We start from the raw sequence: 63,874 nt of genomic DNA on the forward strand, positions 1-63,874 counted from the left end.
GAAAATTATTATAGCATGATATGTCGTAATGTACATCATTTACTTAAACGTAGATCATTCCTACTATCGTACGATAGTAGGAATCGGGATGGTCTACCACAATGCTCATATAACGCCGCAATCACATTTCATATTAGGAGCAATGATACCCAGTGTTTGGGTAACTTAGCCTCTGAATTTAAAGAAAAAAAAAATGTTAGGTACAAAAAAAAACGGATTTTTATTTTTATTATAATTACGATATTGTTCAGTCTTAGTATTGTTTCACTTAGACAATAATCAACAAGAACCAAAAACGATATAAAGTAATCAATTTTTTTTTTAATGATCAGTCAGTAGGTATCATTTTTCTTAATTATTAATTAACTACACATAAGAAAACCTTCTCAAAAACGTAATTAATGTTCATATTAAGACATCAATCTTCTCTTTTATGAATTTGGGTACCTAAATATCATATACATATCCCCAAAATTGGCTCAGTTCCGGAATACAATAAATCTCCCGTCGACCATTTTTTTTTTTGGTGGATTTATGCATCCTAGTACTTCTTTCCAGCTCTTCAGGGACCTTTTCATAGAGGATATATTTGCTCGAAGCTCGTCAAAGGAAAACCATGCTCACTTAGTTTTAAAATTCAATCCACAAATGACTTTTCTTCTTCTTTTGAAAATGTCGATGGGGCACCAGGTGGTCGACATGGTCTTCTGGTTTCAAATGATTTATTATAGTTCTACGTGGAATAAGTACTATATTTCTCACTGGCCTCTCTTTGGGCAAGTTCACCGTTTTCTATAGGTCCCGGCATTCTTGCAATGTTTCGTCGGAATATTTTTTATAATTACGAGCTCCCATCGCTCTTTTATAAACCCGTGGCATGATTTCCTATAAACAAAAATACTATATTTAGCTTAAAATGCCACAATCTTTTAATATTTATAAACATAATTAACTTCATGAGGTAACTATGCTCCAGGATCAAAGTTACCCCAACATGTGGTGCAAAGTAGGTACTTGAAAAATAATTTTAGGTTAAGCCTCAAAAGAATTTGAAACTACTAGAAATACTGTAAACAATGAGTAGCCTATATACAAGAATACATCAAAACATACTTACCGCGAATCGATGACAACTTGCTGAGATGGAAATAGCTTTTTCTTATAATATTATTTTTACAAATTCTCGTAGCGGCACTGTGCGACGTCCATGCGACGTCTGACAGAAAGAGAAAATAGCGGAACGAAACTTTGACATTTAGTGTTGCTACTTGATTGCCCAGTGTAACAGATGCGTTAGGATTTTTTTTATAAGGGCATGAAACTAAATACAAAATTGGAGCACTTTTACCTAGTAGGCACGTTTTACAGTTTCACTAAAAATGGTTTTTACGATAACATATACACTTTAAAAACCCACCTGGATCGACTCCGTCAAAGAGTTTGGAACCTGCAGAATTTTTTCGTAACTCGAGCAAGTAATAGTCCAACAGATCAGCTGGCTCGTGGTGATCCATGTTGATACCCAAGAGTTGTCTTCGGCGTTCGGTCACTTTCCGCACGTGAAATTCGCTCACATCTTGCAGATTTCGCCGGATTTCCTTTAACACTGACTTTTTGCCTGGTAGGTACTGAAATTATAAATACTGTCATAACCGGTGAGAGTGGAGAGTGGGGGTGGAGAGACTCAGCTCTGTGTGAATGCGGCAGGGAGGACCAGACCATAGAGCAGATTATCCAGCGCTGTCCCCTGTACTCATATCAAGGGTCACCAGAAGATCTGCTGCATCTCACACCCGACGCAGCTGCTAGGCTCAGCACTCTAAACGTTGATGTTTAATGCATAATTAATATAATATAGAATAATGTATAACTTATTGCCTATTAACGTATCTATGCTATACGATTAAATAAATAACCGGTGAGCTCCATTTTAGGCTCTGTCTTTAGATTCCATCAGGTGTGACTAGGGCCAATCGCCGATCAGTTTATCATTTAAAAAAAAACAAGTTTCTAGGTTTAAGGCTGTGCATTGTCGCACAGCAGAGTCCCTCTATGCTAACTTTGTACCAACTGGGCAGGGTCTAATTATGGCAGAGCAATTTGATATTCATGGTGGTGCTACTTCACCCTGTCAATTGCCACGTGCCACGACCATACATACATAACTCGGCGTTTTTGTATAATTTAGATAGGGAGTAGAGATAGGAACGGTATTCATCTCAATTTTATGTTCATCATTTGCGAGTAATATGAAATTTAAATTTGGGGGTTGTGTAACTCACTTCCGTAGGAGTTTACCCATAATCCCTACAAGTGACCCCCGGGTGGTGCTAATCGAGTGACAATCTTACCGGTGGTAGGCGTATGCCGTTGCTGGTTACCACCCCTCAGACTAAGCCATGGCGCCATAATGGGTCACCGTGTTCTGTCATATAGTCTGATGATAGCTGTTGAGGTGATGTGTCTGAGCAGTAGTTTCTGGCCTAACTACAGTGGCACTACTGATGCGTGCCACACCGAGCGTCTAGTTCTGGAGGCTAGCGGGATACGAAGCACGGTGCACCGCTGGCCGACCGCAGGGGGGCCCAAGTAGCGGGAGAGCCACCCGTGAAATGCTGCCCCGCCACCTAGCGAAAAATCCTGAAACGGCTCCACCTTGCCGGTTGGCGACCGGATGGGAGGGCCAGGTGGCCATTTCAGGGGGGTTCGGGCGTCCCCGCAGTCTCCAACCTAGATTTCTCTAAGTGTGGCACGCATGAGTGTATTTTTGAGTTCTGATGGCTGAGTTGCCTCGCTCAACTTGCATTCCTCGTCTATTCGCTCTTCTTCTTCATCCCTCTAACAAACATGCAAAGCAAAAGAAAGAAAAGTAGATGTTGCACTTTCCTCGCTATAGTAAGGCGAAAAGTATTGTGTTACACACGGGTGCAAACGTATTTTACTTCTCGGTGTTGAAATACTCGTACGCTCAGGATTCTATTTTAGAACCACTCGCTTCGCTCGTGGTTCAACTATAGAATCCTTTCGCTTGCTCGTGTTTCAATTCCACACTCGCGGGTAAAATTCAACTTTGCACCCTTGTATAACAAATAACTATTAACATATTCGTATTACGTACACGCTTCTCAGAATCCCGAGGATATAACGTAACTAATAATAAGCCTGTTTCCGAAGCTTGTTGTGACGTCACAGGCTCGACCGCCTTGAATACCAATTAGGTGGTCTGCAGATGATAAACGCGTTGCGGACAGGTTTCCTATTGACGACGATCCATGCGTCATTTAGCAATTTACTTGGTATGTAAAGAAATGAGAAAAGTTTAAATAACTACAAGCAGGATTATAGCAGCTTAAACGTGCTCGACCTCGTCCTCCGTAGCAGGCATACTCGTAACATACCAATGGCCGATACCTACCTAGTTCTAGACCCTTATTGCTATTATTATTGCTAGGCTTGCAGTAGATCTTACTTATATTATAAAATACCCATGCATGTGATGCATGTAGTAATAAAATTGACAAAAACGATTAGTGGATGTAATGAAATAATTAGGTACCTACTCGATGTTTTTATTATACTTTTTATTCTGGTAAAATACAGACGTTCCTGCTCACACTTTTTATCGAATCTACATATGTCGATAGCTACTTTTCTCGATAGGTATGTAAGTAACCATTAGTCATAAATATCTACGAACTAGCTGTTGCTCGCGACTTCGTACGCGTGGATTTGTATCCTAATGGTTATATATTCTACATGAGCATAGAACATTATGCAGCAAAAGATATAGTATAGCAGTAGGGACAGGGACGGTCGGACGGACATTTGTTACCTACTTAATAATTATACGGGTCAAACTTAAAATTATTTTCACGTCTTTCCATGTAGGTAATGATTTTATCATACTTATCCAAATAACAGGAGTACCCTTTCGTGTGGATAAGAGTTAAATAAGAATATTAACCTTTATAGCCCTTAACTTTTGGGTATGTCAACAGAAAGACGTGAAAATAATTTTGAGTTTGACCCATACAACGCATGAGATTTGTCTGTCACAACCTACGAAGTTTCAAGCCCCTAACTGAAAAACATGTTCTCGATATACCTAATATAATATGATTTTGTATGAATTGACATGTTTTTTCCATGTCCTGGCGTTTCAACCCCCTTAGAAGATTTTCAAGTTCTCTATTTAAAAAAAAAATTCGCTCCCGATGAAAAATTTCAACCCTTAGGGAATAAATTTCTAAAAACGCTTAAATTACTTTTCTTATTTTCTATTATTGTGTCTTTTTACGACATTTAAAGTTCACTATTTGGTATAAAAAAAATCATTCCCGATGCAAACTTTTAACCCTCTTTTCACCAACTAATAAGTATAATGCCCTTTTACCAAGTTTCAATTTCTATCCCCGTGTTTAATCACCTTAGGGGTTGAATTATCAAGAACGTTGAAATAACTCAAGAAAGTAATAAGTCAAGAAAGAAGGCTAACAAAGAGAGTGTATAAGGGAGAGGTAGAAACGGGAGTTGGAAGGGGCAGACCTCGGCGGACTTTCTCTGATCAGATCGGGGAAATCCTGAAGAAAGGCCAGGTCAAGAGCTCCCTAAACCGGCGAGCGTGTATGAGGAATGTTATGAAAGTGAAGGAAGCGAAAGAGGTATTCCAGGATCGTAGCAAGTGGAAATCCGTGATCTCTGCCTACCCCTCCGGGAAATAGGCGTGATTATATGTATGCATGTATGTATGTATTCTAATACTATGCCTTTATACACAGATTCAAGTCCCGCGCTCAAAAATTGTTTGATCTCCATACAAACTTTCAACCTCTTTTTCACCACCTTAGGGGAAGAATTTTCAAAAGCGCTGAAATTAGTTTTCTTCTATTTTAATAAAATACCGTTTAACAAAGTTTCAAGTTCCTAACTTGCAAAAATACTTGAAACCCATACAAATGAAATTTCGTCCCCTTTTTAACACCCTTAGGGGTTGTATTTCTCAAAATCGCTTCTTATCTCTTGTACACTTTATAAATGCAACCTGATGTGCAAATTTCAACGTTCTATCTTTTATGTAGTTTTGGCTCTGCGTTGATCAATCAGTCAGTCAGTCAGGACACACGCTTTTATATATATGTATAGATAGATAAAATTGACTTGGTTAAAAGTAACAGTATTTTAGTACCAACCCAAAAACTCTTAACGCCACTTGCACCATTCCCGGGGTTAAGCGGTTAAACCGTTAACCCAGTGTCAAATTGTACTGGTAATCATGGTAGCCCCAGGTTTAACCGGTTAACCCCGGTTTAGTGGGATGGTGCAAGTAGCGCTTATTAAATTAGCAGAAGAAATTAAGTTATATCTATCATTGAACAATTTCAACATACCAAGTAGGCCGGCACATGCTCCCCGATATGTATGGCTCCGTACAGCTCCATGCCTTTTGTGACCCGCTCATTGAAGGTCTTGAACTCAGGGTCTTGTTCTTTAAAACGGAAGCTCATCATCAGCTGGCATATGACGTTGTGGACATGCCTGCCCAGGACATTCGTCGGGTCTATCGGCTGCTCCCTCGTGCTTTGAAACTTTGCTAAAAGTTCTTCTATCTCCACCTAGAATCGAGGGGTGTGTCGTAAATAAAAGATTGGTCATAGTAACAAAAAAACTGGTAAAGTGCGAGTCGGACTCGCGTTTCAAGGGTTCGGTACATCACACAATTTATAAAAATGTTTTTTTCTGTACTAGAAACGTGAGTGAAACGTCTTGAAAACCCCGAATGGATCAGATCACAAACCAAATGAAACGGGAAGTGTTAAGGCTTATAGCTCTGCAACTATGCAAAGCAGCTTGGATAGGAATATTAAATGCCGAACAATAGTACAAGTGTCCAATTGCGAAGACCGAAGGCCGAGCTCCGCGTAGGGCTGAAAGCTCGGAGCGTCCGACGTGTTCGCGCTTCCCACAACTTCCGCAAGTAGATATTTTAATAGCGAAGGCGGAAGAGAGAGTTGCATGAATATAGTGCTCATAACAATAGTACCTACAAGTACCTAATCAATCAACAGTACCTACAAGTACCATTGCGGCTGTGTGACAGATACAGCCTAGTCGCATTTTTTGTGTTCAGTCCGACTCACGCTTGAACCTAAAGGCAGGCCTCTCGGATGCTTCTGGCCTTCGGCCTTCGCATTTAAGATACTGGCGGAATTCTCAGGAAGCATCCACAGGTCGTACGCTCGGGGCCTAGGGCTCCACGCGGGGCTGGGCCTTCGGACATCGAATTCAAACACTTGTACTATTTTTTTGTCTGAGCACTAACCTCCCGCAACTCGAGCTTCGGCCGCGGCCGCGAATAGGCACGCCTCGTCGGAACGCTTCGCGCCTTCGGCCTTATGCGGATATCGGCCTAGGGCCTTCGCAATAGCTGTCTACACTACACCACGTTTCACTTAAACCATTGCGGCTGTGTCCCTAAAAAAGACTAACCGCATTTTTGTTCTTAAATCCGACTCGCGCTTGACTAGAGATTTCTTATAGGTTTTCCTGCCATCTTTGGGTAAATAACTATTGTGCGTATTTTTTTCAAAATTTTAGACCCAGCATTTGCGGAGATAGAGCTGAGGGAATGGTAATTTTCTGTCTATGTTCTTGATTAACGTCTAAACATTTTATCCTAAAATTAAAAAAAAATTGAGATTCTCACTGAGACCTTTCGTTTGATATACATATAACACGATATAGTTTGCAAAACTGTTTTTAGGGTTCCGTACCCAAAGGGTAAAAACGGGACCCTATTACTAAGACTCCGCTGTCCGTCTGTCTGTCTGTCACCAGGTTGTATCTCATGAACCGTGATAGCTAGACAGTTGAAATTTTCACAAAAGATGTATTTCTGTTGCCACAAAAACAACAACAATTAATACTAAAACGTACAGAACCCTCGGTGCTCGCACTTGGCCGGTTTTCTAAATTTCTCATTTATTTTGACTCTCACTTTGACGTGTGTCCTATTGTGCGTGTGCCACTACTGAGCCTTACTTCCGTCAGGAAAAAAAAACGAGACCCTCTAGCCGCGCCTAAAGAATTTTTACTTCAAAAATTACTTACCATGACGCAATGTTCAAATCTCTGGTTGATACCAACACTGCTGGCACCAAGAGCGCGAAACTTTTCGTGCAGAAACTGACGCTGCTTCCTCCAGAGCAGACCTTCGCTGAGAACGATTCCTTGTGAAATACATCAAATAACTATGATTCACGTTATTTTTCTTAGACTAATAAAATTTTTGGGTTTAATCTTTGAAATAAAGAATATAAACAGTCCTCAATAAGTTTGACATATCTAATACCTATCATAGCCTATGATATGACTGAGGATATTTAGGGATTTAGCAGATTTTCTGGCATTTTTTTCCATTTCAGTATTTTAAGTACATACTGAGCCTCATATAAGCAGTAAAAATAGAATTATTTCGACTCCGTAACACCGTAACTCGAACAAAAATGTTAATTCCCTGCGAGGTATTGATAGTACTTATTTATAATAAATAACTGGAATTTCAAAAAGCAGACTCCGTAAGTCGTAATTAGCAAAATTTATACTGACGTCTTACTTGGAATGGAGTCTCCCGAACTCATAGCAATAAAATAAGTATTATTTTAGAATAATACTTATTTTATTATAATATTAAAACACTAATACTGTACTTGTTTAAGTATTAATTGAAAGATTTATGTACCCCTGTCTTATTTGCATGTTTTAATATACGTGTAATTGCAATACCCTTTTAGGGTAACATATTGTAATGGAACTATTGTACCTAGAGTAAGACCTGTACACCAACATGAGACCAATAAATATTCTATTCTATTCTATTCTAAATCCAAAAGAAATGTTCGGGTCTTCTATCTATTGTTTTTGCCTTGCACAAGTTGTACACGTGCAAGGGATGGACACATTTATTAAACTTTCTATAGTTTAATTAAGTTGGCGGATGCAGCGGCGGAACAGCGGCGCCGCAGCGGTGGTGCAGTTGCGGTTGACATTCGAATGATACCTATGTAATAAGTAGTTACCTATTTTGTTATGTTCAGAGATTTTTAAGTAAGTTTTATTTTTTAATTTGTTTTGTAATTGTCAAGTAATTGCACTCAGTTCTTAATAAATGATAGCCAGCCAAGAAATAAAGTTTTATTTTACCATTTTTACCGAAATTTGTCATGACTCATGTCTGACTACTAATGTTGATCATAAACGGGGCGGCAAATTTCTGATCGGCCCCGGGCGGCAAACACATACGCTACGTCGCTGTACCTATCTAGATTAAATTTGTTTTATTGATTACACTTCGTGGCTTAGGTTAGTTAGGTCAACAGTACTTGAGAAAAATATTTTAACCACTAATAGGAATAACATATTTTTTAAGTGGTTCAATTATTAATTACCGTTAATTGTAACGGCTTATTGATTGAAAATGAACGTTGGTTATTTGATAGCAAATAGATGAGTGGATTCCAAATTGATTTATAAATCGCCAAATAATGACATTTACCTCGTCCACACAACAAGTTATTGAGAGGCGTATGCGGTCGGCTAATAGAGTCAGGTCGGTTGAACAGGTCTCTCAGAATTCTGGAAGATCCGATGCAGACCATCAGGTTGGAGCCAAGTTGCACTGAAGTGAGGTCGCCGTAGAGAGCAGCTTGCTGTAGGAGCCAGGAGTGAGGCGCACCGCGCCCCATCCATGGCAAACTTCCCAAAAATGGCAACCCCCATGGCCCTGCAAGTAAAACACCAGTTAAGTTTTCCTCACCTCCTTATCTTCACTTGGTGGTGCCACTTAGTTTTTAATGACACATCAAGAAACCAAGTGTTTTTTGCGAGATTTTTTTTGACGTGTAAAGTGTAGGTGTACAATAATCTATGCAAAAAGCAGTTTTCCTGCGTATAAAATAAAGTGTTCATGAGAACAGAATAGACAAATGACAACATATTAGTATTAAATCACATTTAGAAACGGGTCTATCGCGAATTTATTTTGTTACCTTTATTTACCGACGTTGCGACCACGACCAGTGAAACCTGTGTCGAAACGTCGGTAAATAAAGGTAACAAAATAAATTCGCGATAGACCCGTTTCTAAATGTGATTTAATATGTGTTTAAACCGCGAAAGTTTTAAATGTTATATAACATATTAGTAGATTGTGTCACAAGGGATCAAAATGACATATTTACGGCGAGGGCGTACATTGATTCCTGAACGAAGCGAAGTATTCTATAATTCAATCCTGAGCGTAGCGAGGGATTCTAAAATAGAATCCTGAGCGTAGTGAGGGATTCAAGTGTTAACGCCCAAGGTGAAAATAATTTTGCTACCATGTGACACATACTGTTTTTCACATCACCTATGAGGAAATTGTTATGTTCCAATATAGTAATTAACCTAAAAAAATGTATACAAAAAAGAAAAAAAAAACCGGCCAAGTGCGAGTCGGACTCGCGCACAGAGGGTTCCGTACTTTTTAGTATTTATTATTATTTATCTCCCCGGGACTTAATCGCGTAAAATCAGTCTTCTCCGAGACCACGGGGACAACGCCGTCCTCGAAACGTCGGAGGTACATTTTAAAACTATTTTACGCGATTAAGTCCCGGGGAGATAAATAATAATGAGTAAAAATCGTGAAAGTTTAAATCAGTGTTTTTAGTATTTGTTGTTATAGCAGCAACAGAAATACATCATCTGTGAAAATTTCAACTGTCTAGCTATCACGGTTCATGAGATACAGCCTGGTGACAGACAGACAGACGGACAGACGGACGGACAGCGGAGTCTTAGTAATATAGGGTCCCGTTTTTACCCTTTGGGTACGGAACCCTAAAAACGAAAAAAATCAAACGGCCCAATCGATAGCTATGACTAAAATATATAAAATTCTGTAAAAATATTTTCCATAATGTCAATATCCAAGAAGGAAAAAGTGAGGACTACGTTTGTATGGGGAATAGATCGTCCCCTTTCTTCTTAATTTTGGATTTTTAATAAGGTTTCCGGCTTTGCGCCGAGCACTTACCTGGCGGTAGATTCCACGCGTTATAAATACTTGCACATATAATAAATAAAGTACAGAGAAACAGTACGTTGAAAGTATTCATAAATATTTTCAATAAGTCAGGAGTAAACGACGATAGCATCCCTCGAAAATAGTGCTCAAGGTCTTGAAACATTCTAGTGTTAGATTTTGCTACAACGTAGCGAGCGAGCAGATTTATGAGAAGGCGACGTATCTACCTTGGATTTGTGTACCTAGAAGAAGAAGAAGTATATACTTTAATATCACACTACGCGTTAAAGTTCGATAACACTAGAACTGTCCTTGATATTGCATTTAAAATATTCGTAATTGATAGCAAAAAAAACGACCGGTAGTGGATTTGGATGGATGGAGTGGTATTTTATATTTTCTACCCCCAGTATTGGATTCTCATTGTTTTTATTTTTTTGGATTTTATGGTCTGGTTACGAGACCTTTAGCCAAATTCTCATTGTTACTATAAATAGAAATGTTGCCATGATTTTATTAAGTAAATAACTTACGATTGCACTACAGTCTGGTCTGGTAAAAGAGTAGAAAATATAATATAATTGGCTCTGTATCACTATTTATGTTGTTATTAGCATAGTTATAGCTGTTGGTTCTCCGTGTAAAAATAAATTAATAATAAGTAAGTATTGTCTTCGGTTACCGCGATAGTTACTTATGAAATAAAACTATGAAAACGGATTATATCGCGTATATTGAATTTATAATACATCCCGACATTTAGAACCCTTTACAGCGTTCAATATACGCGATATAATCCGTTTTCATAGTTTTATTTCAAAAGAATAGAAATTTAAAAAGCGGCAACACTGTAGTGTCGTCCCATCTAAGAAAAACGGGACGACACTATAGTGTTGCCACTTTTTAATTTCTACTCTTTTTTGCCAGACTGTAAAATGTAGGTATACCTAATAGGATTTTGTTTATTGTACTATTATGTTATTGTTGTTAAATTACAATTAGACATTGCCTTAAATTTTACTTACCTACTTATTTCACTAACAAGTGCAATGTAATGTCAAGAATTCATGAGGTATTAAATAGATCACTTATGTTATTAAACAGAACTACCCAATATAATAAATAATATAATATATTATAATGATCTGAAAATAAAGTAAAATAATTAAGGTGAACAGGCAGGCGTCGTCCTAAGTGCAGATTGCACGCTACTGCACAATTTCCAAACAATTGTAAATGGGGTGCGATGTAATCTCTGTCCGTGATGTTCCTTACACACTGATACAACACGATATGACCAAGTTATTATAAGGACTTAATCTAGGACTAAACTAAACATTGTATGGACCCGAACAAACTAAATAGCCGAATGGTTGAATAGACACTAAGTTCATTTGTTTTATAATCAGCTGATGTTAGTAGAACCGGTCCAAAGTTTCAAACAAAGTCAACAAACAGAATGTACCTAACTGTGCAGATAAGGAAGTAAATATAAATAAAATTTGTATTATTAAGATACGCAAATAGATGTACCTATCTGTTCGGAGTTTAATTACCCCTTGTGTAGTTTGAAACTAGGTAAATAGGTCATTATAACCGTTGTCAGCGTGGGGTATTGACCGCGAAGGTCGTTTCGCTATCGAACATCACCAGCTTACGTAAACAGCATTTGGATAAGTAGAAATCAGACGTTATCGGGCCACTATGCTATTGTCACGAGCGCCGTGCATGTTCCGGGTTCAACGCACGAGCAAGGACGATTGAATACAATCGCAATGAATAACGTCTATGCTTATTTACACCTCGATTGCCATTAGAAATAAGACTCCAAGGAAAAAGTTTTAAGTCTCGATTTACAGCGCATTGGCGTAATAGATCTATAGGTAAATATTTTGCATCGGTGTTCGAATAATTTTACTACCTAGCGTGTAATTAAACTATCGGTCATTGGCTTCTACCTATTATATAAGCATTACATCGCGGTGTTTACAACATTAGTTCGAAGAAAATGAACTTGACTCCTCTATCTATAATGCGCAAAAGTTATTAACGATCGACGTAATTAAAATGCTTTTAACTATAATACTCAAATTAGGCATCCATTTAAACAAAGTTTGAAATAGTCAATAACATTATGTACGAGATAACCACGTGGTGAACACGTGCAGTCACGTATTTGACGGAGTGTAAAAACCGGCCAAGTGCGAGTCGGACTCGCGCACGAATGGTTCCGTCCTTACGCAAAAAACAACAAAAAGCCAAAATATTTCTTATTAAAATTAAATTAAATTTCTTTATTTGAGAGACAACATATGGTCCATAAATTTGTTAGTTATAGCTTATACCGTATGTTAGTAAGAACAACAACAGTAACCTAATAATAAAATCTATATATATAAACGTAAAAGTCCTGACTGACTGACTGACTGACTCACTTAAATCTACGCCCAGCCCAAACCGTTGGACCTAGAGAGCTGAATTTTTCACAATAGGTAGTTTTTATAACGTTAGTATCCACTAAGAAGGGGTTTTTCAAAATTCATCCCCTAAGGGGATGAAATGAGGGTCCATAGTTTGTATGGGGTTTAAGTTTTATTTTAAGCTATGAATTCCAACCTCGGGTAAAACATATATTACAAGAAAACTAATTTCAGTGTTTTTGAAATTTCACTCCTAAGGTGGTGAAAAGGGGGTTTAAAATTTGTATAGAGATCAAAAATTTTATTGAGTGCGGGACTTGAATCTTTGTATAGGGTTCAAATTTTATTTTAAGCTAGGAATTAGAAACTTCGTAAAAAGGTATATCGTTAAAAGAGTAGAAAACTGATTTTAGCGTTTTGAAAATTCATCCCCCAAGGTGGTAATAAAGAGGTTGAAAGTTTGTATGGAGATCAAACCTTTTTTTGAGTACAGGACTTCAGTCTTTGTATAAAGGCATATTATTAGAATACAACAAAGTAATTTAAGCGTTTTTAAATATTCATCCCTTAAAAGGGTTAAAAAGGGGTTAAAAATTTGAATCCATTACAAATGCTTTGAAACTTCTTAGAAAGGCATTGTATAATATTACAAAAAAAAGTTATTTCAACGTTTTTAATAATTCAACCCCTAAGGGGCTTAAAAAGGGGATGTAAGTTTATATGTAGTACAAGTTTTCGTTTAAGCTAGGAACATGAAACTTGGTTAAAGGGCATTATATAAAAATAGACGAAAACTGATTGCACCGTGTTTGAAAGGTTTGTATTAATAAAGTTTGCATCGGGAGCGGACATTTTTTTTTAAATAGTGGACTTGAAAATCTAAGTGTTGAGAAGGATTATATCGAGAACATTTTTTTTTCAGTTAGGGGCTTGAAACTTCGTACTTTGTGAAAGACAAATTTCGAGCGTTGTATGAATTATTAATTATTAACAAATGATTAACCGTCCCTACTGATATCTTTTGCTACATAATGTTCTATCTATGCTCATGTAAAATATATAACCACCAACATACAAATCCACGCGTACGAAATCGCGGGCAACAGCTAGTATTCACAAACAAACAAAAACAACTTTGTCCTCTATAAAAAAGAATTTTCAAAATCGGACTAGTCTGTAAAAAGTTATGCGTACAGACATAAAAAAAAAGAATACGCGTCGACTTGAGAACCACCTCCGTTTTTTTGTCAGTAAAAAATAAGTAAATTACTTACTGACCATTTTATGTAGAAAGTGACGATGCGAACCGTCACCGTTTCTGCTTGGGTTAAAATGCATTTTCTACTTATAAACCGAAATATATGTGAAAATGTCATTATATACCTACTTGCGAAGAAAAAGTGACCAAGGCCTCCAGTGCCCAGGGCTGGAATCGAACCAGCGTCCTCTACTATCGCGGCAGGTGGTAGGTAGGTCGTTTTGCAGCTGTTCTACTTACAGGTCGCTTTTTTCAACCGATTCTCTTGAATATGTAGAAATAAAAGAAAGGTGAATACATTTTGGTAGGTATCGTTTGCTGACGTTTCTGCTAAATACAAAATTCGTTCTCGTGAAATTTTGTGGATTTGTAGATTGAGTAGATTCAGATTTTGGATGATTTTTAAAATGGCGGAGCCATGGGGGATCGCGAGGTCTACACTCTGCAGCTCACAGAGCTACCAGTTTATAAATAGGAAATAACCTATTATAATCAGCTGTTAAATTATGTAACTAATGAGAGGTTGTTTTTCGTTTTTATCAGCTTCTGACATCTACTTGTTTTCCTAGCATACCTACCTCTAAACCTAAAAGTTATGTGTTTTTAACTTTTTACCGATATCGATTATTGGGTCGCGATAAATATTTCACCGACAAGTAAATAGTGTTACCTACCTAATCTCTTTTCATTTTCAGGTCTGCGTAGATTTAGTAGAATCGATAAAGCTATATTTAATGAACTGCTTAATTAGTTAATCCTTATTTTGACACAGCCACGCTGCCATGAAACTGAAACGAGATTACCGATATCTACTAGACCGCGGGCCAGGAACAGATTTCCATGACCAATCGCCTCCCGGGCGAAAACTCGTATAGTGGTTAACGGCTATGTATGATGAACCCTCGTCAACGTCAGCTGCCGCTTCGTTGGTGGGTTGAGAAATGACAGCAAATCTATAAAAAAAAATAGTCATCGCCTCCCGCTTGATACTTTGTCAGATGATAGTTTAGACACTGTTGTTAATAAAACAAATTGCCAGCCGGTTGTATCGCGGTAGAAAGACCATGTTACGCGTTTCGGTGGCTGCCATTCCTCAGCCCACCAACGGAGCGGCAGCTGGCGTTCACGAGGGTTCATCATACATAGCCGTTAACCGCTATACGAGTTTTCACCCGGGAGGCGATGACTGACGAAATTTGCGCCTGGCTCGCGGTCTATACGGTAAGTAAATATTCCTAATCCGTACTCGGCGTCGACTCGCAGAACCAGGCGCGGGCGCAGCGGGCTCGCGGGTTCAATGGCCGCGCTCACTGTACCATTAGGTCATGAGTATTTTGACAACGTAGCGCGAAAAATTATCTAATCGGCACGCGGACGAGGACACGGGGGCAACGACCCAGCGGACCGCTGCGCCTGCGCTGCGGCGAAAGTGAAACTTAAAGGCACCCTCTTGTTCTTACAATAGGATAAGGTATATCTATAATTAGTTTATGTAGCTTCAGACACCATAGTTAAAAAAATACAACGAATTTAGGTTTTTCATACAAAACTTGTTTTTGCTCTATTTCGTTTGTTTTATAAACTGGAGCTATATAAACTAATTTCAGACCTAGATGTACCTCATGTCATTGTATGTGCAAAGTTTCATCACAATCCAACACGTAGTTTTAAAATGAGAGCGGAACTACGTTTGTATGGGAAGGTGCAGTTCGGCCGAGCTTGCCGGGGACTCTTAACGCGACGTTGAGGTCGTTGACACTTACCTTCGGTTCAAGCCAACAAATTTTGCAATAGCAACTTGTCTCTTGCTGCAGTCGGTACTGGATACGGAAGTCTACCTTTAAATGGCAGTGGGTGTTCCGCCGACTCGTCTGACCTATATGACCGAAACATTACTTACCATAGTTTATTAGAAGAGTTGTTCCTAGATGTCTCAACACTTTCGAGACAAGTTACACCTCTTTCATTGTTTAAAGACCTACCTAACCTAACTTAAGTCACGATTATCTGATATAATTGCTGGTTGTTAATTCAATCCATGGTCCTTTAGTACGGATGCAAGTACCTGATACTAATCTCAATATCTAAAACCCATCGAAACACCCGCAAAGCATGTACAGAGACTACAGAGGCCCATTCACTTATGTAGTATGTTTTAGGGTTCCGTACCGATAAGGTAAAAACCTTACGATTAATAACAAGTTCTGCCATGCGTCCGTCCATGCCTGCTACGCGAGCTAAATAGTCAAAGTCAAACCCAACGCCAAAAATACCGAAAGAGTATTATTCCCAGTGAATCATCTGAGTGGGTGTGTGAACTTCTCAGAATAAAAGGTGCCGTTTTGGCGTTTGACTATAAGAACAAAAACTACGTAACCCTAAAAAAAAAAGGAACAGAGAACGAGTATGTACCTACTTTTAGGCGATTTAGGGGCTGGCGACAATGACGACTTAGTGAAATCTTTCAGTAGGTACACGGGCACCTGCTGAAGTAAATGATAATGACAATTGCATGACTTTTCAACTGCAATTACTGCATATGTTGTTAGTACGGCCAACGTTACCATTGTAGGTAATAATATAATAATAAAAGGTAAGTAGATTGTCAAACTTCCGAAGAGACCATAAATGCATGTCATCAATATTTACGATAATATAAAACGTAGAAGGTACGAGTACTTACGTAAATCTTACAAAAAAACAAAGAGTTTTAATGTAGGTATCTTATTAGATTCAATCCGATTACGTAGGTAATAAAATTGAGGCAGTAACAGGCACATATACTCGTAAATAAACACAAATACTAGAGAGCAAAGATCAAACAAATAAAAAAGTGATGTGATCTTATAATCTAAATACGTACCTACAGAGTCAGCAATTTGCATTTATTATAGTCAATGCACTTTACTAAATCGCCGTTGCCAATCATTACCACGAAATAAATATAATACTTGTGTTGTTAGAATATTATCACAATGAGTGGACGTAATTCAAGTTCACGAGTTCATCTACCCTTAGGTTAGGTACCTGCTCGCTTAATGGCGAACCTTTATGAGGCCATCAACATTTTAAATATCACAACAAGGTTGAAATAATCTCACAAAAACATCTCATGATTTCCGTAAGCATCTTGATACTTATAAATAAATATCAAAAAACCGACCAAGAGTATGTCGGGCCATGCTCAGTGTAGGGTTCCGTAGTTACCTGTCCGTCACGATATACCTTGAACGGGGGCTATTAGTAAGTATCATATACATAACAAGCAAAAGGGAAGACTTTTTGCGATAAATTAAAAACGGCTTAACTGATCATATTTGCAGTTAATTAAATGTCTTTATTAATAAGTTGTATTTTCACGATTTTTTTACATTTTTTTGACCCATAGTTCAAAAGTTAAAGGGGGGAGGGGGACAATTTTTTTTCTTTCGGAGCGATTATTTCCTAAAATATGAACTTTGTCAAAAAATAGTTGAAGACCCCTATTCGTTTGGAAAGACCTTACTTACTTACTTAACTGGAAAGTACCCTAAAAAAAGTTACAGATTTTATATTATAACTTTCGGAATGATTGATTTATATATCGGTGCCAAATTGCAGATTTTAAGCACTAACGATCACGGTCATCACGGAGCAAAATCTCGGACGGAGACACAGACAGACGGACATGGCGAAACTAGTTCGGGTAGTTGACTACGGAAACCTAAAAAGGGTTAACGGCCTCCTAGCCCAGTCCGCAGTGACAAGTAGTGACCATGCCTACGAAGCTGGGGGCCCTGAGGGCCTACCGCGAACCACGTTTGACGTGTTGCCTCTCTGTCGCACTTGTAAATTCAGGCTTCGAGTAAGAGCATTTATTTATTTGTTAGATAAACGGTAGTTCTTTTTGTGTTGTCTCAAATTATGCTGAAATACAGCCGCAAAACGATAGGCTGCATACCCAAATTCTGAGCCTTAGAAGCAACTGATTGTTTTTAATATGTAATGATATGTGACACTTATTTTAAACAAAATAAAGCTTAAGCTAACAAGGTATTTTCGCATTATTGGTAGTTTTACTTATTTTAAACGAGGTATTTACAATGTCCGTTATAGTTGCCAAACCCTAAAACTGGGAACACATCATTCACTCCATAACAACGATGTTCCTTCCAATCCTTCGAAATATCGGAAACTCGTATAATAAAGGTAGACCGGTACAATCTGCACAATACATAACACCATATAAAGTACAAATGGCGGACTTAATGCCTATTAAATGTATTCTCTAACAGTTAACCATCAGGCCAAACAGAAACAGTAGTTATACCTAATGTTTAATAGTAAATAGGTAGATATCTATGATTTCGATCATTACTTACCAATTACCTTATCCAATCCGCCGAATCGTAAAATCGGCTGGTCTGCAGTGTTTCACCCACACGGTGACCGGCCCGAGGCCGGCCGCTCACCTCCCTTATGTAACCTAAACAGCGCCATAGTGCAATGCCCACTTACATAGACGTAATTAGATAAAGATAAAATAAAGATAAAGCGCAATTTCGCGATTTCGTGGTTGATCCCATAGTAAAAGTTACTCAGTATAATCCCAAAACCTCCCTGGCAACGGGAATGCACTTACTTTTTCCCACCGAATATATCAGAGTAGTAGTGCACTGCCTTATGGGAATATAGTTCAGATCCGGAAACCGCTACCAAATTTTAGTATGTTGTTGGGCATGGTACCGGGTCTCCAAAACTGCCGGGAGACAGCGGCGCCGGCCATCTACTTCAGCGGAATGACGTCATCAAAATGACTCCCGCCTCGTTGCGAATATTGCATTTTGCACCCAAACTATGCATTGCACATACACATGTGGGGTATAAAACGAAAGCCAATAAAATATTTATATTTATTTTTTTTCTCAAAAAAAAGTGGTTTTTCTTTGTTTGTAGCTCCTAAAATATACATTGTTTTTCTAAATAATGTATTAACGAATCATAATACATTTAATAACCTTTCGTTTGATATAGCACACGTGTATGTATGACTCATGGTATAGTTATAATTTAGATTTTGCAAATTTCGGCAGCGGTCACATGTATGACGCCATTATTTGTTACTCAGGCACTATAGATTTTCTCCCAGCAGTTTTATGATCCTTTTTATATATTGCTAATAACATACTGGAAGCTTATGCGGATTATCCTGAAAATGACCGATTTCGATTTTTTTTACTTTAATGCATTTGTTCTAGCAAATACCTACATTTTGATGCATAATTTTCACATTTTTGGTCTGATTTTGATTATTTTGATATCATTGTGTATGGCTTGAGACATCAGCTTTAATTTTGTAGTACATTGCTTTAACGTCCGACTTTTGGTTTGGTTGAAAAACCCAAATACCTAATCGAATTTTTTTTTCATCAGTTTTATTTATTTTTAAATTTCTCTTAAACTATTGTATATTTGGGTACATAGTTTATTAGTAAAATATATAATATTTTATTGGCTTTCGTTTAATACCCCACATGTGTACGTGCAATGCATAGTTTGGGTGCAAAATGCAATATTCGCAACGAGGCGGGAGTCATTTTGATGACGTCATTCCGCTGAAGTAGATGGTCGGCGCCGCTGTCTCCCGGCAGTTTTGGAGAACCAGTACCATGCCCAACAACATACTAAAATTTGGTAGCGGTTTCCGGATCTGAACTATCTCTTCTACCGTTTCCCATAAAGCATAGTACTATAGATAAAATATGTATGCTCTACAAGGCACGTTCAATAGATCCGTAGGTAGGTACTCGAGCGTTCGATGAAAAGATAGGGATTACATAGTTAGATACTTACCTAATTCATTGCTACGTAAAACAAGCTAATAAGTATAGTTAGGTATGTCTGCGTCCTAGACAGGTCTTTGATCTTAGTGCGAATGAGCCGTAAGCTTATTGAAGACAAATATTTGTTTTGCATGCACTCGGACTTAGGGGCATTGCATCTTAATGCGAACCTATTTACGACACGTGCCCAGACCGTTGCCAAAACATGTGACTAGTAGACCTGTAGCGATAACTTCTGAGGTTATAAAAATATTAATGCTGCTTATTTTTTACATATAATTTCCAGAGCAAAGACTAAACATAAAAATAATAATTTGTATCATCCTAGGTATTTGCTTTGCTAGGCTTTTGCTTTGCTTTGTCCTATTGGACGCCCCAGGTATCGCTGGTGCGACAGGGTGGAGGCGGATCTGCGCGAGCTTCGAGTCACCAATTGGCGAGAGGTCGCACAGGATCGAGAAAAGTGGCGCTGTCTTGTGTCGGAGGCCAAGTCTCATTTTGGGTCGCTGAGCCAACGGAGTAAGTGTAAGTAAGTAGGTATTTGCTTAGGTAGAAATTTAGGTATTTCTTTATTGAAAAAAATGAGATGAAATTCTTTGTTTCCCTGTAAAAGCAAAGTGGCTTCCGACGTACATACGCATTTTTTGTCATTTTTATCCACGGGCATAATGACATTTAATAATAAATGCCTAATATAATCTTTAAACGCCTAAAAAAATTACCTATATATAGATAGTTTGGTTATACGGGGTCAAGCTAAATAAAAGTGTGTAAAAACTAACATTTATCTCAGTAAGAGGGAAGTTAGGTATCGATACAACTATAGATAATAAGCACCAACACGGAAAATTTTAATTCAAGTTATTCCAGTTATCCCAAGATAAGTGTAATTTTCCTTGTGTTTTATTAGAGGACATGAATGCACAATCAGGCAAATACCCAAGTATACAGGGGCGCCTGCGGGCTGATGCGATTGTGTACAATTCTCGAGTTTTCTTTTACTGCGGGCAGTCTGAGAATTATATACATAACATAGATATTCTCAAAGTGAAACTATGAGCTCTTCTCCTGTGATTTAACTTTCGATCGCAAACTTTAACTACCTAAATGTGTTTATTTAATTACCACCCCGCAGTTTTCTGCACTCAGGCAGAAATCTCTCTAAACCCCCCAGATGGTTATCGACCCCACGTAGCCCCACGTAGGCCCTTTTAGCCGCCCTATCAGCTGGAATCCTCTTGAGATGTTCAAGCCAGCAGTCTTGTTGACTTGATCACCCCCATGTTTGGTTAAGGCACCAAGTCTCCCAGCTTCTGGTTTTTCCGGGTTCTCCAGATATACCATCTTCTCAATGTATTGGATCCTATTCCGGATTTTTTTCCTTTTAGGGACAAGCAGCTTGTTTTATCTTCAATAAAAAAAGCCATGTCATTGATTTCAAGTTATAGATATGTAGACTTAGTTCATTACACATAAGGTATTTTGCATTAGAATAAAACCACCGCTCCGACCGCTCCGTCAAGAGCGATACGACAGAGAAGATTTTGCATTAAGTTGTATGCGATAAATAAACAATAATAGTACGCGATTTTTATGGCACTTATTTTCTTATCTAAATAATAAATGTTTACATAGTGTCATAGAAACAAATTACTTCATTACGTATGCATTATAGGGTATTTGACTACTAGTCAATCAGTTTCTTTTTCGAACTGTCAAAACGATTTTCCTACTAAGGAATTTATATAACACACACACAAACACTAACATGTGACGTCACAATCAAATTACCTACTCTTTATAGTTTTATACGAGTTTTAAAATAGAATTTGTGTCAAAAAATAACTGCTGTCTACGTTTCTCTATTAATCTTCTGGTGCTTTATTTAATGCATGGTGTAAAATAATTTATTTTAAATACAGTCAAATACCCTTTTATATAATTAATGTAAAGTGCGGTGGGAAAAGATGGAATGGATTTTATAAGATGCGCAGTGTTCCATCACATGTTTGAAAAAATTTACATACACTACGGTCGACGCCCTACGGTATCAATAAGTAAAAAATACGAGTACCTTCTAAAAATATTTTTTCAACAAAAAGACTGGAAGAAGTTGAAATGATGTTGGGATAAGATCGATATAGTTTCTAAAACCGTGACTATGAATGCTGTACGGTACTGATGATCGCTATTAGATAGGTTTCCTAACAATAAAAACTCAACATTGACTCTCATGCGAACCTTAAGATAAAGGAGAAAAAAAGTAAGGCACTTTTTGGTATTAAAAAGCACATATGTTCATTGTGACCTTGTAAAATTTTGCTGGGTATAGACGGAAATGTGTAAATCCTAAGGCACGAAAAACAGCCTTATTTAAATTTAATGAATCAAATCAAAAATAATGCCACAATAGTTGCGGTCTCTGCTGATAGCAACAGATTTTGCATAAAAATGCCTACTTTTACAATGCACATAAAATAACATTGAAGGATACTACCAAATATAGATATAACTCCGTAATAGATGGATACAGTCTAAGGAAAAAACGTGCCTCGAAAATCACGAACATTTTATTCTCGATCAGATGGCGCCACTATACCTTTGGCCTACTCTCGTATAGAGGGCGTTGACGGTTTTGTTTGTTATTTAACAATTTTAACGCATATCAGTGAAAGAACATGGGTCAAAATCATATAAAAATAATTATGCAAATTAAAAAAATCATTTATCCATATTTAAATACATTTTATCGTATTTTTATAAATCTTCATTTTTAGTTTTAAAGTGTGTCGATAGATGGCAGTGAATTTACTGTGGATATAAAATTTACTATGACAGTACCGCTCTATATTATATCCTCTTTGATACTAAGTACTTATTTAATTGTAAAATGTTAAGGATATTTTTTATAGTTAGTATAAAACTAATACTATAATACTTGTATCTTTATTCTGATGGAAATTACAGCACATAGGATGGGATTAAAAATCGTTGAGTAGGTAAATGACGATAATACCTGCCACCGGGGATAAATTTGCTCGTAGGATATGTCTACGCACTTCGCGCTTCAGCTACGCACTGAGCGTCAGGGAACAAATCTGCTAACATGGCGGTTGAAACAATGTTGCCAGCACTAAAAATATTACACATGATTCGGAAATAGGCAGGACTTTTTGTCTTCCTTCTATTTTCAACTTACCCCATCGCACCTTACTGGTTTCAGTAACACTGTTTTATTTAACGGACAGAAATTAGTTACCCTAACCTCCTGAGACCCAAAAGCAGTTCTATTATTTTTTGGAATAGACTATTGTGGAGCATGTAAAAAGAGACCGGACAAGTCCGAAATAGCGTTGAAAAAACCGGGAAAATTGCGGGAAATTTTCAAAACTGCTCGTTTTTTTCAAGTTTCTTTCGAAAAAAAAAACAATGTATTTTTCAATATACTTAATTAGGAATTTAAACAGGTAGGTTAAGGTTACATGTCTAATGTGTTTGTTTATGGCATTGACACTATCATCACTCATCAGTGGCATTGTGTGTGACGTATTTAATTATTCTGAATAGAACTAAAATTCCCAAAAAAACATTTGATTTTTTCCGGAATTTTCATCCCTAGTCCGAAACGGACTCGCCCACCGAGGGTTCCGTACTTTTTAGTATTTGTTGTTATAGCGGCAACAGAAATACATCTGTGAAAATTTTACATTACGGTTCATGAGATACATACAGCCTGGTGACGGACAGATGGCCAGACAGACGGACAGACAGTCGGACAGCGGAGTCTTAGTAATAGGGTCCCGTTTTTACCCTTTGGGTACGGAACCCTAAAAACTACGCGGGGTCTCATGAAGCTAAAGTTTTGATTTTTAACAAGATATGAAGATACTGTTGTTCTTTAGTTGAGATGGTTCTTACGCCTAAGGTTATAAAATCGTGCATGTAAAATTGGTCATCAATCGAAAATTCTAAAAAGTACGTTATATTTCAGTCTTGTATAAAAAGGATATTTCGTAGGTATAAATTTTAAGTTCACATTCACATTTTCACATTTACACATCTACACATCTATCTTCACTTTTTCTAGCATCTAATGCCATGAAATACCTATCACTAAATAAGGAACCCCTTGTAACAGATTCTACTACTTACTATGTAAGTTCCGGGATCCGGGGTATAACTTAAAAAAAAGGAGACTTAAAAATTGTATAACTTGCAACAAACAACAGGAGGGTGAAATTGCCAAAAAGGTACATAATTAAGGACCTTTGATTTTATGGATTGCACTGTGTTACGACAATTAAGGAGTTTCTATTAAAGTTAAATGTACAAAAGTGTGTTGGAGCATAACATAAATTTATATGTGTATGATTTAAGAACAATCTCTAAATACAAATTTACACGGGTAGTTAATTTTCGTAACACAATGGATCAATTAATTTAAGACCAACTACAAGTCCTTAACCGTTTAACTACCTATATTTTTTTGCAATTTCCCTAGGAGTGAAATAACCAGAATGAAAAAGCACACTATTAGTCAGGACATTCGGAGCTTGCGCAAATAATATTAATAATTAATACGCTTACGAAGAAGCTTTTGCTCTGGTGTATTTTCAGGCGCTTCAATATTTTAGTCAATCGTTCAGCCAGCCATCATTCTAATTGGTAGTGAGTTTCATTTGTTTTTCGAATGGGGTTGGCCGGTAGAAGTTAGCATAGCTTGCCCTATCAATCCCTAGAAGTGTGTTTTATAAGTTTGAATTTTTGATTTTTTAATGGAACTTTATGTTCTGGATGCCAGCCCTTTAAGGAAAATCTCATAGAAAAAGGGGCAAGCTATGATGGTGTCATCTATGGAACCCTTTGACTTTGACTTTGAATAAAATCAAGCAAACGAAAGTCAACTCCAATTTAAAAAAAATATAGTAATAATATAATAGCCACTCTTAACTATCGGTGGAACTTCTCTTTGCAATAAGGTTCATGAATTGTCGGTTGACAGTGTGGACGATGGTATATTTAGAATGATTGAAGCAGCATAAAGATTAGGTATGTTAAATTTAGGGCGAAATGTCTTCATTTCTTTATACAGGACAGTTCGTACTACAGCTGATTTTTGGTTTTAAGAGTCCCCGGCAAGCTCGGTTCTCCATACAAAAGTAGTTACGCTCTCATTTTAAAACGACTAGCTAGATTGCTCTGAAACTTAGTACTTACAATAGGATAAGGTACCTACATCTAGGTCTGAAATTAGTTTATGTAGCTTCAGATACCATAGTTAAAAAAATACAGCGAATTTAAGTTTTTACCCGACTGCCAAAGGAGGAGGGTAATGTTTTTCGAGTGTATGTATGTATGTATGTCTGTTTCTTTGTGGCCTCCTGTAGCCTAAATAAACGGCTTGATGGATTTTGATGTATGAGATATCGTTAGATTCGTCTTGATCACGGGAGTATCATAGGACATTTTACCCCGAAATTCCTACATGAACATGTTAATTCTTCGTAAACGCAAGCCACCCACGCGTCAGCAAGCAATGAGCAACTAACTTGTTCTGCAACTCCCGCGCACCTCTCGCGTAGCGGTCTGGTAGCGGGCAAAGAAGGGCGTGGTCTGCCTTGTGGCGCGTGGTGCGGTACGGAGGGGGATATTCTCGAGTGCCCAACGCGGGCACACGCGCATGACATGAGGGCACACGTTGACGGTCGACTTTTCTAAGTGATTTTTTTCGATACTTCCTCGTCCGAATCGAAAATTATAAAGTAATAACTTGTTCTTTTTTTAACTAAAAAGTTATAAATAAAAAAATAATTATTATAATAAAAAAACCCGACTGCACACTAAAAAGAGGAAAACAAGCCCCACAAGAAATATTGTTTAATCAAATGCTAAAACCAAGCTATGGAATGTAATCGATAGTTAAATAAATAAAAACTTATTCTAAATACTAACTAAATATAATTTATAAATGTTGATGGTAAGTTACAGTAATAACATATACTAATCTATGATGGTAAGTATAGCAGGCGGGGACCAACTTGACCGCCACCAACGAAAATATCTACCTAAGTAACATTCTGCTAAATAGTGAACAAGAGGCCGGTGTCGATTTTAGTCGCAAAAATGTAAAATTGATAGATTTAGTCCGTGACATTTTACACCTTTTGTTACCTAATTGAAATAATAAGTACTGGTTTCTATTAGCACGTCTTCTTATCTTACCGTTTATCAGACCAATTTTTTGAAAACAGACTCAGTAATTTAGTAATGTTTGCTTTTCTGATGGACGTTTAGGTAAACGCGCGTAAAGCACTGATTTTGTCGCTCTTATTTGTAAATTACGTAAAGTTTGGACTGCTAAACATGGCAATTTTGTATTACACATATCCTGTACTTGACGTTTATCAGACTACATTTTTATTATTATGACTTTGAAGTAGTGTAAATGAAAGTTAGACGAAATCAATTTTCTCCAGAAATTACTTCAAAACAAGTGACAATTTCTCTAAAAATCGACTTAATTTCAACGTAATTTTGATACTTAAACAATCTACAACATTTGCTGAAACTATTCTTATACATCACTTTGTATAATTTACCACCATGATTTTTTGATGAATTTTTAGAAACTGCCCCTTCTCTTCATGCATTACCGGTGACGCACGCTCGCGACCTCATTATTAAAAGGCAAGATGAGAAGACGTGCTAATAGAAATCAATACTTGTTATTTAGATATTACGTAACAAAACGTGTATAATTTCAACGACTAAATTTACACAACCAACAACCAAAATGACTATAAGTAACCCTGTGTTGGTCACGCCTGCCCTGCGATACTTACCATCAACATTTATAAATTATATTTAGTTAGTATTTAGAATAAGTTTTTATTTATTTAACTATCGATTACATTCCATAGCTTGGTTTTAGCATTTGATTAAACAATATTTCTTGTGGGGCTTGTTTTCCTCTGTTTAGTGTGCAGTCGGGTTTTTTGTTTTTTTTTATAATATATTTTTTTTTTTCATACAAAACTTGTTATTGCTCTATTTCGATTATTTTATCTACTAGAGCTACATAAACTAGTTTCAGACCTAGATATACTTCATATCATTGTACGTGCAAAGTTTTACTACAATCCAATACGAAGTTTTAAAATGAGAACGGAACTCCGTTTGTATGGGAAGGTGAATGAAATTCGGCCGAGCTTGCCGGAGAATTGCTCTCGGCATTACAGCACTATTTAAACAGCTACCCTGAAGCCTGTCCTGGTGACTAAAATAATATTGCCCATTGTAACGTTTAACGTTAGTGAAATTTAACAGTATCTTGGCCTTTAAATGATTACCATTTAATAACGGTTTAAACAGCCGCACTTTGCTCTTAAGTATAAAGAAATTGGACGGTTAGTTACTCATTAGTTATAAAACGGCATATTACTAAGCTCTTTAGTAGCTAACCTGGCTGCCCTGTTCAGCGTCACATTGCAATGTGTATGCAACGCCTCCAAACAATCACTCTCCAGTTTACTCCACTTCGTCTCCATAGCAACCGAGAAAGCGGTACACGAAAATGTACATAATAGACTTATAAGTATACAGACTCGCATTCTCAAGGCGTCGCTGGATTGTTCCAAGAGACACGTGAAATTGAAGCTTTTGTCATCGAATAGAATCTTCTCGACGACGTCTGCGTGTTCGGGCAGGTCTTGGAGTATGGTGATGAGGAGGCCCACGATGTTAAGAACTATGCGAGGTGTTTTTGAATCTGTGGACATTTGTTAATGTTAATTTTGCTTAGTAACAAGATAGCTAATGTGTGTTATCCATTGACGTAATGTGTAAACAAAATCCGGTAATAATCGTTCAATAATGTGGTAACGTATGCTGAGTGAAATATGGACAAAGTTGTGAACATGTAAAAAGTAAACAATAGTTTAAACTGAAATTATACCTAATTGCCAATTTAAAGTCTATATCCGTCATATAGTTTTTACTAGTACGGAGGAATCGTTTCCTGCTCTTATAAACAACATGATGTAAATTAAAATTGTACTTAAAGGAAATAAATAAATTGAAATTGAATTATGAACAACATATATATCTGTCAATTAATAGGCATTGGATTCTTTCTCTTGAAATTGTGGTCAATCTAGAAGAACACCATCGCGAAACTGTATGTAATTTCTTCAGTACTATTTCCCTATGGACGAAAGAAAAGATAGTGGAACATTTTGAGAAAGCGGGTTAGAGGTGAAGGTACGTTTATAATATTTTTACATCCTTTTTCTTTAAAAAAAACTACCGCTAGAAAGTCTGGTTTAGGTAAATATTCCAGCATTAGCCAGTTTCCTGGGAGAGATCGATTGAAGTAAATGATGGCCCGCTGAGTCACAAAATCTTACAGAGAGGTCATGAGATTATTCAAATGTGGCAGTAAAACTGTTTAAAAATATCTTGAAGATATGGACATCGGCAAACATTCAAGAAAAGTTAAGGTCACCGTCTCCGAAAATAAAAAAATAACTTTGAAAGGTAACTATTATTTTGTGAACACCAATAGTCCAACAAACGAGAATGTGAATATGTCGAGCATACGAAGTTTCCTAAAAAAGTTTTCCTAAGGAAGATAAAATTTTAACTTAAAAAAATGCCAACATTTGTGTTTTCGACACCGACAGCTTTAAAGTACCACAACTTCCGTTAAAAATCTCGCATTTGAGTAAACTTTATCTTGCATTTAACGTTGTTAAAAAAACATTAGGTACCTATTAAAATGCATGAAAATTTATGAAAAATAACTATGTTGTTTTAATTTAATACGACATTGAATTTTGTCCAGATTTCACTCCGCATACGTTATGATCGATCGATTGGTTTTGATACGTTCGATTTCATTACAAACAACATAACCGACGTTTGACGACATGTCTGGCCTAGTGGGTGACCCTGCCTGTGAATCCGATGGTCCTTGGTTCGAATCCCGGATGTATATATCTATGTATTTATCTATATAAGTATGTAAATTGTCGCCTAGCACCCATAGTACAAGCTTTGCTTAGTTTGGGACTACGTTGATCTGTGTAAGATGTCCCCTAATATTTATTTATTGTATAACAGATAATTCAATGGTCGTTAATGCAATGGACGTTATAGACAGAAAAAGTCTCGAGACAAAACAATTGCATACAGCCCTGTTATGTCAATGGGCCCTTTCAATTATAGTTGGTCAAACCAAATTGTCAGTAAATAAGAACAAAAAACTATACTCATCCTTTTTCTTGGGTGCTAGTACTAGTGTAAGACAAAGATGAGAGTATGATTCTCTCTGTCTATATTTGAAATGACCTTTGACAAAGTATAGTTTTATATGATCTGATGTGTCGTCGGAAAGTTTACTAAATTGAAAAATTTACACATCCACATGAAAATTTCTCTTATTTTTTGTTTCCGACAACTTTTCAAATTTTTTAAAACGTACTGCACCTTAACATTTGTAATTAAAAGCAAGTGAGTGGATACTCACACAAGGTCAGCAGTCGTGTGAAGACAGCATAGGCGCGGTGCGCAGCCGTGGCGGCCGCGAGCTGCCGCACGGCGCGGCACGAGCGTGCACATAGCCACGCGCACACCTCCAGCATCCGCCCCGTGCCCGTCAATCTAGAGCGTATAGATTCTTGCAAATTTGCATGTTACAAGAACCCGAGTCAAAGAATAACCATTAGGTAACCAAACAATAACCGACTTCACAAAATTCCATCATTATATGGCCTTCATCAGCAGATCAATATCACTACACGACATTTGTTTTCCGAGAAGGAATGTACGAGGGAAAAGAAATACTCGAATTACTATACTCGACTTTTTCAGGATCATATCCTGGTCGATTTTCACCTGATGACAATGGGACCAACTGTGAAATTAGGTAGCCTTTAAAAAAATATTTTCCAAACAGTTCCAGCCGTAAGTATTCGAGAAATAAGGGGAAAATATATATAAAAAAGTGTCGACAAATTGTTCAACTATCACATTTCAGCAGCCATTAACTTTAAATAGCTACTAAAACGCGGCCAAATGTTTTATGTCGGTGATAATCGTAACCGTTTTATCGACAAGGACGCTCCTGTATCATCAATCATTAGTTTAATGCATCTCGTCAAATAATAAGGTCAACTATTTATTTTCGCGAATGATGCCGCTTGGTATCGAGGTTCCTTGAATTATTCTGAGCTGATTTAAAATGTGGAATTATCACCCCCATCCTAAAGACAACCGACAGTGCCAAAACCTCTGTAATAAGCGGCACCTTCTGACTAAAGTTAAAGATACTTCATACAAAGATGATATTAAAAACTTTGCAATTTCGACGTTTGAGGGATTAAATTACCTGTCTTCTATGTCGTCATAATTCTTGCAGTCCTTCATCAACGAGTTAATGGCTGCGATGAACTCGTACACCACTTTAGCTTCAAGATATACCTGAAACAATTATAAATATGTACCATTCAAATTTTCACCGACTTCATAATTCCAGAAGAAGGGGATTCTCAATTCGGATGTATGTTTTTTTCGTTATGTTTGTTACTTCAGAACTTCGTTATTTCTCAAGGGCTTAGAAAATTATTTTTTGTTTGAAATTACCTATATACCAACACCCATTTTTGTAAAAACTCAGTACTGATAAGGGAACAAATAGGAAAATGAAAATTAGGGGAAAACTATAACTTTAGATCAATTATATCGGATCTTTTTTTATAATTATTTTGCATTACTTGACATTGTTTCAATATTAACTGTAACCTTTAATTAAATAATATTGGAAGTATAAAAAAATATCATGAAAATCGGCTTTTTTACTAACTCGCGGAAATTCTGATAAAAATGTAACATCCCACGAAAAACATACAATTGTGTACTATAATTGTAATTTTAGTATCTTGCCTATTTATTTCAATCAAAGCTTTACATATAAACCCATGTCATCCAGAGAAAAAAATTGTTTTCTATAAGACGATCTTCGTCTCAGAGTATACTAGTAGTCCATCATTCGGACTTTGTTGTTGATTTTTGACTACTTGGTTTGTCATGGGCGGCACTATCATTTAGAGCCTCAAACAAACAAACATAACCAAGTATTTGGTCAAAAATCGTAGGTTGTTACGTTTTTATAAGAATTTCCGCAAGGTAAAAAAGCCGAATTTCATGATATTTTTTTATACTTCCAATATTAGTAATTGATCTAAAGTTAAAGTTTTCCCCTATTTTTCATTTTCCTAAAGCGAGGTTTAGACTACCAAGAATTTGCATGCAATTTTCATTACATTGCGGTATCTGATAAACATTTTGAATGCAGTTTACCTTAGTAGTCAGCAATGTAACGTAAATTGCATGCAAGTTCTTGCTAGTCTAAACCTCGCTTATTGACTGCTATTTTATTGTACACAACTGTATTTTCATCAACAAATCAAGCATTTACATTCGTAAAAGTGACATTTGATGAAGTGGAACTGCTGATAAAGACCGGAACAGAACTAACTCCTCAACGAATATTTTACGCATGGCAATTTGTCTTTTTCGTTAACTTTGTTAAGTAGGGATTTTAAGCATCATTTTCGTCAAGGTCGAGTTTTGATGATGATAACTTACGTCCTGTATGTGGAGCAGTGTGTGCCGGGGCAGCGCGGGCGACACGGCCGGCAGCGCGAGCAGCGCGGCCACGGCGCCGCACACGCGCCCGCCTCTCGCGCCGCGACCCGAGCTGCCCACCACGCCCACCACCATGCTCACCTGTCAAATAATTGGCATGATGACAGTAACAAATAATCATGGAAATAATGGTTTCAAAGAAACATAGGTATATGTTAATATGATGGGAACCCCCAATAATTCCGAAATATGTTTTTCCGAATTTCATAAGCACGATTTTATCAAAGTTACGTTTTTTAAAAACACGATGGAAGAAAATCACGAATGTGCTATTTCCGAAAATTTAAAATCCGATTGTCATTTTACCGAAAGCTTAAAGTTCCGATTTAACACTTTTCCGAAAAAATGTTTTTCCGAATTCTTAAATTCCGAAAAACCATTGTCCGATCGGAAATAAGATAATTCGGAATTCAGAAATTCGGTCTTTTGTAAGGTCGGAAATATGAAATTCGTGATATTCAAATGAAGACACGTTTCGTTTGAGTATTGAGTGAATAGACATCTTTTAGGTAAGCATGATCCATCCTAGACTGCATCGGCACTTACCATCAGGTGAGATTGCGGTCAAATGCTTGCCTTTTTGTAATAAAAAATAAAATAAAAATAAAAATTGGTATTCAGAAATTCGGTCTTTTGTAAGGTCGGAAAAATGAAATTGGTGATATTCAAATGAAGACTCACTTTTTAGTAATTATTACGGGTGCCTGTCGTGCCGCATCACGTTAAATTCGGCATTCTTAAATTCGGCATAAAATTTCGGCATAAATAAATTCGGATTCGGAGATTGGACCTCCAAGAAAACGAACTGTTGCCAGATAAGTGGGTTAGGTTAAGTTATAACTGCGACCCCGAAATAAACGGACTCTTGCCAGAAGTGGGTTAGGTTAGGTTGGAACTGTGACCCCCAAGTAAACGAACTGTTGCCAGAAGTGGGTTAGGTTAGGTTTGAACTGCGACCCCCAAGAAAACGAACTGTTGTCAGAAGTGGTTTAGTTTAGGTTAGAACTGCGACCCCCAAGAAAACGAACTGTTGCCAGAAAAGTGGATTAGGTTAGATTACAACTGCGACTCTCAAGAAAACGAACTTTAACAATATATTCGGAATATCGTTATTCGGGAATTTAAAAATTGGGATATTTAAAATAGGAATAACGTCACTTCGGAATTATAAAATTCGGAATAATGGCAATTCGGAATTCGTGATTACAAAAATCGTAAATGTAAAATTCGGCGTTTTTCACTGTCGGAATTGTTATAATCGGAATTATGTGGTTCGGAAATTAAAATTTCGGAATAATGGCAATTCGGAATTCGTGATTTCAAAAATTGTAATTGTCAAATTCGGTGTTTGTCACCATCGGAATTGTTATAATCGGAATTATATGGTTCGGAATTTACAAAATTCGGCTTTTCGGCTTTTCGGAAATATAAATCTTCGTGATTTTCATCATTCGTAATTACGACAGTTGGAATTTTGATAGGTCGAGCATTTAAAAATCGGAATAATAGAATTCGGTATACTGAAATTCGGCATAACGTTTTTCGTAATTATGTAGTGTACCCTAATATGATTCTTAAAAAAATCGGCCAAGTGCGAGTCGGACTCGCGCACCGAGGGTTCCGTACTTTTTAGTATTTGTTGTTATAGCGGCAACAGAAATACATCATCTGTGAAAATTTCAACTGTCTAGCTATCACGGTTCATGAGATACAGCCTGGTGACAGACAGACAGACGGACAGACGGACAGCGGAGTCTTAGTAATAGGGTCCCGTATTTACCCTTTGGCCAAATGGCCCAATTTCAGTATAAACATTAGGATTGTTAATATTTTAAATAAAATAAATGCAAAATCCTCCAATCGGCCATTTTAACTGAAACACCAATCAGAAGCGAGCCAAACCGTAACGTCATCACTCCATGATATATTTCTTTGAGCAGCATGGACAACCTCATTGACCGTAATCCATACGTCCACACTAGTTTGGATGTTCAAAAAAATTATAGATTTTTAAAAATTGTAATAGATGTCATATATTAAAGAAAAAGTGAAAAAGTCACTGGCGGTGGCGGGGTGGCCTAGGGGTTCATGGCGTTAGCCGCGATAGCTAAAGACGCCGGTTCGAATCCGGCCGTCACCAGGCGGGCTTCGTCACTTTTTCTTTAATATATGACATCTATTACAGTTAAAAACTGTAATAGATGTCATATATTATTTATATATAGTAGTGTGACTACTTAAAAAAAATAAAAAACAAATCAAAATATTTAATAAAATAATTTGATTTGTTCCCAAACTTGTTTATAGATTTTTATTTTATTTCACCATTAAACATTTATTACGTAAAAAACTATTATTACACGATATCAGGTAAATATTTTTTTGTTATTACATAAATAAAATGCTGAATAATACGATATTTCACTAAAACTTTTTTATTTATTTGGCTGAATATCATAAATTTTGCCATGCTGGCGTCGTAAACAGAAAAAATTCAAAAGTAAAACCGGCGCCTGGTATTTTCACTCAAAATTTACATGTATAAATACACAACTTTGGGAACAAATCAAATTATTTTATTAAATATTTTTGATTTGTGTTTTTAAGTAGTCACATGTATCTAAATAATTCATCAAGTTATTGTGGTGAATTTTTGCAATGTGTTTATCATCGCTAAACGTAAACGTAATATATCATTTAGGTTCAAAGTTCGTAACTGCAAGGATTAGGATATTTTCGCAAATGTTTTTAAAAGTTTTTGTCATTTTATGCACATATTTTATTTTATAATTAATGAAAGTATTGATATCTCAATCACGATAAATCGATTAATTGAAATTGACTTTCAAGTAACCGGTTGGTATTTCATCTTTTTCCTGCATCACTGCAATGTTTACCAAAGCACCAACCAACCAAAATATTGCTATATAATAGTCTGGTGAGGAGTGTTTTGGAATATTGCAGCGTTGTCTGGCGGCCGCATTATGCTACTCACTCATTGCGGTTAGAGCGTATTCAAAAAAGGTTCACTCGTCACTTAGCTTTTCAGGCACGTGTTATGGCTAAAAGATCAATATCCTATCAAAGGAAACTGCAATATTTCAAGATGGATTCCCTAGAAGACCGACGGACGCTCTTAGATGCAACTTTTTTGTACAAGTTAGTGAACCACAAAATAGATTGTCCGCAACTGCTGACGTTGTTGAACTTTCGTGCTCCATCTCGTTTCCCCCGTAACGCTATCACCCCTCTTTGCGCCCCGCTTAGAAGAACAGTTTCAGGCACTAACTCTCCAATATGCAGGTTATGTAAAATTGCTAATGGTTGCTGTGACAAGGCGGATATGCACTGTGACCCACTAAATAAATTTATAACATCTGTCCGAAAATATTTCTTAAAACACAAATAATTAGAAACATAAATAATTAGAAAGTAAGTTTAAATTTAGGTATTACTATAGTTGTTTACTTATATTTGTTATGCATGCGGTGTTTACCTGTAAGTAATTGTGACACCACTCCTTACATGTTTAGCTTAGTACATTATTAATGTATCGATGTCAACAATTGTTGGTAAACCTTAAATAAATAAAATAAAATAAAATAAAATGACGTCACAAATGGACGCGAGGCATTTTCGCGCGAGTTTTAAAGCTATAAAAAAATGCAATTATTTATGTTAAAACTTATGAATGTAGCTGAAATATTGAGTTTTTCGCAACCAATACAAGTGTACCTACAATATTAAAAGGGATTTCAAAATTTGTCATCATGCCAATAGGGATGTTGACATGAATCGCGAATATATATTTTTTTATGTTTTTACTACAGCAGGGAATATTAGAATGCTGAAAATCATATAAATTAATTAATAGTACATTATGATACAAGTGTGCTAAGTTGGTCATTACACACGAGGCGATAGTGTTGCGCAATAAGAAAGCCGATGTGTGTAATGACCAATGCACACCCGTTTCATACGACGTTTTTCAACACACTTGCGAGAAAAAAAGATACTCATATTAATCAAATTTTAATAGTTAAAACAGTTAGTATTGTGTGTTGCATCTGTCATACTGCCGGCCGCCCCTCGCCCCGGCCGCGGGCGGGCCGGCCGGGCTGCGCACCGCACAGGCGGTCGGGCACGCCGGTGCCCGCCAGTCCGACCAATTAAAGAAGGCTCCCTTTCCATGCATATTATTAGCAATCAGTTACCTTCTTAACTCAGTCGGATAATATAATGAAAAAGCACGAGTGGAATAATACACTGAAAGAGCACGCGTGTTTAATATCTAGGATTATAAGCCAAAAATCGGTGGAATAAAAACGTCGTTTTGAGCAATTTTTTATTCTAAGCATTTTAACAGTCCAATTATTTAGCCCTTATAACGGCGCAGTTTAGTCTAGATACCGACTAAGATAATTTTCCTTAAAAGTATTAAAAAGTTAACTAAAAAAACCCGCCAAGTGCGAGTCGGACTCGCGCACCGAGGGTTCCCTACATTACATAATTTTAACAATGTATTTTTTATGTGAAACGTGAGTGAAAGGTAAATTGCGGTTTACGATTTATGACGTATTAAAAAAACTACTTACTAGATCTCGTTCAAACCCATTTTCGGTGGAAGTTTGCATGGTAATGTATAGGTACATCATATATTTTTTTCAGTTTTAGCATTCTCTAAGTTACAGGGGGGGGGGGGGGGGGGCACGTTTTACCACTTTGGAAGTGTCTCTCGCGCAAACTATTCAGTTTAGAAAATAATGATATTAGAAACCTCAATACCATTTTTGAAGACCGATCCATACCCCATACGTATGGGTTTGATGAAAAAAAAATTTTGAGTTTCAGTTCCAAGTATGGGGAACCACCAAAATTTATTGTTTTTTTTTCTATTTTTGTGCGAAAATCTTAATGCGGTTCACAGAATACATCTACTTACCAAGTTTCAACAGTATAGTTCTTATAGTTTCAGAGAAAAGTGACATACGGACGGACAGACAGACATGACGAATCTATAAGGGTTCCGTTTTTTGCCATTTGGCTACGGAACCCTAAAAAGTACCTAGGTATATTTTAGTGCTAGGTAGCACTAAAGTATTCTTTTCTAGAAAGTGCACCGTGGAGAGTCCGCGTGTGGATGTACCTTAATTTATCTACCTACATTCAATCAAACAAATTATAAGAATACACAAATCTAACACAAACCATATTCAGCTGCGTGAGAGATTCAACGTCGCCACCCATTACTTCACTAATATTGGAATTCAGGAACGCTTCCCATTCTTCCAATTCAATGGCGGATGGCTCCTTGACTGAAAACCAAAAGTTCAGAAGTCAGTTCGGTGAATTCAGCAAAATAATCGTTTGATGTTTGTAACATAATATTGTATCTCGTATCGCTTTTCCTCGCGCAAGTACATTTCCTAACTAGTTTTAAATTCACATACGAATTTTATGACGCGGCATATTATCTATGACAAAACCAAATATAATTAATATCTAAGAATATTAAAAAAAATATATTAAAATATTTTACCTTCGTGTTTTTCTTCTGGTGAGACAATTTCATCATTATTAGCTACTTCTTTATCAGAAACTTCTTCGATCAATTCTACCTTTTCAATATCTTCATCCTTGGTTTCCTTCGAGCATTGTTCTTGATCCATGTCAACAATACTTGGAATTTCAATGGCTGGTTCACTAGTTCGTCTCTGATTTTCCGACTTATTCTTATCCCAACTCCTACTAAAATGAAATGATCGCTTGATGCTTCTTGTCAATCTATTCCCGCCGCTAGCAAATCTCAGTTTATCTCTTGAAAACTGCAACAACTTTTGCTTATAAGATGGCGGTACACTTTTACTAAGTCCAGAACTGACCTCACTGCTGCATTTCGTTGAACTTTTCGGGTTCTCTAAGCTGTGTGACGCTGTATCTACACTTTTCGGTTTCTGTTTTATATCGACAGCTTCAGTCTTCTCACTTGTGTTTGCGGCTTCTGTTTTAGGTTTTTCTGTCTGTTTCTCCTCAACAATCTTGTCCATTTTCTTGGCTGCATCAGTTTGTTTTTTATTAGTTGCCATAAGTTGCGCCATATTATTTTCTAAGTTACAGACGACAAGATTGGAATTAATCATGACATTGTACTCGTGTCTTAGTAGTTTTGCATTAGCGACAGTGATGGGTTGCGACTGGTCTTCATCGTCAGTTTTGAGGCTGTCTCGCACGCTGAAGGCGCTGGTGGCGCGCACGCTGTCGTCGTCGGACATGGGCACGCACTCTGCGGGTTGAGTTACGCCACGGATGTGACGGAGGTCGTGCTCTCTCCTGTTTACTACTTTTAAAGGTTCATTGTCCAGTTTCATTGCCCTGAAAACATAAGAAAGATTAGACACCATATTAAACAAGCTAAACAACTTTGAATTTGTTTAACGGTTTGTCGTACAAAAGTTGATGGGATGGTGATGCTGATGAATCAACGTCAGCAGACAGGTAGACACACTATCTGTCGACGACCGGTCTGGCTTAGTCGGTAGTGATCCTGCCTATGAAGCCAAAGGTCCTGGGTTCGAATCCCGGTAGGGGCATTTATTTGTGTGATGAGCACAGATATTTGTTTCTGAGTCATGGGCGTTTTCTATGTATTTAAGCATTTGTATAGTTATTATATGTATATATCGTTGTGTGAGTACCCACAACACAAACTTTTTTGATCTTATTGTGGGGCTTATAGAGGGTCGGTTTTTGGTCTAGAAGTGGTCTAGAAGTCTTCTGGAAATCGATTTTCGCTCATGTCGTCTCGGACATGGGTATATTTGGTATCAGTGCATTCAGTATAATGTCCTAAACACAAATATATGAGATGACAAGCGCGAAAGTGGTTGGGGTTGTTGCTGTGACGTCACAAAGTCGGCAGTACAAAGTTTTTTACTTTTTTTATTTTAAACATTATATACTAAAACGATTAGCCCTAAGGAGAATATATCCCATATAAGACATAATGGCAAGTTGATAACAGACCCTGAATTAATCGCACAGGAATTTAATGATCATTTTGTAGATCAAGTGAAATTTATAACTAATTCTACTGATAATAATAATGCTCTGACAAAAATTCATTTACATCGACATAGTACATTGACATTTAATTCATCTCGTTCCTTATTTATGCAACCAACAAGTCCGCAAGAAGTTTTAAACATAATACATTCCTTAAAAAATAGTAACAGTACTGGCTATGATGGAATATGCACCAAAATCATAAAAAGAGTTGCACATAGAATAGCATCCCCTATTAGTTATATTATAAATTTGTGTATAGAACAAGGTATCTTTCCTGAAAAGTTGAAAATCGCAATTGTGCGACCGCTCTTAAAAACGGGGATAAAGAAAATATGGACAACTACAGGCCAATTGCACTTCTATCTATTTTTTCTAAAATTATTGAAAGAGTGATTTGCAATCGAATTAGCTTATATTTTGAATCTAATAACCTATTTGCGCAAGAACAGAAGGGATTCTGCAAAAATAAGTCAATAAATATGGCTATTATTGATTTATTACAAGTAATAGTGACAAATATGGATAACAGACAACCAGTTTGCTCTCTATACATGGATTTAACCAAGGCCTTCGACTTAGTTGACCACAATATTTTAATGCATAAGTTATATAGCTATGGAATACGTGGCAACATTCATGATTTGCTAATGTCATACTTATCTGGTAGAGGACAAGTAGTACAATTAGATTACTTAAGTTTCAAAACGAGATGCGAAGTTACTCTTTCATCAATCATCATAATACAGATAAATTAGTCGTGGAGTTCCGCAGGGAAGCGTATTGGGCCCATTATTATTCCTCATTTATATAAATGATCTGCCACAGATGTTGACTACCCAATGGTTCTCTTTGCTGACGACTGCACGGTTATATTGACTGGAGAAGATCCACAGACAGTCGAAGTCAATATAAATAATACTTTGGAATTAATAATAAACTGGTTAAATTGCAATAATCTACATATCAATTTACATTGTGAAACAGGCCCTAAGACTTATAGCTTTAAGATAACATTTGCATGCTTAACCAGCAAAATATGTCACTGTACGGGAAAACCTTTCCAATATCACCTTGTTGTACCATATTTTATGCAAATAAAAGATTTTTTTTTTGTTTTATTTAGAAAAAACATAAATTATGAATTTTTACCAAAGAACGAACAACATGATTGATAATATAACTGTGACATATAATAATTATATAATTGAGGAAACTGATAATACGAAATTTTTAGGAATAAATTTAGATAATAAACTGACGTGGAAAACCCAGATTGACACTATATGTAAGAAGTTAAATAGTTTTTCATATGCATTGTATAATTTAAATAAAGTTGCAAGTCGGACTGAGGTACTTACTGCCTATCACGCATATGTAACAGCTACATTGCGTTATGGTATCATGTTCTGGGGTAACTCAACTGATCGAGAACTGGTGTTTATGGCTCAAAAGAAGTGTCTGCGTTCTGCTTGTGGACTAAAGATACCTGACTCATGCAAGCCATATTTTATTAATTTGAAAATTTTAACTGTGCCATGTTTATATATTTATGAAATTGCTATGTATGTCAAATTAAATATTAATCAATTTCCTGCTTATAATAGTGCGCGACAGGGACACAAAATCTCATATCAGCAATCAAAAACAGCCTTGCGTGCAAAAAGTGTTTATGGCATGGTACCCAAATTGTATAACAAGCTACCCAATTTAATAAGAGAATCCGATATGCCTCTATTTAGGAAATATTTGTTGGACTTTTTGGTACAAAATGCTTTTTACTCTGTGAAATAATTTTTAGACTATATGCCGCATATTTATTAAATTGAGTATAATGTAGTATAAGGTCGGAACTATTATTTTTGCATGCTGCATGATAGGTCATAAGAATCTAGTCATAGTTATAGGTAATACTTGTTATTTATATGCCTATTCAGGCAGGATGTGCTGATCAAAAATTTGTTTTTTTTTTTAATTAATACATCTTTATTGTACCACATTCAAGAAATAAATAAATGATTATGATTGTAAACATACCATGTTAGGTACCAAATGAAAGGGATTTGTGAGTAGATCACAAATATATAACATACTGTAACATTTTCACTATTTAGTCTAACAAATTATTAGTAAACGTTCAAAAATTTCACAATCCACAGTTGACTTTGAACTGCTCTAAATTGAAAACGACAGAATGGATTATTCCAAAATACTTACATACCAAATGAATGTGAATATCCTCTATATAATGTTAAAAATAATAAAAAAATATCCAAAAATAAAAAAAGTGCATCAAGTTGAATAACAGTAACCGTCCAGACGTTTGGGCTGTAGGGCGTGCCCTTACAGGAACGGCATAAAGTCTATGATCAGTTAAATTGTCATTAATACCTTGCATTGCTGCTAATCTTATCCCGCTGTAGCCGCTTCGCCTCCTGCTGGCTGTGGCTCAATGGTTGCGTGAAGGGTGATTCACTTTGCACGTCTTCGGGCAAAATGAGGATGTGGCCCGCTACAAATGGGTGCGCCAGTATGTCTAGCCAGGTCATCCTTTTCATGGGGTCTTTGTGTAACAGTCCCTACAAAGGCATGCAAAATAAACAAAATGTGCTAAATCCAAACTGATCTTGAAATCTTGGATTCCATAATGATTGTAAAATGTAACAGTCATATATTAAGGTATGAGTGGTATGACCATCAGATAAAATGAACAAGTTCTTTTAATAAGGTCAATAGGTATAAAAGGCACAGGCGCTGGCTGCGGAATAATGCACACAAGGCGGGGCACACTTACCTGTATTGCCCTTATAATTTTTTTTTATAAGTTTAATTAAATCGTACAACCCATCCACACACATTACACGTAGAGATACAAATACAGTACAAAGTTACACTGTTGTACTGCATTTCCATCTCTGTCGCGCAAATAATGATAGAAATAAATGAACTTAACAGCAAGGCAAGGTCACAAGTTCAAGAAGTTTGCCGGCACCTGTACCTATATTTAAGTCAATAGCAACTTTATGATTATTATATGATAAAGTAGTAAATCCAATGTATAATAAATTAGCTATGCTTAATTGAAAGTATCAAAGTGGCACCTGTAAGAAAGAACGGGCCTCCTTGCTGATGAAGCTTGGCCACTGTACCGGCTTGTGGCGAATCATCCTCACCAGCTGCAGGATCGACATGGTGCAAAATGGCGGCTGACCGGCCATCAGCTCGTACACTATGCACCCGAGGGACCAGAGATCTGCCTGGAAAAAATTTATCCTTGTAAGATTCACCATGCAAAAAAATCCATTTTATTTTGAACCCTACTGATAAATTGCATGAGGATAAATTTCGTTTATTTGAGAAAGCGATGGAACACAAGAAATGTTACTTTATTTGATTTGTGAAAGGTTCTAATAAGATTGAAGTGGAGTTTAAATTGTAATGCACATTGGGCCTTACAAGATTAAACTTAATTGTATTTTTTTACAAATGTATTTTGTAGGCTATGGGCCTGTTCCGTGAATGCTTATCACTTTTACTAGCATTACTAGCAAAAGACTCTTTTTGACTTATACTTTAAGACAGGGAACAGCAAAACCTAAAATTTGCCATGCTTAAATCCCTTTAGGTTAGAGTAATAGAGAGAGTAGAGAATTATAGACAATAATGTAACCAACAATTTTAGTTATGGTCGGGTGGGGTAAGTTTTTAATATGATTAAGTAACTTTAAGTAACAATAAGAAAGCGCGCTGCCGCTACGCGTCGCAGTTCTTGACAGTAGCAACAGTATCCTGAGTGTGATAGCGGGTAGGCTCGATAGTCGCTATATGCAGCACTGGTCGAACCTGCATCGTTCTTTAGCTCCGTATGTAATGTAGATATCTAGTAAGTTAAGTAATAATTAATTGTATCTAAGATAGTTTTAAGTTACTGCATGTACATGTTCGACTAACCTGTTATGGATTTCTGTGGTCCGAAATAAATGTTTTTTTTTTTTAAGGAACTTTATTTTCTCTACAAGTCTTTCTCCTTCAGTGCAATGTTTCACTCATGTGGAAGCTGCATGATGATAGCGGAAGCCGCTCGACCCCAATTTCAAAGGAATACCGCAAATCGATGTACAGGTTAGCCGTTTGGCACACACATACTAGAGGCCAAAACAAAATTTTTGACCCGGTTCGTAAAAAAATTTCGCTGCGGGGGGTGGTAAAACATTATTTTTTTTGTACTTATAGAAAAAAAAATTTTTTTTCCAAAACCTATCGAGTGTGGTATCATACGAGAGGGCTTTTTGAGGCGATTCTAAAAATATATCACATCATTACATTTCGGGCATTTTTTTTTTATTAAAACAAAAAGAATTTTCGAAACATACCAAGTTTGGGCTCCTCCAGACACGATATGGCTGATTTTTTTTGTACAATATACCACAAATGATACGTGATATCCTCATATCTAACCCCAAGAAAGCAATTTTGAAAATAATATCATTAGCATTTTTTTTTTTTTTTTTTTTCAATTTTACAAAGTGACAGTTCTACTTCAATACCTATTTCACGAGACTTATGGAACTATACTGCAGATACGGTACATATTAATCATAAAATGATACGTAATATCCATATATCCAACGGGAAATACCTCTTTAACCCTTTAACTGCGCCTTTTCATCAGTTGGTATAATTTGTTTAGTTATAGACACAAAATATCAAGGTTGTATCCTCCAGCTACGATATACCTTACTGATTTTTTTTGTACAATATACCACAAATGATACGTAATATCTTGATATCGAACCCCAAGAAAGCAATTTTGAAAATAATATCATTAACAATTTTTATTTTTATTTTTCAATTATTACCTTAATCGTTGTGTTTATGGACAAAGACGCATGCCTGTTGCATAAGAAGCTCTACAGTTGATTCATGAGTTTATTTGTAATGATGTGGATTCCTTCCCATGTAGGGTTAGTAGGCGTTTAGTTGCTAAAAGCGCTGTAATTGATGGCTCTGTACTCGATTCTATACCATATTCAAGTGAAGTAATTCCCAAAATTAAAAAAAGATGTTTACAGAAATTGGAATACCATTTTGGAGAACAAGCTTTATCAAGGGGTGTTGGGATCTAGTACAGAACAATCCAAGCTAGACCCTTGTGGATACCCTGGTTTGATTCTGCCAACCTCGCTAGAAAAGTGTTAGTCTCAGCTTTCCGAGTCTGAACACATCCCTACAAACAAGTTTCTGTGCATGATGGGTGTTAAATCGTCACCACTGTGTGCAAACTGTCAGAAGACTGATGACTTGTCTCAAGTGTTGTTGGAATGCGTCTGGAATTTGGACTTGAGAAAAAGAATTTTTGGTAGTCTGGGCTCCATGCACAATGGACGGATCAATTGTTGGTTGGCAGAGCCTATATCGGACAAAGCAATCAGTGTTTACCACTTTATTGACCTCTCCCTTGAGTAGGGAACTATGGAAGTACCCATGAGGCTGACATGTTCACCTAGAAGGTCCAAAGACTCAATAAAAACCAGATTTAAAAAAAAAAAACTAAAAAAAAAAGTCTTTCTCTTGCCCCATAGGGCCCATAGTTTCACTTACTAAACCTAACCTTACCTTAATGTTTTTCTTTGTTTCAGGCTTTAAAAAAAAACAGTTACAATAGGACATTGTTTTATAAATATGTTCTCAGAATAAATACCTGATGATCATAAGGTTTCTCATCAATTAGTTCAGGTGCCATATACAACGGAGTCCCCTTAATGGATGTTAGAATGTGGGTGGAGTTGGTCATTATTCTAGCCAAACCAAAATCACAGAGTTTGGCACATCCACTGCTGTCTAGTAATACATTCTGGGGCTTCAGATCCCTGTAGAAATAAGAAATAACTACATTATGATAACAAGACAATAACAAGTCATTTTATAAAAATCTGATATCACTAAAGGCAACATGTAACAGCCTTCTAATCTAGTCAGTAGTGACCTTGCCAATTAAGCAAGTGGTGCCGAGTTCCAATATTGGTAAGGACATTTATTTGTGTGTATCACAAATGTTTTGTTCCTGAGTTATGGCTGAATAACGCAATTACAGTGTTCTTCATCATCCACTGTATTTGCATTAAATTTGTGTCTCACACATAGATCACTTTCTGCAGAAGCTAAAGTAAATAATAATTATATTTACCATAGTTATATAGTACTACGGCGCCACATCACATCGTCGTTGTATAGTACTTAAATACATACTCCTACATCAAAACCATTTGTGCGGATAAATAACAATAGTATTTTAGATCACAAATTGATGAGTCAGTTATAAAAAAATGCATACATACCGGTGTAAAACCCTGTGTGAATGTAAGTAGTAGAGAGCAGACACCAAATCCCAGGTAATCTTCTTCACTTGTTCCTCATTCAAACAGCCCTCTTTAGCCAGTATACTGTGAAGTTCTTTCTCAGCATATTCTGTCACTACCACCAACTCTGATTCCGTGTCAAAGCTATCAATCATACGTATAATGTTCGGGTGCTCAAGTGTACGCTGAATGTCACATTCCTGTCTTAAGTTTTTCAAGTCTTTTGACGAGCGGCCTTTCTAAAAAAAGTAAATTAAATCGTGAGAAATTTAAATTTCTGTAATGGTTTATGATTTAATCCCAACAAACTGATATACGATACCTTGCGTATAACTTTTAAGGCCACTACTACATCGGTTTCTTTATTCTTAGCTTTAAACACTCGACCAAAAGACCCTTCGCCTACGAATGATATTATATCGTAGTTCTCCATACTAATTGATTTATTATAAGCTTAAGTCGAAATTTAATGAAGAATTTCTTTTGCAAAAAAATGTACACAAAAGTCACAAAACTAATATAATAACAGAAACAAACTGCTTGTTGTCCTCTTGAGCATATCTTGAGTCTCTTGTTGAATGTCACTTCTGTCAGCTGTCAATGTCTACTTGAGAGTCTTGACCATTGACACATACTTGACATCTGGTATCTTTTTTCTGTTTGAGTCTTGTTTTAAAACACTGCACTAATTCATTCACCGCGAATACTTTGCGTTTTGTAAAGGGCCCTCCACACTCGTGCGCGAATCACGGCGCCAAGCCGCGAGCGCGCGTGTGGCCTCGATTTCACAGATTGTCTATCCTTCTTAGATTGATTGCCTTCGCGCCTTATTCCCCGTTTTTTGTCGGTTTTTGGTGCCCGCGTCAAAGGAGGCCCGAAGCGAACTTGCAAGACTACATACACACTGTTCTGGCTCATCAGTGGAAAGATGAATATTAATCATAATTATCGATCGTGGTCAAACGCCTGCCTATTCATCATAAAAAAAAAAAAAATATGATTATATTATATTAAGCGGCTGTATTTTACGGTTTTACAACAAAACAAAATGGAAAAACAGCTAAATCACGTATGATGCCGTAGATAACTAACAGTTTCAACTCGATCAGCTGATACTTTTCCGCCATCTTGCCGCAAACCAAACTGCGGCGATATCGATATCGCCCTAAAGTTGTGCGAGTGTGGAGTTATACGTCAACGTCGCGAATGTTCTCAGGGCCTTCGATTAGTTTCGCGCCTTTTCCTACTGACAAAGTAGATAGACTGGCTATCTAGACTAGAGTGGTTTACAGAAAATAGCAAAGTTATTCCAAGTACTCAATATGGTTTTCGGAAAGGTAAAAGCACAATAGATAACTTAAGTTGTTTGATTGGGGATGTTAAGAACAATTTTCGTTCTAACCAATATACTTTGGCGGTCTTTTTAGACATTAAAGGAGCGTTTGATAACATAGATCACTCATACCTTATTAAAAGTTTGTCTTTATTAGGGTTTCCTGGTCATATTTTACGTTGGCTATTCAATTTTCTTAATAATCGATCTCTAACTCTAAAAGTAAAATCTACATTAATAGGTTCTAAAGTTTCTACAAAGGGTACTCCTCAAGGTTCTGTATTATCTCCTCTTATATTCATCCTAAGTTTGGTTTGTTTCATGAAACAAATTCCGTCTTCTGTTAAGCACTTATTTTACGCTGATGATTTGGTTTTATATGTAAATTGTAATAACATAAAAATTGGTGAATTTATTATGAACAGTTGTCTGCGTAATATTCATAACATATTAACAAATTCCCTAAAACTTGAGGTTAATGTTTCCAAAAGTTCTGTAATTCTCTTTTCTCAAAATGGCTTACATTATCCTCAAGTTTTATACAATTCTAACGTTATTCCTGCTCAGTCTTTTGTCAAATACGTTGGCCTATTTCTTGATTATGATCTTTCTTGGAAAACTCATATTGATACGATTTCTAAAAGAGCTGAACTGGGTTTAAACATATTGAAGTCGTTAACTGGAGTAAAATGGGGAGCAGATCCTAAGGTCCTCAAAACCATATATATCGCGACAATTAGAAGTCATTTCGACTATGGTTGTATGTTTTTTGCTGATGCGAATACCCATCTTTTAAGGAAACTAGATATTATCCAAAATAGGGCGCTACGAATTATTACTGGAGCTATGATGTCATCTCCAATTAATTCTTTGGAAATAGAGGCTGGCATTGTTCCTTTATTTGTACGCAGATGTTATATCACTGACAAGTATGGTCTTAAGTTAGTTAGTCGTGATAACGAAGTAACTTATAGATACTTAAATAATGTCATTATTCCAAATTATAATTTATTACCTTTTCCTAATTCTTCTTCCATAAGTGATGTTATAACTTATTTAAACTTTGAATTTCAAGATATAGTGTATTGGTCTAATTTGCTTCCCTGTTTTGAGCATGAATACAATGATATTATGCGAGACGTGGTTGTTGAACTGGTCAAATTTGAATCGAAATATGACTTTTTGGAGTTTCTTGATGATAAGACTGATTTTGTTAAATTATATACTGACGGCTCTAAAACTAAAGATAGGACCAGTTTTGCATTTTTTGACTCCTTTTTGAACATAGGAAAAGTTTTCGAATGTAGTAGTTATTTTTCAGTATTTTCGGCTGAAGTATTAGGCATAATTTACGCTTTAGAACATATTCGTGATAATTATATAACTGAGAATAAGTTTTTAATTCTATCTGATTCCATGAGCGCTTTACAAGCACTTAAAAATAAATGTGTAAGTGCATCTGTAAATTATTTAATTTATAAGTTAAGAAGTTGTTTAAGTTCTTTATTAAATAGAAATATTACTGTTGAATTTTGCTGGGTTCCGGGACATTCAGGAATTTTTGGTAACGAACTTGTAGATAAGCTTGCCAAATCTACAGAAAATATCCAAGTTTGTGATTTAAAAGTACCTCAATCCGATTTAGTACCTTTTGTTAAAGATCTTATGATTAGACGGTGGAACAACTTGTGGTCTAAATCCAAAGAAGTCAAAGGGAAATGGCTAGCTGAAATAGTCCTGGCACCTAGCACCAAGTCGTGGTTTGAATACCAAAGAAAATATGTAGAAAGGGCATTTATTACAACTATGTGTAGATTGCGCATTGGTCATGCTCGTTTTCCTGCACATCTTTTCAGATTAAAGCTAAGCGATTCTGCTGTTTGTGCACATTGTAATTTTAATGTATGTGATCTCGAACATATATTTTTCCATTGTCCTTTATTTAATTTACAAAGGCTATTGTTTGTTGCCATGTGTCTGGATACAGGTTTGCGAGTTCTGCCAAGCTCCGTTCAGGGCCTTTTGAAATATCAACAATTATATTCTGTAATCTATGAATTTGTTCTTCACACTATTGGCAGTCTGTAAATGATTGAAATAACCATAAAATTTATGTAAAATGTAATGACTTTTAGATTTAGATTGTATTGTGTATTAGTTAGATTTTAGGTATAAGCTGTATAATTACTTTTGTGTTTTATGTTTGAGCTGATGGCCAAGTTGCCAATGCTCGTAATAAATGAAAAAAAAAAAAAAAAAAATATAGACTGGCTATCTTTCTATCAACCGAATTATGGACGGTATAGAAAGGACGACAATCTCTTATGGCAGAACCACAAACTACTAAGAAGATAGAACTATTGCAAAAGTGACCAGCTTTCAGCTGTAAATAATAGTTCCTAATCTCTCCGTCGGCGCTAGTTAGGCTCTGGGACATGAGTATAGCATGAACTATGGATGGTATAGAAAGGATGCCAATCTCTTATGGCAGAATTGTTGCAAAAGTGACCGCTTTCAGCTTTAAATAATAGTTCCTAATCTCTCCGGTAGCGCTAGTTAGGCTCTGGGACATGAGTATAACATGAACCAACAAATAACCCGACCAAATTACGTAGGTTGTTTTTGGTAGTATTTCGGTGTATGGTGGCGCCGCCTAATTACTGTTTTTTGATGGACATTTTTCATACATAGAGATTTGGCTCCTTTATATAGTCTCCATGGCATGAACCATATAAGGCAACAAATAATCCGACCAAATTACGTAGGTTGTTTTTGGTAGTATTTCGGTGTATGGTGGCGCCGCCTAATTACTGTTTTTTGATGGACACTTTTCATTTGCTTTTCATACATAGAGATTTGGCTCCTTTATATAGTCTCCATGAACCGAATTTTTTCTACTACACGGCAGTTCGAAATATGAAGAATGGATTCCTGAGCATTTTTGATTTTTCATACATTTTGTATCTTCATAATAGCAAAGAATATAATATTCACTAGGTACAGTTCTCACGGTAACGTCACAAATAATGTTGTCCATCCCTAACACATGACACGTTCTCTTTCTCAAGGCTATTTTTATATAATATAAACGGAGCCTTGATTGCCCAGAAAAGAGCAATTCGAGCAATGGTACACATTCCTTCTTTTGGTTCATGTAGAGAGTATTTTGAAAAATTGGGTATTCTCACGGGTCCCAGCTTGTACGTCCTTATTCTTCTTACCCAGTTTGTTAAAAATATTGCGAAAGATTGTACTGATGAAGAACAGGAGTCTCGCCTAGCCACAAGGACGAAAAACATAAAGGGTAGCTTCTTTCCGAAACTTCAGGTAGCCAAACATTGCGCAAGATACCAGGCAGTCACTTTATTTAATAAGCTCCCTACTGACCTGAAAGCCATTACGGATTGGTTTTTATTTAAGCGTAGGTTGAAGTCGTTCTTATTGACTAGATGCTCCTATAGTATTGATGAAATATTTGATAAGTCGCTAATTTAAGGTATTTATAATTGTTATTTAGTATTAGTATAAATGTGTTTATTATTATTGTTATTTATAAATTGTATTTAATGTAATTTCTAAAACAATGCTTGTATTGTTTTAAGAATAAAATAAATTACATAAAAAAAGCTCTGCCACTAACACAATTACTGCCTGGAGCAGTCGCGCAACTTTATGTGCCATACTTATTACTACTGGCATAGAGTAACTTATACTAGAGCGGTACTGTCATAGTAAATTTTGTAACCACAGTAAATTCACTACCATCTGTCGACACACTTTAAAACTAAAAATAAATATTTATAAAAATACGATAAAATGTATTTAAATATGGATAAATGATTTTTATTATATGCATTAATTATTTTAATGATTTTGACCCATGTTCTTTCACTGATATGCGTTAAAATTGTTAAATAACAAACGAAACCGTCAACGCCATCTATACGACAGTAGGCCAAAGCTAGTAGCGCCCTCTGAACGAGAATCAAATTTTCTTGATTTTCGAGGCACGTTTTTTCCTTAGACTGTATCCATCTATTACGGAGTTATATCTATTTTTGCTACTGGTAAATGAATCAAGCATAGACATAGCATTACATATTAGATGTGCTATACGAGAGATGTGATATATGCGCCAGTGAGGGACAGAAAATACGCAATGCGACAATATGATTGGTCGAGTAGATTTGTAGCCCACCATAAACCACCAAATTTACGGTGGGGAATAAAAAAAATGTGAGACTGTAACAAGGACATACAATAATATTGCTTTCTCTACTACTCCTACTGAAAGTTCTATAAGAGCATCTCATTCAGTCAAATGGGAGAGGGGGCCATTTCCTCTCTTTAATATTGTACTTCTATGGTATCAAGACTAACAAGTTTAGATAGTAACTATTTCATTTCACCAACCTGCTGCACGGTGACAATAATAGGTTTAGCACGAGTGCGCTGCGGCAGTATTTTGCACCCGAGATAAGCTACCCATCTGTTACAAGTGTTACACTACATTAAATTAGAATAATTTTTAAGAAAAAAACCGACTTCAATGGGGGATGCCGCTGAAAGTTTACTTATTGTTGATGGTGCACTCTTAGATTCCAGACAATGAAATGAAAAAGACAGCCTAATTATCCTAATCCATCTTTTGCCTAATTTTGCCTAATTGCCTAATTATTATAATATTGCCTAATAATGTAGAAAAGGAGGTAAAACAACCCACTTTTCTAGTAGCATTTCGTTTTTGTAAGGGTCGCAGTTCTAATCTTTTTTTTTTGTTAGGAGGGAAAAATGCATTCCGCATAGCACCCGGGTGCGAGGGTGTCCCGAGTGATTATGTGGGACTCCCGTCTAGGCTAATGAGGCCCACGGTGTACCCACTAAAAAACCCCCCATATGCCGCCTCGCCGCCCTATTGGTGGGGTTACGGGAACGCTTACGTACTCATCCGCGACCCCACCGGCGGCAGCCGCCCACGAGCGGCTCCTTCGCGAATGCCCGAAGGCCCTTCACGCTAGGCGCGCTAGATGGTACGACGCGCCTTCCTCCTCGGCTTCTGTTCTGCGTTGTAGCGGACCCCCCCCCCCCCCGAGCCCGCCACAAGGAAGCCACGGGAGAACGGCAGATCGTAACACCGACACTCCTCTTCCTCTGCAGCCCCACCAACGCCGCTACAGCGGAACGGCCCCGCCAAGTTCTCAGGGGATAGGGAGAGTGGCGCATCGAAATACCATCACTCCTCTTCCCCTGCGATCCCACCTCGGCCGCCGAGGATAGGGAGAACGGCAAACCGCAATACCGACACTCCTCTTCCTCGACGGCCCACCTTCGGCGCATCAGCGGACTAAAACAGCCCACTTGGAGCGTCCTCCTCGGGCCAGCCTGCGCCTCAAACAGGCCGGCCCTGGTTGCCTCTTCGCTTCACCGTGGGTGACCAAGCCATGGTTACTAAGCCCCTCCACCACGACAAGGTGAGCAACCCGCGGGGGGTCGCAGTTCTAACCTAACCTAACCCACTTTTCTGATAGTATTTCGTTTCTGTAAGGGTCACAGTTCTAACCTAGCCTAACCCACTTTTCTAGTAGCATTTCCGGGTCCGGGTCTGGGTCCGGATCCGAGTCCGGGTCCGTGTCCGGCTGTCCGGGTCCAAGTTTGGGTCAGAGTTCGGTCCGGGTCCGGATCCGAGTTGGGGTCCATGTCCAGGCCCGGGTCCGGGTCCGAGTCCGGGTCCAAGTTTGGGTCTGGGTCCATAAGGAAGAGAACAAATCGCCAATCGTGAACTATGTGTCATTGAAGTGTTCCATTCTGATCATCATCAGCATTTCCACTTCATCAAATGCCACTTTTTTAATGGTAAATGCTGGATTTGTTGATGAAAATACAAAAATCACAATATGTATGCCTTTCACATTTGAGGAGTTCCCTCGGTTCCTTATGGGTCTCATCATCAGAACTCGAGCTTGACAAAAATATGTCTTAAAAACTTAAGTTGCTTAAGAAACATAAAGAAGAGGACAAATCACCAAACGTAAACTATGCATCATTAAAGAGTTCCATTCTGATCATCATCAGCAGTTCCACTTCATCAAATGTCACTTTTTAAAATGGAAATGCTGGATTTGTTGATAAAAATACAAAAATCACTATATGTATGCCTTTCACATTTGAGGAGTTCCCTCGATTCCTCATGGATCCCATCATCAGAAGTCGAGCTTGACAAAAAGGTTTCTTAAAAACCTAACTTGCTTAACAAACATAACGAAGAGGACAAATCGCCAAACGTGAACTATGCGTCATGTCATTGAAGAGTTCCGTTCTGATCATCATCAGCAGTTCCACTTCATCAAATGTCACTTTTTATTAAATGTAAGTGCTTAATTTGTTGATGAAAATACTAAAATCACTATATGTATGCCTTTAACATTTGAGGAGTTCCCTCGATTCCTCATGGATCCCATCATCAGAACTGCGTTTTGGCAAAAACGGGACCAATCTGTATGTATATACTTACAATCAAAAAAAGAATTTTCAAAGCCGGTCCAGAAATGACGGAGTTATGGAGTAACAAACATAAAAAAAAAACAACCACCGAATGCAGTGACTTATGTAATCTACTTGTGAATGCACCATTATAAAGTGGAAAATGATTGGTGGGTTGCACCAAGAATCATGAGTTGGGGTAATTTATCTGAAAAAATAATTATACCACAATAATTCAGAAACTAATACCTAGGTACCTGGAACGGTGCTATCAAGCTTGCATATAATAAGAGGAGTTGTTATCTGACGGAATATTTTGATTCAGGATTATATAGGTTTTCGTGGGCTTGGTTTGCTTGTTTGCTCGCTTGGGTGGCGCAACTCGACGTCATATTATTGCGCCTATTTTGCGTGATGGGTTGTCGGCACTACTTCAGACCTGCTAGCATGAGTTGCGTTCTTGCGCGCGACTCCATGCATCTAGCGAGACTTCAAGCAATGAGGATGTAACAAGATAGAGCGGTACTGTCATAGTAAATTTTGTAACCACTTTAAATTCACTGCCATCTATCGACATACTTTAAAACTAAAAATGAAGATTTATAAAAATATGTTAAAATGTATTTAAATATGGATAAATGTTTTTTATATTTGCATTAATTATTTTTATATGATTTTGACCCTAGTTCTTTTACTGGTATGCGTTAAAATTATAAATAACAAACGAAACAGTCAACGCCCTCTATACGAGAGTAGGCCAAAACTAGTGGCGCCATCTGATCGAGAATCAAATTTTCGTGATTTTCGAGGCACTCTTTTTCCTTAGACTGTATCCATCTATTACGGAGTTATATCTATCTTTGCTTCAAGTATATCGGACTCGCGCGCGAGAACGCAACTTATGCTAGACCGCCTGGATTATTTAATATACGGAACAGCGCTATCTTGCGTCCGATTCGTAAACCAAAAATAATAGCCTACAACTACATTACCTTAGGTACCTTTAATTCAAATAAAAACTTTTACTAAGTTACATTTAGTTTTAGGAGTTATTTTTTTACATCGAGTCGTAGCACGGTACGCTTATCACCATGCCTGTCACGTTCTAACAAGTATGTGAGTGCGAAAGTGACGGACTTAGTGATAGGGGAAACCATGCTGCGCGGGCGTCACGAGTTCTTATATTAAATGAAAACTTTACGAGTCTGGTCTGAGTCACTAACTATCGCATGAAGAAAAATTGATAATGATCGCTATTCAAGATTAATTACTTCACGAAAGACTCATATGTGGCTTTCCATGCGGACCTTTCTATCAGAATTTGTATTAGTATTTCAGATAAAAAGGTCCTTATTGCATTTAAAGCATAAGGACCATTTTGTGATGGAAAGCCACATACATATACTGAACTTGACTTATTAAAATTATTGTATTATTGGATACGTGTACATAAGTAGGTAGGTACTATATCTGTTTTCTATAGCATTAGTTTAAAAGCTTAACAGTCCCGACGCGAAACACTACCTAGGTACCTATTACATTTTACATAATTTTCTGTAAAATACAGAACATTCTAACCAATATATTCTAAACTTTATCTCACAGTACCTAATTACCTCTTCTAAGTTCTACCTAAGCGTTAAGGATGACTCACGTTAGACCGGGCCGTGTTCGGGCCGGAGCTTCCGTCGCTTACTTTTCTATGACATGACAGGTGATCACGTGATGCTTTCCATAGAAAACGAAGCGCCGGAAGCTCCGGCCCGCACACGGCCCGGTCTAACGTGAGTCATCCTTTATCCCGGCCTTTGCCAGGGTCCGCTTTCCTAAACCTTGAACTCGCCAATATTTGGGCACATAAAGTTACAAGTAAATAGAAAACAAAGGTCTACTGGAGCGAAATATATATTGAATATAGTTCAAAATATAATAGTTTATCATGCTGATATATTAGAATTTCATTTCAGCCTTAGGATTTAACATGTCAGAGACTTTTTGATGACCAGGATTTTTTTTCCATACAAAAAAGATGACGTCATAACTCCTCTCCTTTTTATTTTATTTTTGGTGCTTCGGTTCAAATTGGTTTATATGTACTAAAGATCAATCGTGCCGATTTTCATATTTTAACACCTCTTGCAGCATTTTACTGAATTTCGGGGTGAACCACCAGGACTTCCGAGACAGTGCACTCTTGCTGCAGCCTCGATAATGCGTTCGAAGGGCTTCATGGTATGACACATAACCTTAATCTCCGGTAGCTTCTGCAGTCTTGTACACTATCTTAGCCTTTGAAAATTGGACAGATAATGCTTGGCCTCCAAGAATCGGGCATCCGTCGGCTGGTTAGTATGTTAAAAAGGTCAGTTAACAGGTCAACACCATGGTCGCCTATCGCTTTTCACGCTTCTATCGGCAAGTCCTTGGGGCCCACAGCTTTCCGGTTTTTCATGCCGCGAAAGCATGTCAGTGTCTACTTACCTATCTATTTTATTTAAGAACATAGGGGACGGCCGCTTCTCCATGCAAACGTAGTCCCCATTTTCATTTACGAATATTGACATTATGGAAAATATTTTTGCATAATTTGATGTATACTTATTAACTATAACTATGCCCCTACGTGTGGCTTTTATTGATTATTTGGTCATTGTAAAAATTTGGAGCAAAAAACAGATATAATACAAATTTTTAAATGTTCCTAACATTTATAATAATTAAAAATTCGATTAAATCATATATAGGGGGTGTACGGGGTGCCCCTCGTACAGTCTTGAGATGATACGGACCGTACAGGGGGCATAGCTGTGGTAGACACAACAAATTATGTCAAAATATTTTAGAGAGGAAAATGAGGACTACTTTTGTATGAAAAGGCGAAATCGCGGGTCCTCCACTTTCGTCTTAATCGTCTCTGTAATTGGTACTATTTGCATTGTCAGTTCTAGAAAACAGGACCATTAATCATCAAAATCAGGATCATTAAAATCTGCAACGAAATCAGCTCAAAGTGCCTCAAAACAAAACTTTATTTCAATTTTACGCGGCCGACTAAATACCCGTTAGCCAATCACAGTCGGCGATCGCGGTTAGAGTAATCTAAACAACGTATGATGGAAGCGTAAAATAGAACAATGGTATAGAATGCTCGTAAAATAAGCAAGGCGGGCCGCAAGACATCGACAGCGGAGTTCGCTATTTATACACGATTATCCGGCAACCAGCTATACGAGATAAAGCTCGGAATCGCTTACACACAATAAAACAACCGGGCTATAGCTTCAGATGTAGAGGCATTATATTCACGTTAAAACATATTATTCCACAGCCGTGCACAATTCTATAAACAAACGAGACAGAGCGTGGGTGTGTGTGTACATTAGGGATTTAGTAACTCGCAGTTTCAGCGTTCGGTGACTCGCCGGGGAAACAGGGCGTGATGGGGTTTCACTCCTCGATTAGATTTTTTTTATAAACCGTTCTGTTCTGAAATGGCGAGCTCTCTTATATAAATTTTGTTCACGCAGTACAAATTACATCTCCAAATAAACAAAATACGGGATGAGATGCACAATTTGTTTTTTACGAATAGATAGGTAAATAGTGTTGATAAAAATTTAAAAGTTACCACTTTGACTTTCAGAAGGATAATGCCTTTTCCCCTCACTAGCTCGGAAAGTTGTCTCCTTTAAAACAAGCGGGGAAAAACGCATTTTATCCACTAGTGGGGAAAGTAATTTGACCTTGGATGGAGCGTGTTTAAGTAGCTTGACAGATAACAAAACGTAAAACGCTCATAATAATGGTTCGTTCGATATTAATTATCATTAAAGCTTTATTTAATGATTTTATGTCATAAACCTTAAAGTTCCATAAAAAACGTTTGTTTTTAATAATGATGTTAATTATAATTCGGAACGCACGAGTTGAGTCAATGCAATTTCAAAACGCATCATTGACATTTCATACGTCAGAAATGTCAACATTGTCAACAAAATTTTTACTTAAAAATTTCTCACGTAAAAATACACAATTTCCTGAGTTTTTTGTTATAATATCGTAAAAAAATTAGTGATTCCAGTGATGAAGATGATCTAACGCCTGTGGATGTTGCACTTTCCTCGCTATAGTGAGGTGAAAAGTTTTGTGTTACACACGGGTGCAAATGTATTTTACTTCTCGTGTGTTGAAACACTCGCGGGTAAAATACAACTTTGCACCCTTGTATAACAAATAACTATTGTATACTTATACTGCCTATAGGTATTAGGTATTACAAAGTATGGAACCCAAAAGTTTAAACTTAATAACCAATCGACAATGATAGGTAATATATTTTTTAATACAGTTGCTCAAAAAGTGCTACTTTTCGTGGCTGTTTAGCGTGCGGAAAGTTGGTTTTCGCGAACTAGTGCTTTTTACTTTTCCAATTTTTTAAATTTTTACTTGTTCCAATTCATGACTACTTATTGATGAGTGTTAATATTAGTTTCCTTTAAACGTCGTAATAAACATAAAAACCTACTGTTAATGTAAGAATACGAAAAATATGCATATTTCATATTTTATTACTTACCTCTTCATTTATAACACGTTTATTTTTTCATGTTGAAAAACCGTTCTTAATAAGTTGTCTGAATGGAACTGAACGCCTGTCAAAGAAGAGGCGTATTTTCTTACTGCAAGAATGTTTTAAGTTTCCAAAGGCAACATTTGATATTGTTTTTATAAATATACGATACACAAATAATCGTAAATAATGATATTTAGGTAATAATAGTACAATGTTTTAATATTTACAATTGATTCTGTCTTATAGAACATGCATTTAAAAAAAAAACTTTCATTGAAGTGGGTTCAATGAAAAATTATTCTATTCGAATAAAAGCTAGTAAAACACCTCTTTATAATGTCAATGTCAATGATGTCACAGAATTAATAATATAAAAGTTTCGAATTCCATTCCTTACTTGTTGCTTTTCTTATTTTTTCGCAACTGTATTAAAAAACGTCGTTCGATACACGTGCGGAAATGTCATTCTTCACTCGTCCTGAGTCTGATATCGTCGTGATATCTCGGTACTCGTGAGGTAATGACATACTTTCCGCACTAGCATCGAAATGTACTATATTTTGTTTCAATAGTAGCAACTGGTCTTGTAAAATTGACTGTTTTCTTGAGACAATAGCCACATTTAGATTTTCTAATTGCCTTCTCAATTAGGGATCCAGTTATACTACGTCGGTGGCAAATAAGCATACGAACCGCCTGATGGTAAGCAGTCACCGTGGACGCCTGCAACTCCGAGGTGTTAGTGTTACATGCGCGGTGCGACACTTGAGACCCTAAACTCCCGCACCCTCGTTGAGCTCTGGCAACCTAAGATACTCAGCGGCAGGAACATAACACTATGAGATGAGCAGGGTCTAGTGTTATTTGGCTGCGGTTTTCTGTAAGGTGGAGGCGCTGTGGTGTGGGCATATGTTTGTATTGCATAATGTTACTTGGCAGAAATGTCGTTTGGCAGAATTACCTTTCCCATAGTATCATTTAGCATACAATAACTTCGCTGTTTTATAATTCAGAACCATAGTTTGGCATACTGTTGATGATCATAACATTACAGTATTTTAAACGAATATTGTTTTCGCAAATAAATGTACTGCATACTATTTAGATGTCATAAAGTTATCTAGTTGAATTAGTTGATCAGATGAAATTAAGTGTTTTTAATTTATTTATATTCCCTAGTAGGTATTTTAATGTTATGCTCTATCCTAATCTATTTTTCTGGCAGTTGTTCGTTTTTGTAGGTGGTCGCAGTTTTAACCTAACCTAACCTACTTTTCAGGTAGCCGTTCGTTTTTGTAGGAGGTCGCAGTTCTAAACTAACCAAACCTACTTTTCTGGCAGCTGTTCGTTTTTTAGGGGGTCGCAATTCTAACCTAACCTAAGCTACTTTTCTGGCAGCTATTCGTTTTTGTAGGCCAGGGGTCGCAGTTCGTTTTTATAGGAGGCCGCAGTTCCATGTTCCAACCTAATCTAACCTTCTTTTCGGGCACGGGTTTAATTTTGTTGGTGTCGCAGTTCTTACATAACTTAACCCACTTTTCTGCTAGCAGAAAAATCATTATGCTAAAATAAGAGTATGCTGTAGGATGATTATGGTACATAAAATTATGCTAAAGGAAAGTCGGTAAAAGTAATCTTCTGCTAAATAATATGCAACATGTATTGTATGCGTAGCTAGTAATAGTAATGCCAAGTAATAGTGATGCAAAATTAACATTCGATTAAAAGTGTCTGCGATACATATTATGCGAAGTGTATTACTGACAAACAAAATTATGCCACATGAGGGTAAACCCCTGGAAAGACATCCGCTGCGCTGTGCCCTACCACACAAAGCAAGATGACATTCACAGTGCCCATACCTCTCTTTTGGACGTAGCTTAAGGACGTACCCGGGTTATGATAATACTATTACTTATTCTGTGCCCGGGTCCCCAGTTTGGGCAGGTGTTCAAATATGTACAGTCTAGAGGTCAGAGATAGTTGATCTTCCTGCAAATACACATCTATGCAGAAGGGGTTGATTAACGCTGCAGCCGACTTTACGTACCTACCTACTTTTTTGAATAAGTAGTACTTGGCAAAAGTGGTAGTTAAAGAGCTGTATGTTTACTTTACGCATGTTGGTGCGCCTTGGAATTCTCGAATCTAAACTCACGGCCCGATTCGAACAATGCTTATAAGTAATCACAGCGATACGATACCGATCTGTCAGTGTCAAAATTGACTTTTTTTGGTTAAAGAAATGTCACTTTTCACACTGACAGATCGATATCGTATCGCTGTGACTTCTTATAAGCATTGTTCGAATCGGGCCGTCAGTCTCTTTATAACCGTCCCGAATTTATACAGTTTTACGAACTGGTGAGTTCATAACTGAAGCTGAAAATAACCTGCACCATACCATACCCACAAAAATACACTTGATTTATTTGATACTCGTACCCGCGCAGTAAGTATTAAACTACATTTGTTTTAATGGCAACTGAACCAATCAGAGTAATCAATCTAGTTAGGATATCTACTTACTCTAACATTAAAAAATGCTTTTAGTGGATTAGTTTCAAAATAGTTTGTGACTAGTATTATGAAACCAAAATAGTGTAAATATATATATATATATGTCCTTGCCTTATCACTGTTACATATTTCCTGTGACTTTTTTTCAAGTGTTTTTGAATAAAAAAAACCCTTCAAGTTTGGTTAGTTTATACGACACGTCATGATTATCGAATTTAAACTATCGTGAGACATATTAACTTAACTAACTTAGCGGTTTGACTCACGTATTTTTAGTCACTCGCGCGACATGTTTCGGAGAGCCTAGGTCTCCATTTTCAAGCACTAACAGTGCCTGAGTGAGTAGCGGTCAAGATTATGTTGTGTCAGCTGCATTGGCCTTATTATAAAGTTCAAGAGTGATAACGATGAAATTACAGTTTTCATTAGATGTTTTTGGTTGTCGACAGATCCACTTGACTAGACCCAAGTACACAGTGCCACTTGCACCATCTCACGACTTGTTAGATAAACAAATCCGGTTAAAGCTGCAGTTACCATGGTTACCAGTATATTTTGACACTGAGTTTAACGGTTTAACCGCTTAACCCCGGGTAAATGAGATGGATTTGTTAGATAATGTTCACAAACGCATTTTTTCTGAGTAGCGAATTTTCACGTTGCGGTTTTTCACGATCGCAAATTTCTTTATTCGTCTTTTTTCATGAAGCGTTTTAAAATGATCGCGTTTATTTTTCCCTTATTTTACCAGTATATTATTTTATCAGTCGCATATATTTTCAGCAGCATTAGGCAACCCACGCCTTATTTCGACGAAGCTCCGCTTCGCGGCGCACCTATTTCTAGGCGGTCTGCCCTTCGGGCATCTGAAGATACCTAAAGAACCTAACCTACCTACCTATTAATGTGTAATAACGAAAAAAATAAACGTGAACATTATAAAACGCTTCATCAAAAATCGCTACATGAAAAAGACGAATAAATAAATTTGCAATCGTAAAAACCGCGAATTGAAAATTCGCTACTCAGAAAAAATGCTTTTGTGAAAATTATCTAACAAGTCATCATCATTAGTATTTTATGGTTCACCATTATAGCTCGGTATTCTATACTGCTTCAATTTGAATTAAATTTAGAACTTATTATTTTGATTTGATTTTGTTTCTAGTTCCATGCCATATATATATAGACTTTAATATTATTTAGAACTGCTAAAATGTAGAGTTCGTCTAACCTAACAAAGTGAGAGAGTGTAAGTAGTGTAAGAGTGAGTTAAACGTCATATTTTCATGGAAATTAGACATTAATGATGACATAGTGACACTCGGACTCTATCAATAATTGGACGTAGTTTAGGGAAAAGGATCTAATCCACAATTTGTTAAAAAAAATGTTTCTTTCAAACAGAAAATCAATTAATTTAAATGTCATATTTTGTGGATGAATCTTTTTCGCTAAACTACGTCCACTTGATACTGAATTCAGTCCGAGTGTTTATAATTAAGTTTTATAATGTTTTTATAACAATATAAACAGCATTAATGTTATTACTCTACTTAAGCTGTCAAAAAAGTATAAGTTATGAGTAAGTTATTTATATTTTCTGCACGTCTTGAATAATTTAGGACGAGGAAAAATATATAATATTATCTTGTTTTTCAAAGAATTCACAAAAGAAAATCTTTTCCATTATTGTTTTTAAAAGAACTTGGATTCATGAGTACCAAACCTTAACTGATATTTTTGTCGCTGGCTCTAAGGTTGACGAAATATACTGCCCGATTCGATCTTTTAGATACGTCAAATATTACGACTAGATACGATATGGATTACATATGTCAGTGTGAAAAGTGACGTTTGTTCAAACAAAAACGTATCGTAATATAATCGTAATATTTGACATAGGTATCTTAAAGTTCGAATCGGGCCGATAAAGCGAGCCGATCTCTCAAACAAGTTTGAACAACATCGGCTCAATTTCGTCAACTTTACCTGTTTCCAAAAACTAGAATAAAAATTTTAACTGTCATATACTATAGGTCTTCCAAGATTACTTTCTCGTAACAGAACGGGATCTGGTTGCTGCTCTCACCGATCCTTTCAAAAATATACATACTGTATACAGTTATACACAAATGCCATCGTACTTAATGCAAAGGGATATTGTGTATATTGTTTCGACGAATTAGATACTCTCTAATAAATATTAAATGACTTTGTTATCTCTATACGTCTTACTAACTCTGTGCTTTATTGTGTAAAAAAACAAAACGACAGTAAAGAACGGAATTCTTAATTTAAAAATTTAAAGTTTACTCCAACAATAAATATCATTCTTACTGAGCACATCGTCGCTATACTTACTCAACCTCATATCTTCAACAATCATTTGATGGAAATCTCGCTTTTCTTTCATTCGGAATAAGAGTGTTTTTGTCATCAAATGAGTGTTGCAGATACGAGGTTGAGTAAGTATAGCAGCATTAGCGGCGACATTGAGATAGTTCATTGGTTGGAAAGCCCGTTCAAAATTTAAGCTTACTAGCATTATAACAAGGTTGTATTTTGTAGATCTTTTTTTCCCTCATGCGTTTAGTAGACTATTACAGAAAAATGAAATAACCCACAAAAATAAGCAAGTTGAATTAAACTTTGTGTCACACACATATGTCATTAATTTCAATGCCAAAGTTTTAAGTAAAGATCTTTCTCGCTAAAACGACTTCCTAATATGAAATTACCAGTCTAAGAAGCTGATCCAAGCTAGTAACTTAACCTAAGTAACCAAAGATCAGGCTGCAGTTAAAAAAATAATAAAGATAAGGTTAACCTAATAATTTTCCCGCCGTCTCCTTACTCGATTTAGTTGGTTACTGGCTGGTTAGCTGCCTGTTAGCTATAGTTTTTGCGAAAATCCCCAGGACAGAGGAGAATCTTTTTGTATGAAAACTTGCAACTTTAAATGCATTTTTTATCGAAACTACTGCAGTCTAAAATGAAGTCAAAATCAGTCTATCGACTCAATTTTTTGCAAGCTTTCTAATGGTACCCCACTCGATTCTTACAAATAAAATAAAAAACATGTAACCCCTCTCAACCCCCTAAATTACCCCCTTAAATAAGAAATAAGCGGTTTTGACTTATTTACAATATTAGTGGTAGTAATTGCTATAACTGTGTCAAATTTTAGGTATTTATGTCAAACGGTCTCTGAGAAAAACGCATTTAACTGATTTGCAAGACCGAAGTGATCCAATTAGGGCCAGTTGCACCAACCACAATTAACAGACTGATTAACGTCAAGCGACAGAGAACTATGAAACTTTCCATACAATAAAATTTAGCGAACGGTAAAACGGTGACAGACGGTTTGGTGCAACCGACCCTAAGTGTTCCGTTTGTCAAAACAAAGTTTTGCACGGAACACTAATTAGACTTGTTTTTCTATCGAGCCAACCGTAACCTAGTAAGGTTGCAGTCTGTCCTTACACTCCTTACAAATATAATCTCTTAGTTTACGTGTAAATTTTTTGATGGCATTTTCCTTTGTAAATACGTGTAATCGAAATCAAGTATATTAGTATTAATTTAGTATTTTAGTATGGATAGTTTAATACTAAATTAATACTAATATACTAATTATATCTATATTATATTTATAATGTATCTATTACCATGTGTTGATGAATAAACTATTATCTATCTCTCTATCTATCTGTACTAATCCATACTATCCATACTAATATTAAAAATGCAAAAGCGTGTCTATCTGTCTGTCTGTTACTTCTTCACGCTTAAACCGCTGATCCGATTTATAGAAGTTGAAATTTGGTATAGAGATAGTTTGAGTCCCAGGAAAAGACAGGGTGGTTTTTATCCCAGAAGTCATCCTTTAAGAGGGTGAAAAGGGGGGATGTAAATTTATATGGGGAGTCGATAAAAAGCATATTGGATAAAAAATAAGCTACGCAAATTACTAACTCGCGTCTAAAGTCGCGGGCAAATGCGAAAGTGTGTCCATCTGTCTGCCTGTCTGTTACCTCTTCACGTTTAAACCGCTGAACCGATTTAGTTTAAATTTGGTATACAGATAGTTTGAGTCCCGGGGATAGACATAGAATACTTTTTATTCCAGTACTCACCCCTTAAGGGGGTGAAAAGGGGGGTAAAAATTTGTATGGGAAATCAATAATCGCCGAACCGATTTAGATGAAATTTGGTGTGGAGATTGTTTGAGTTGCGGGAAAGGATATTGGTTTTTATCCCTTCGAAATC

General features: G+C 36.7%; 3 protein-coding genes across 4 annotated transcripts in view; 1 reads left to right on the plus strand and 2 right to left on the minus strand.

Moving 5' to 3' along the window:
* The window catches only part of LOC134742151 (cytochrome P450 18a1-like), a 23,260-nt gene extending 12,871 nt beyond the window's left edge, over positions 1 to 10,389 (minus strand). The window contains exons 1-5 of the mRNA XM_063675120.1: positions 10,076 to 10,389; positions 8,552 to 8,779; positions 7,108 to 7,226; positions 5,388 to 5,612; positions 1,418 to 1,628 (exon numbers count right to left, since the gene is read on the minus strand). Coding sequence (XP_063531190.1) covers positions 1,418 to 1,628; positions 5,388 to 5,612; positions 7,108 to 7,226; positions 8,552 to 8,779; positions 10,076 to 10,229 — 937 coding nt within the window. The 5' untranslated portion in view covers positions 10,230 to 10,389. The remainder of the gene's footprint in view (positions 1 to 1,417; positions 1,629 to 5,387; positions 5,613 to 7,107; positions 7,227 to 8,551; positions 8,780 to 10,075) is intronic.
* Positions 10,390 to 26,531: 16,142 nt separating this feature from the next.
* Positions 26,532 to 45,232, minus strand: LOC134742453 (serine/threonine-protein kinase fused). Of its 2 annotated transcripts, XM_063675624.1 has the most exons (11): positions 45,016 to 45,232; positions 44,673 to 44,932; positions 44,036 to 44,204; positions 41,436 to 41,591; positions 40,726 to 40,913; positions 36,812 to 37,644; positions 36,481 to 36,587; positions 31,213 to 31,353; positions 29,954 to 30,045; positions 29,093 to 29,226; positions 26,532 to 27,334 (listed from the first exon to the last, which is right to left on the minus strand). In XM_063675624.1, the coding sequence occupies exons 1-11, from the start codon at positions 45,124 to 45,126 to the stop codon at positions 26,985 to 26,987; spliced, it is 2,541 nt and encodes an 846-aa protein (XP_063531694.1). In that variant the 5' UTR covers positions 45,127 to 45,232; the 3' UTR covers positions 26,532 to 26,984. The 2 variants fall into 2 exon arrangements, with proteins under 2 accessions (XP_063531694.1, XP_063531695.1); XM_063675625.1 differs by lacking the exon at positions 31,213 to 31,353 and having other exon boundaries at positions 45,016 to 45,231.
* A 1,742-nt stretch (positions 45,233 to 46,974) lies between these two features.
* Positions 46,975 to 48,114, plus strand: LOC134742152 (uncharacterized). Its single transcript, XM_063675121.1, has one exon. It carries the CDS (start codon positions 47,158 to 47,160, stop codon positions 48,112 to 48,114), a length of 957 nt encoding a protein of 318 aa, XP_063531191.1. The 5' UTR covers positions 46,975 to 47,157.
* Positions 48,115 to 63,874: the final 15,760 nt, after the last annotated feature.

Source organism: Cydia strobilella, chromosome 6, assembly GCF_947568885.1.
Source record: "Cydia strobilella chromosome 6, ilCydStro3.1, whole genome shotgun sequence".
NCBI lineage: Eukaryota > Metazoa > Arthropoda > Insecta > Lepidoptera > Tortricidae > Cydia > Cydia strobilella.

Coding starts and splice junctions, on each gene's coding strand:
- LOC134742453 (XM_063675624.1), bottom strand. CDS start 45,126: ATGGAGAACTACGATATAATATCATTCGTAGGCGAAGGGTCTTTTGGT. Junction 37,645..40,725: donor AAGATTAGCAGCAATGCAAG/GTATTAATGACA, acceptor TTATGTTTTCAG/GGCAATGAAACTGGACAATG. Junction 30,046..31,212: donor CACTGCTCCACATACAGGAC/GTAAGTTATCAT, acceptor TAATTGTTTCAG/GTATATCTTGAAGCTAAAGT.
- LOC134742152 (XM_063675121.1), top strand. CDS start 47,158: ATGCGAGACGTGGTTGTTGAACTGGTCAAATTTGAATCGAAATATGAC.